The 72,089-nt window shown below is 39.6% G+C and overlaps 1 pseudogene; it reads left to right on the plus strand.

Moving 5' to 3' along the window:
• Window positions 1–10,214: 10,214 nt before the first annotated feature.
• LOC101445542 (fructose-bisphosphate aldolase B pseudogene) lies at window positions 10,215–47,907 on the plus strand (annotated as a pseudogene).
• Window positions 47,908–72,089: the final 24,182 nt, after the last annotated feature.

The following is a 72,089-nucleotide window of genomic DNA, read 5'->3' on the forward strand; positions in this document are numbered from 1 at the left end:
GGAAGCAAGGAATTTTACTGGTAACTTTTCTTCAGTGTCTTTATCATACTGTAGGCAGAGGAAACATAAGAGCTGAGAGACAGAGATATGGTAGGGAATACCGGCATACAGTAGATGCTCAGTAAACATTTCTTGAATATATTGGGGCTAAAGCCCTTGTTAAAGTTCTGCTCACAAATTGAATGACCTTGGGCAAGTTGTCTTATTTCTCTGGGTCTGTTTCCTTATGTGGAAACCTAGGAAGCTGGGTGACTATATCATTTGTGGAGTTTTTTTAAAGTATGTTATCATAAGCTGACATATTATGGATAAACTTGGGATAACTGCCCAAGTCTTTGAATTAAACGCTACGAGAAGGCCCTCTTTCAATTCTGTAAAAACAACAAGAAACTAAACAGGTTGGAGTTTATTCTGTAGCTTTCGTTCTTCCGCTGTATAGTTTAACTGCCTCAATTAGTCCTTTTAAGGACCACAGTCTTTTAGACAATTCTGTCTTGATTTTCTGCTGGCATCTGTCTAAGCTTGCCTGTGCCTGAGAGAGCTTAAAAGAGGGCCATTAATTTAAAAATTCATTTATTCAGCAAACATTTTTCGCTTATCAGTCAGCTACTACTAAGCATTCATTTTCAAAGATAAATAAGACATGTTCCTGTTCTGAAGAGCTTACCAGTGTGTAAGCAGGAAAAGGATTTTAAAAAGTCTATTTTCCTCTGCATTTTTCACTCTCCAGCAGTAAACTAAGTATTCTAAGTCAGTGTTTTTCAAACTCTAGCTTGCAAAGAGTCCGTTGGGGGCCTTGTGAAACCACAGATTCTAATCCAGGCAGTCTGGAATGTCTAACCAGCCTCCAGCTGGTGGTGATGGTGTTGGGCCAGACCTCAAATAAAAAGGGTCCAAGAGGTACTTTCCTTCTTTCAACCCAGTGTGCATTTCTTTGCTACTGAGATGTTCTGACTCAAGTCTTACCAAGTACTTGGCTTTGGAAACCTAGTTATGAATGTTCTATTTGACAAACTGACAGTTTTGTTCTGTTTGTTTTACAAAATTATGTCTTTCACCCTTACTCTAGTTTGCTGACTTAACAGAATCCATGCCACTTAATTTAAATGTTTTCTAAAACTTAAACCATTTGGCTAACAGAACACATGATCATCTTCACTGCAGAGTACACTTATTTCCCTAATTATAATGCTGGTCCAAGCTAGAACAAGTGTCGTTTCAAGAGTAAGATTAAAGCACAAGAACGTCAGGCAAGTGACAAAACACTGAAATGCAAAAAAAAATCATTTTGCAAAAATTCCTCTATCAAGTTTCTCTCAACTGTCCCATCTTTTCTCGATAGCTTCTGTTCCATCCATTCTCAATAGTCTCTGTTTCAGACCCTTGTTTGTATGCCTCGCTCTGGGACCTACTGGGAAGGAAACATAATCTCTTTAATTCCTTTTGTTTGACGTGGCGTTCACACAGGACCTTATTACTGTACCAAACTGGAACTCTTAAATTCTTTTTGCCTCTACATTCAGAATGTTTTAGAATGACCTTTCCCTTACACTTTTCCTATTATTTTCCTCCAGACTAAAGAGCTATTTAACAATGACATTTAATAACACATTTATCTTATGATTCCCATTTTTAATTAACACATAGTCTGGGTATTCCTTTGTAAGGAAGGAGAGAAATTATGGATGAATATGTTCCCAAATGCAAACTTAGCAATAACTCTCAAATTGAGTGGCAGTAACTTTTCCAAGGGATGAGTAGGACTTCAACAAAAATGTCCTCAATTTATTCCTGTCTACATTTATTTATTTCTGACTTCATCCTTTATCACTGTAGTATATATATGAGACTTAGCAATAGTGTATACATGGGAACAAAAGGCAAAAGAGAACTGAAGGAAGGGGATATTGTGATGAAGATAAAAAGTTGCTCCAGCAAATAGAAATGAAACTGAATAGGATAGGACTCACCTAGGGAAGAATTCAGATGGATGCAAGATCACTGCAGCTGCTAAAAATTGTTGTAGCTTTAATTAAATGAGACAATGTATAGTTGTTTTGGTCTTTAAGTTCTTAACCCAGGAATACTTCCCCAAGCTGCTGGGGCTTCTGTTGCCCCTCCCGGCATGGGAGTGCCATGATCGTGTCCATGACAACATCCGTGGGCCCTTGCCCGCCTGCCGATGGCCAACCCCACAAGGAAAGCAGAGCCCCAGGTGCCGGCTTTCCTGCTGCATGCTTTGCTGCATGGACTTGGAGGAATGAATCACCATAGGGCACCTCTTTAGCTTCTTGCACCAGAGCAGCCCCAACCAGGTTGTAGGCATGGCTCCCGCACTCTCGGGCATCTCCAGCATGACAAGGTCCCACCAGCTACCAGGGCCACACTGCTGCTGCTCCTGACCTTCCTAGCCAAACAGCACATCGACAACCTGCAAATGGCCCTGAGCTTGCTGCCTGGGGACAAGGCTCAGGAGCTCCAGGCCAGGCTGGGTCTCACTTAGACTGCAGGCTGGGGCCAGGCCAGAGAGAACAGAGCTGGCCCAGGCCACAAGACCGCCTCTCAGCCCAGCTCCAGCTTGCATCTCACCAAAGATTCCAGGCCTCAGGTCCAGGTGGAAACTCGGCCCGGCTTGCTGGGGTAGAGGGGTGTGCCTGGCTGTGTCTGCATCTGCCTTGGCATCCTACTGTAATTAAGGCAGTTTGTTTTCTGATTAAAAAAAAAAATCCTAGCTAAGTGGATTTGTTTCTGTTTTTCTATCCCCCTGTTTGGTACTTGATGTTTTCAGATGATATATTTTTTATTTAGGAATCAATCTTAAAATTACAAATAAATATTTAATAAGCACTGATGGAATCAGATCACATAATTCTCCTGATTCTTAGATTTCTATATATACATCCCTTATCTGGCTTTTTAAAGAAACTCTGTTAATCACCTGATCATCTGATTAAGGAGCTAAAGTTATAAATATAGTCTAGAGCAAGAACTGACCTGCTGGAGAAATAGCCCAAATTTTTGGCCCTGAAATACATGTAATTAAAAAGTGATGACTGGTAGTGGCTTGAGTGATTTCTCCTTTTTGAGGATTTGAGGAGACTGCCTCAAAATGGAATATACAAATGTGTAGAAGAGATAACTAATAAGCTCCTTGATCACTGACTTCAAGTTGGATTATCTGTAAGCCATTCTTGCTAAAGAAAAACCATTCTTTCCAAAGATGTTCAGAGAAGGGGCCATGATTGAGCCAATGAAAGGTCCTCTGGTGTTCTCCCCACACCCAATCCATTTAGAGTTATTACAGGTCACTTTGTCCATGGAGAGGAGAGGTGGATAGAACCCATGTACAGAGTTCATTGATAGTGGAGATTCAGTCTCTTCAGCCTTGGGAGTTTTGCTTCATTCCCAAGATAATGCAAGAGCTTCATGTCAGAAGCTCTGCGTGCCTTGGGAGACCTACTCAACGGCTTATGTGGAACCCAGTGATGGATAGCTGGGTGCTGTGATTTCTTTCCTGGATTTTACTTAACATCTTTATGATTAATCTACAGAGAGAGCCATCAGTTTCTCACATTTCAGATGCTATTGCACACAACTCTGGAAGAGAATGAAATGATGCTAATGGATTAGAGAAGTCAAATAATCTGGTAAGAAATCTAAAGAAATAACACATTCACCATCGAAGGAGTCGCCACTTTCTTATCAAGAGAAAAAAGAGAAGAATTTCTGGAAGAAGAATTCCTATAAAATATATTTGATTGAAAACACAAGACAGAAGGATAAGAACATTTTTCTTGGTGATTACTGTGCCGTGGTTCACTCAAAGCAGCTTCAGCAGTAGCAAGAAGTCAAGGAGCCAATACAAAGATTTGAAAAAGCTTGAGTAAACAAGGATGCAGTTATGCACTTGGAGCCTGTTTCTTTGGTCCACGAACACTAATGGATTTGCCCGCCATATTCTCTCATTCTAAACAAACTCTTTTAACAGAGCACTAAACTTGACTTATAATGATGGTTTTTCCCAAATATACTCTCATATATTCCCCGATATATCTTTTAAAAAATATTCAGTCACATTTACTTTGAAGTCTGATCATTTGGAAGTTCCACAAAATAAATGCTAAGTGAATCAAGAATTTCATGCAGATGGAAAAATTGTAGGGACTTATCCAGTGTCTCTTAGCAGATAGATGGTAGATATGGATCAACGTTCCCAATGCTACACCAAGGCTCTGTTCAGAGACCCACACTGGTTTTTCTTGGGATTTAAAAAATCTTTTTGACAAGTTCTACTAATAGATGTTCATGCTTTTGTGAAAACCATATAGCTAAACAAGGACAGAGTGAATATCAGGGCCTCAAGGCTGAGAGCATGGTGCCACTTGGATCAGTAGTTTTCAACTCTGCTAGTACAATAGAATCACTAAGGAAATTTGAAAAATCGCAATGCCCGAACTTTCTATCACCCGAAACCAACATCTTGTGGGACGTGAACATCAGTATTTCTAGAAAGCTCCCTAGAAAACAATAGTTGTGTTTGGAAAGGAGACATCTGTGGTACAGCACAATCAATTATTGTACCAGCAGAGGGCCTGCTCTGTCTTACACAAAAGCTTCAAAAATGTGAATGGTTTAAACCCTGGTTCTGACATCACAATGCGGGACCAAGGAGGCATTTGAATCAGAAGTATTGCAGAAGCCGCTCAGCAGAGCATAATCCTAGACAGCTGGCTTATGCAGTAATTTCACCGGGAAGCCGGGGATTTTCATTCTTCAAGCCTTCTCATCTGGCAGTTCAGACAGGAAGTTTTAGGCAAAGGTCCTTGGAATAAAATTGGTGGCTAATTAAGTGCTTTCTGAAGGTCGAATGTAAAGCAAAGCTAACTGCGTCTTCTTTTTTTAATCTCAACACACCTTAACAAAACAAATATATTTGTTCTTATCTAATGAATCTTTAATGTGTGGTTGTCCTTGACATAATGCTGAAGTAAAAGGTACAAACGAACAACATGTTTGCATATTCATCACTTCTGGTACTTCCATGTGGACGAAGAAGTCTCAGGTGTACGTGTTGGGGATATAGCCTCTTTCAGCCTCCGGAAGCAGCTTGCCAGTGACAAGGTCAGCGGGTGGCCATGGGTGAGCAGAAAGGCAGGGGGCAGCTCTCTCAGTCTTCAGGCGAGTGAGAAGCTGAAGTGATGGCAAGGCTTCTTCCTTGTCAAAGAAGCATTGTGTGATGTGCTCCAAACTCACAAAACAGGAAGGTTTCCTTTATTCACCACTCCTGTGTATGCAATTTCTCCTATGTTACGTTCATTGACTCGTCTGAAATTTAAAAACTTAGAAAGAGTAGGAAAACGTATTTTCTTTTTCTTTATAAAGAAGACTAGGAACGCTTAGCCTGGCTGAACTCTTTCACATCTTATATACTACCTGCGACTATAATATATTTGGTCTGATCTGTGTAATCTTTTAAATTATAAACGTGTCCTTTTTGAGATTCTATGTCCAAAATATTTGTAGACTCAGATTGTTGAAGCCATATTTCATTATTCATTTTACAGTAAATTTTCATTTCATATTTGTCTCTTGGTCTGGGACTTAGGAAAATGAAGCATATTAGATGGGAAGTCAGTTTAGAGTAAATACTGAACAATTGGAGGAACTGGTAAAGAAAAGTGAGAAAAATAAAGGGTCTTGGATTTCTTTTCTTATGTTTGTGTTTTACAGATTAGCAGGACAATATCTATAACATTACTCTGAATTAGAATATACATTGATACAAAATAAAGGTTTCCTTTGAAAAGGAGATTTCAACTCTATGATATCTTTAATATAAGTTAAAGAGACTTAAAGAGATTCATAGAACAAGCTGTTCTGTCATGTAGTTTTATTTAGGGAACTCAGATACTTCCTCTTTTTTTTTTTTTTTTTTTTTGGTACCCATTTATTTTATTTGACAGCTATTGGACTAAATACTCCTCCATAATACATATACAGTTCACTAATCATGTTTTCTGCATGTAGGTCAATCCATAGACAGTAAGAAGCTTCTTTTCCCTGTAGAAACATTATTTTTTAACCTAGCACCAGATACTGCCTCTTGACTAGCACATGCAGCCAAATGAACTTATGTGTGAATGACTGCGAAGTGAACTGGAACAAAAAGCATGGAGAAATGTGTACCAACGAACAGTTATAGCAAGGGAATTAATGGCATTCCCCAGGCTGGGCTCTGGGTTCACATAGCACATACATGTAGAACGCATAGATGCCTTTACTTGCTCTGTTTTGGAAATTCTCACCTTAGGCTAAAATTTTCCTTCAATGGCCTCACCTTCAGGAAGATGCTATTGGAAAACTGCAGGATGATTCTACCATTCATACCTAAGTAGTACTTGCCTCTATAAGTATTGAACTGGAAATTGGCTCTCTCTCTTTCTCTCTCTTTGATACCAAAGTGTTTAAAATTTTTAAAAGTGGGTACTGTGATGGCCTCTAGAAAATTACGTCCTTAAAGTTAATCCATTCCTGGGAATGTGAACCTATTGTCAGGGGAACCTTTTGATTAAGTAATTTAGCTAAGGGTCTTTTGATTAGGTTACTGCAGTTAATGCATGGGGAGGTGGGTCTTAATCCTCTTCTCAGAGTCCTTTATAAATGGAATGCATACAGAGAGAGAGACAGAAAGAAAGCCAGAAAAGCAGGGAGAAAGCCTTGGAAGCCAAAAGCTGAAAACAATGACACCTAGAAGTGAAGGGAGAGACCAGCAAATACCACCATATGCCTTGCAAAGTGACAGAGGAGTCCAGGATCACTGCAGCCAGTTGTCAGAGAAAGAGCGTTGCTTGATGAGGCCTTGATTTGGACATTTTCGCGGCTTCAGTACTGTAAGCTTGTAAGCTAATGAATACCCATTGTAAAAGTCAACCCATTTCTGGTGTATTGCTTTCGGCAGTCTAGCAGACTAAAACAGGCATATTACTTCATTTTTCTACTACCTGATTATTTTTTTAAAAAGAGTTTTATTGATTCATTTTAGGGACAGATGATTTTTGTTTTAATTAACAAAAAATGTTTGCCATATTTGATCTCATATTTGTCCATATTCGATATATGCAAATTAATTTTGTTGAGCTTCATTCTATCTGCCTAACCTGTTCTCCTAAAAACAGACTTTCCCAGGGTCTATGAATGATTGATAATTGTTGCAATACTTTTTTTTTTTAAAGATTTATTTATTTAGTTATCTCCCCTCCCCCCTCACTCCAGTTGTCTGTTCTCTGTGTCTATTTGCTGTGTCTTCTTCTTTTGCCCGCTTCTGTTGTCAGCGGCACAGGAATCTGTGTTTCTTTTTGTTGCGTCATCTTGTTGTGTCAGCTCTCCACATGGGCGGCGCCATTCTTGGGCAGGCTGCACTTTCTTTCGCGCTGGGCAGCTCTCCTTACGGGGCGCACTCCTTGCACGTGGGGCTCCCCTACGCAGGGGACACCCCTGCGTGGCAGGGCACTCCTTGTGCTCCTCAGCCCTGCGCGTGGGCCAGCTCCACACGGGTCAAAGAGGCCCGGGGTTTGAACTGCGGACCTCCCATGTGGTAGATGGATGCCCTATCCACTGGGCCAAGTCCGCCGCCCGCAATGCAGTACTTATTTTTAATTCTGTGAGGTCTAAGATTGAAATGTGAGTGGAAACAAATGAACTCAAACGGGATTTTTCTTTCTTTCAAAATTCAGTCCTCCAGGCTCCATGAATAAGAAACTTCCCAACACACAGTTGTGTTGCTTGGTTTGGCTTTGCTGCCATCTGTAGGATTCTTCAGGAGTCATGTTGAAGGCTGGGTCATGCTTCATTGCCGTGGTAGGGAGCTGACTGTAGGTGGTTCATTGTTTTCTGTTATTGAGTCATGGGAACAAAGGGAACTTGAATAGAGTTCAAAGCTACCAGGCTTTTTTTTTTTTTCATGAATGACTCACATTCTAAATAATTGCTCTCTCATGCCACAGTTTCAGTAATACTAAAATGTTGTAGAAACATAATAACCAACCCAAATCAAGGTTACAACGAGAACAGCTTTGTTTGGGGCCCTTCAGTGTAGAAGACTGTAGGGTGCAGATGGGGAGGCGGGGCAGGTGAACCGTGCTCAGGAAGCACTGGCTGAGGGCTCTTCCCGCAGCAGGCACTACTGAGCATGAGTGATTTCATCATGCAGAAGCACTGTCCTTGCTTTCAATAACCATGTCACCTTTGGGAACATCAACCATGTAAAAAAATAAATACTATTCAGTATAGTATGTACTAACCAGGCTACAGTGCAAGCAGAGCCTAAAATGGCTGAAACTGTTTCTGAGCTTACAGATTTTGTGAAGGATTAATAAAAAAATACATATTCCACACCTTAAAACTTAAGAATGCACTGTACAAGGAAGTACAAACATCATCAAACGAGAGCTGACAATCATTGTTCCTGGCACTGTCTGAATAACTTCCATGCCTTACCCAATACCAGAGGAGTTAGGTGCTATTTTTATATTATTAATCATTATGTTATATATTAAATTATTATTGTCCTTTTATATATGATGAAACTGAGACCTTAAAGGTGAAATATCTTGTTCTAGATCAGTGCTACTCAGAGTAATCTGCAAAACCTTTTTGGCCCATAAATTGTTGGTCATTCATCCATTATGCATTCATGTTTAGAAATTTTAAAACAACTTTACAGACTAATTTAGTCTTTACACTCTAATAATAAAATACATTTGCATTTTTTGTTATATTTTATTTTTTTAAGGATTAATTTGTATATACTTTACCAAAATATCAGTTTGGGACAGTTTTGAAATTTAAAAATGGTCTCCTAACAGAGGTGATGGATTTCTCAAATACGTGGTGATGTCCGAGCCTAAATAGTACCGTTTGCTCAAGCCTTCTTTCTTGTCTAGTACCAGGGACTTTCCCCTAATTCTTCTTAGTTTTTCCCTTTTTATAGCAAAAATGCACGAATCTGTCTGTGGGACACCATTTCATATCCACTTTTTTCATGTTAATAACTGATTTGCTTTTCATTGCCATTAAAATTATAGCAACAAAAATATATATTACAGCATCAACACCATCTTGGACAATTGTAATGATCCTTAGTCTTTCTTCACGTAGCTTCTAAATCATCAAGTTCTTTTTCTTTCTCTTTCTTACTCTTTCTTCTCCCTCTATCTAAGTTTCTATTCTCCTTTGCTCACTGGGTTTTCCTCAAGATTTATCACTTAGCCCTCTATTTACTTATGCTCTTCATTCCTGTACATCATGCTGACTTCAGATTAGCTTCCAAATTCATGTCTCTATTTTCACTCTCTCAGACAAGACACTTTTACTTGGAACTTTCCTAGTCTTCTGATAATTAAACTATTTTAATTAATGTAGCAGTTTGATATAGTTATGGATTCCAAAAATAGATATTGGATTATGTTTGTAATCTGGTGTGTGCCTGGGCATGAATAAATTCTGATTAGGGCTTTGATTGGGCCACGTCATTAGGGCATGGCAGATAAACGGCATGGCAAAGGACAGAGTTGAGGGTTTATGATGTTGGAGTTTTGATGTTGGCGTTTGATGCTGAAGTCTTAAGCTGGAGTCCTAGGAAGTCAGCACACAGAGGAAAGAGAAGCAAGCCCTGGGAAGAGAGGACCTGAGCCAGGAGAAAAACACAGAGGAATAAAGATAGCTTCTAACACATGGCAGAAATCCTAGCAAGAGAGACAGAGCTCATTCACCTGATAGTCTATAACTGACCTTGTGGAGAGAGGCAAAGCCTAGAGAGCCTCATAGTTTACAGCTGACCTTGTGGAGAAAACAGAGGAGCTGAGCCCAGAAGAACCCAGGAAGCCTGAACCCTCACAGACATCAGCAGCCATATTGCTCCAACATGCAGAAATAGATTTTGTTGAGGGAAGTAACTTATGCTTTATGGTCTGGTAATTGTAAGCTCCTACCCCAAATAAATGCCCTTTATAAAAGCCAGCAGGCTTCTGGTATTTTTCACCAGCACCCCTCTGGCTGACTAATACAGAATTTGGTACCAAGGAATGGGGAAATGCTTTTGCAATTACTGAAATGCTGGAATGGTTTATAAATGGGTAAGGGGTATTTTTTGGAGGAATTATGAGATGCTTGGAAGAAAAAACATACAGTGCTTTGAAGAGACTGTTGATAGCAATATGGATGCTAAAGAGACTTTTTATGATCCCTTAGAAGTAAATAATGAAGCTATTATTGGACACTGGAGGAAAGGCTACCCATGTTTTGAAGTTACAGAGAACTTAGCAAGATTAACTCCTGATGTTTTACAGAAGGCAGAATTTGAAAATGGTGAGCCTGGGGCATTAGCTGAAGAAATTTCCAAAGTAAACCTGGAGAATGTGGCTTGGCTTCTGCTTGCACCTTATAGCAAAATGCTAGATGAGAGAGATATGCTGAGGACTGAACTGTTGGGTACAAAGGAAATAGGAACTGATTCTGGAAATTCCAAGCTTCTGGAAATCAAGCTCCCAGATGAAAGTGCCCCATTGGAGGACTTAACTAAACTTGGCACTTGTAAATCAGGATTGAAGATGCAGTTATCTTGGAAAGACTTGTGGAAAGACTTACTGTCTGACAGCTTGGACCCTGCTTCCTGCATGCTAAACTAACAAGGTTTTTGAGAGAGCTATATGAACAAAACCACTGCCAGCTTGGACTAAAAGGGACATGGAAAGGAGAGATTGAAGGAGAAACAGTTTTAAGAGGGAAACCATGGAAGCCAAGATCTGGAATGTAAGACATTGCCTTGGGCCAAGAGAGGAACCCCACCCATGTGTTCAGAGAGGGTTAGTTTGCACTAGCAGTTGAAGAGGGTGGATATTCCCACCTAATGTTCTGGGAGAGTTTTGCTGCCCCAGGGTACAGAGAGGGTGGAGCACATTCCCCAAAGATTAGGGCTGTTAAGGTCAGCACCCTACAGGTCTGAGAGGGGTGGACCTGTCCCCCAAAGGTGAGGGAAGGCCAGGTGGTCAACTCATTGCTCTGAGAAGGTTGAGCCTGTATGCCAAAGGGTAGGGGGAATGTTGTCTTCATGTCACCGTATAGGGGGCTTAAGACTCTGACACAAAGATTGGATAAGGTACGGCAATCACCCCAACACTCTTGGAGGGAGAGGTCTGGAGCTTGGTCGACATCCAGATGCTTGATGAGGGTGGAACCAAGAAAATAGCCATTGGGCAAGCATGTGGAAAGGGTGGTTCCCATAAGGCACCAAGGAGAAAAAAACATCATCTGGATGCCCACAGGTTTATTGAACTGTAGAGGACCCTTGACTCATGTTTCCCTCCCAATTTCTCTGTGTTGTAATGAAAATGTTTATCCTTTGTCTGCCATTTGTGTATTGGAAGCAGAAAAATTGTTTTGTAATTTCAGAGGTCTACATCCAGGTAGGACTTTGCCTCAAGACAAACTGTATTTCTGTAAATTGATTGTGATGTGATTGAGTACTTGCATTATTACTGATTTAAGGTTTGTTTTAATATTGTAATTTTTTTTGGAATTCACAGGGTGGAGTATAACAGTTTGATATGGTTATGAATTCCAAAAATAGATATTGGATTATGTTTGTAATCTGGTGTGTATCAGGGCATGATTAAGTTCTGATTAGGGCTTTGATTGGGCCATATCATTAGAGCATTGAGTCCCCACTCCTTAGTGGGGACTCACAGATAAATGACATGGCAAAGGACAGAGTTGAAGATTTATAATGTTGGAGTTTTGATGTTGGAGTTTGATGCTTAAGACTTAAGCTGGAGCCCCAGGAAGTCAGCATGCAGAAGAAAGATAAACAAGTCCTGGGAAGAGAGGACCTGAGCCAGGAGAAGAACATAGGGGAATAGACATGGCTCCTTAGACACAGCAGAAAACCCAGTAAGAGAGAGAGAGCCTGTTGTAGAGAAGTGGGATGTGTGCGGTATTGAAGGCCAGGACACGAGAACTCTGAGAAGGAAGTTGGTTTATTTCGACCAGCAGGACTCAGCCGGACTCTTGTCCTAATAATAACCGAGCCCTGAATAGCATTTTAGGTCTCTTTTATACAGAGGTTTAAGATTAGGGAGACAAAGGGTGATGGTATGCAAACAGACCTTTGGTTAGTTTCTTCAGTGTTTGATCTGAGTATCAGATAGGTTATTTCCTCCAGGTAAGTTACATATTCCCCACATTCCAAGCCAAGCCAGCTTGGATTTAGCACATCTTCCACAGCTTGGATTTAGCACAACTTCCACAGCTTGGATTTAGCATATCTTCCACATTCCATTTGGATGCAACCTTGAATACACCTTCAGTCTTACATCCTTTCTGAACATTCAAAGACTGTAGGGCCTATATTACTTATTTGGACTTTTAGGGACTAGGTACGCTTGGAAACAAACAATTTTGAATTTATGCACAGGCTATATCAAGTCTTTCACCTGAGAGTCTACAACTGACCTTGTGGAGAGAGGCAAAGCCTAGAGAGTCTCATAGTTTACAGCTGACCTTGTGGAGGAAACAGAGGACCTGAGCCCAGAAGAACCCAGGAAGCCTGAACCCTCACAGACATCAGCAGCCATCTTGCTCCAACATGCGGAAATAGATTTTGTTGAGGGAAGTAACTTATGCTTTATGGTCTGGTAACTGTAAGCTCCTACCCCAAATAAATATCCTTTATATAAGCCAACAGATTTCTGGTATTTTGCATCAGCACCTCTTTGGCTGACTGATAAAATTAAGCTATCTGAAGTTAATCTCAACCATTACCCCCTTAGCCACAAAAGCATGTCTGTGTACTTCTGGCCACTAAGACAAGAACTATCAGTCTCCTTGGCAGGTATTGGGTGGATATTGGGCATACTCAGGTAGAACTGAGTTCCAGACCAGATAATGAACAAAAGACATGGTACAGGCCAGGTCCATAAGCCCTCCCATTTGCTCTTCTATGCTTCATCTTCCTTCTGCTGGATGAAGGCTAAAGGTGATCTTAGAAGCCCCACATTGAAAACAACAGATCCTCTATCAACCTGGGTCCCTGAATGGCTGCATGGAGCATGGAACCCCCCTACTTCTCCATCAACCCTTATTGGATTTCATTTTACTAAGATTTGATGCCTAACCATTTATTGTGTTACACCTGTGAGATTTGGAGGTTCATCAGTCATAGCATCTAACATTACCTTAATCCATGCACCCACCTCACCCATTTATTCAATGATCATATGTTTTCTGATTTCCAGTTCAAAAGCTCAAAATTAGTAGTAGTCTTTTGTGACTTCTCCCAACTTCATAATGCTTAGTCAGGCTCTCACCAAATTCTGTTGATTTTTAAGGACAGAATTTTTCCTTTCCAACTGCTATCACTTAAGACCATCTCTCCCCACCTCAATTTTCTCACTCACTAAATATTTATTCTATTTCTCTTTTGGCCCAGGCCTGGTGCTGTGGTTAGAAAAATGAGTAAGAAATATATGGGTTTTTATCTCAGAACTGCTGAGCACACAGTAATGTCTTAACTAACCGTTCTCTTCCAGACCTTCCTGGCTATTACTGTATACACCTCCAAATAGATCATCTCCCAATACTTTATTTGGCATATTCTTATTACTCATTAAATAAAATGCAAGTCTCTTCATCTAATGTGCAATTCTATTTGTTTCTCCCACTCTTCATCATAACACTTTCATCTTATTCACACCATTTTTCCTTCTAGTCTCAATCCCTGATATTTGTTCTCAAATTTAGGTTTTTGGGTTGTCTATCACCCCATCCCCTATTCATTCCCCCATTCCCATTCAGATTCCCTGTGTTTTTATCTTCCTCATTTATATACACCTGCTCTTAAAAAATACTGGGAAACTCATTCACCTTAAATTTCACTCTGATCATAGCAAAAGGTGATATTTACCCCAGATAATTTTCTTTTTTGTTTCTACTGAGAATAAACATCTAAATAAAATAAAAGTGGTTTAATATAAGATTATGCCTACAGCTTTTAGGCACTAAAGGATTTTCCAGCTGCCTAAAACCAGATCATCAAGTTCTACTCCGATGGGGATGAAGTAATATTTTGGATACTGGTAGAATCAAGACTCAGTGTTACTCAATGGAACCAAAGGAATAAAAAGATAAAACTGAGGTCATCAAGTCTTTCAATTAATTTTAGCACCAGGTCACCAGGTGAAAACAGATACTAGCAAACATATGACAATTAAATAAACCACTGGGCATAAAAGCACCCTGACCATTTAATTTTTTTAATCAAACCTTCTATCTTCTTGTGATTTCTCTGATGATGAAGGAAAATGGATCCCACCTTAGACTGTGAAGAGTACATAGGAGGAGAGAGTGGACAAAGTTTGCAGACTTGAAAATAATTGTGAACAAATCTCACAATCACGATATGATACAGTCATTTTCAATTATACTGTTTTTTCACTGATCTGCTGACTCTGTTTAAAGGACTGAAATGATATGGTGCTTCTTCAAATGAAATTCTAAAGGTAAAAATGGTTCATGCTCCCTACATATATGAACGATCAACTATAAATGACAAGAAGGGAGCAAGAATGTCACCCCTTTGAGAACTGTTGAGCAGGAATACATTTTCAAAGTGTGTTTTTCCTTTTTGTCACTTGATGATGAGCTAAATACATTCCTAAGCACACCGCCCGTTGCATAAGGTCAGAGGCTGTTACTTATAGGATACTAAGTGTAAAAATCTAATGTGAGCTCAAAGTCAATTTTAATATTGCATTTGTATTGTTGAATTACACTGAAGGTGTTCCTGTGTGAAGTCCACATTTCTATGTGAGATTTAGGGGGGGAAAAGACAAACAAAAGAGGAATCAATGCAGCACATGTGTAAACTCTTCTCTTAAAAGGAACCTACCTATTTTGGCTTCTGGAATTTCTGACAAGAAAGAAAGATATTTGTCATTAATTTACCAACAGGAAACATCTTCAAGCTGACACATCATCCTGTCGTGTCCCAATGTAATGTACCCTGGCATTAGTCCGGATGCTTCCAAGGAAGGCAGGTGAGGTTAATGGTCCTTTAATTGAACATGTACCACTAGCTCTTAAACTCTGAGAATTTCTTTCAACTCAGACCTCAATCCTCTAAGAACTTTCATTTGGCAGCTGTAGCCTTATGGGGTACCATTAATAAAACAAACCAAAGAACAGAATATTCTGTCCAAGCCATCACATTTGAATACTAGCTCTTTTATCTACCAGTTGTGTGACTGGGTAAGTTACTTGAACTTTCTGAGGCTTAATGACCTCATGTGAACAATGGAAACAGTCAAAGCTGTCTTAGAGAATTTTATGAGTATAAAGCAAATAGTATATATAAAATAAATGACTGATTAGGTCTCATGGGTAATGCGTGTTTAGAAAGTATTCTAAAGTTCTCTTTTGCTAGTATAAGACTATTTAAGCATATCTAATCATAATACCACACCAGTACTTTCAACAACCAGTTGTGTTTTTTAGTAATATAGAGTTTAAAGGAATTATAACTCTTTCCTTTGATGGCAGCCCAGTGGTTCTTTATTTTTTATTATTATTTTTTAAAGATTTATTTCATTTATCTCCCCTTCCCCTCCCCCTGCTCCCAGTTGTCTGTTCTCTGTGTCCATTTGCTGCGTGTTCTTCTTTTTGTCCACTTCTGTAGTTGTCAGCGGCACGGGAATCTGTGTTTCTTTTTGTTGTGTCATCTTGTTATGTCAGTGCTCCGTGTGTGTGGCACCATTCCTGGGCATGCTGCACTTTCTTTCACGCTGGATGGCTCTCTTTATGGGGCGCACTCCTTGCGCATGGGGCTCCCCTACGTGTGGGGCTTCCCTACGCTGGGGACACCCCTGCGTGGCAGGGCACTCCTTGCACGCACCAGCACTGCACATGGGCCAGCTCCACACAGGTCAAGGAGTCCCAGGGTTTGAACCGTGGACCTCCTATGTGATAGACGGATGCCCTATCCACTGGCCCAAGTCCGCTTCCCCCAGTGGTTCTTTAATACTACCTTATAAATTATTAGAAACTGTCACAGAGCCCCAGAAAAAAAAATTAATCATGATCCATGCCCCAGAGGGTGTGAACTTATTGGAAATATGACCTTTTGAAAATGTTATATTTAGTTAAGGTGTGGCCAGCTGAGTTAGAGTGAGTCTTAACCCTATTACTGGAGGACTTATAAAGAGAAAACCACTGGGAAGAGTCACAAGTTAGAAGTCAGCGGGAACTGAAAGAGAAGGGAAGGGCATAGCCATGTGATGGAAAGCCAAAGAACCCAAGTATTGATGGCCAACCAGCTACTGAACCTGGCAAGTCTTCCAGCCTCTCAAACTCTAAGACAACAAATGCCCATTGTTTAAGCAACCCACTTTATGGCATTTGTCGTAACAGCCTGGAAACTATGAGGAATAGCAAATTACCATAACTTTCTGTGAATCGGGAGGTCTGGACATGGCTTAGCTGCTTAGGTTCTCACCAGGCTGCAATGAAGGGGTCAGTAGCACTGCACTTCCTTTCTGGACCTCAGGGTACTCTTCCAAGCTCATTCAGATTTTTGGCACAATTCAGTTCTTGTGGTTGTACAATTTTGACTCTCAATTCCTAGAGTTTGCCCTTCTTAATAGGCTGTTTGCACAGAGCTGCTTGCTTTCTCCCCTGAGGGCAGCAGAGAGAATCTCTCAGATGCATCACTTTCTTTCAAAGGCTCCTCGGATGAGGTCAGGCCCACCTAAAATAATCACTTTTGATCAACTCAGAGTCTATTGATTAATGACCAAATCATGGTATTGATACCCCCTTTTAGAGTAATAAGTTCTGCCCACACTCAAGGGGAGGGGTGTATTCTAGGCATATACCCAAAGGGGGGCACAAATAATGGAATTCTGCCCATTATAGTCACAGTGGCCCTAATGTACTGAAACATCTTCATAAGTGTAAGAAAGAAATCTTCTTCTGGAAGAAAATAAGGCTCACCCAATTGTGGAGAAGAAAAGAATTTATTCTCAATCTTGCAAGAAGGGGCGCACAACCAGAAAACATGCCTGGTGCCCCAAACAAAGAAAAATGCCACAATTTATACCCCTAAGCCTAGCACGCAAGCCCTTCCTCTGTTTCTCCATAGATTGGATACTTCAGAAGTTACAACCTATCTGAGAAGATTTAACTTTCCTGTGCAAAAGTTTGTGATTAACCGCTTCCCCCATCACATTCCAACCATTTTAGTTTTTATCCACTCCCCTTTGCCAAATAAGGAACGGAATCTGTGCTGAATTGGTATTGATGTAGCTCTTTCCTGGGCATCTCTTTTACTGCCTATAGGGCTGGCTTAAGCTGTTTTCCTTTGTTCCTGCTTAATCTGGGAGGAGGAGACTGAGGCACTAGGCTGCTAGGTTACATTAGTTAATATTTTCTTCCTTTATGTGAAAACTAAACTAATCTTTGTTTTTCTTACAATTGCCCTCTTTCTTTTAAACTCTTTTTAGTTTTTACATTTCCATTCTTCAAATTTTCTAAGCGCTATCTCACACTCTTCATCCTAAGGATCTCCTTCTTTAAGGGGATACAGATTGTTTTGCCTATACTGTATCAGTATTTGTTTGGTTAGGCACTTTCAATGAGTCTTTGAACACAGCATCTGACTGTGGTAAGCAGCCCAGCTGAGATAATGAGGGAAGTTAAGATGGACAGTGCAGCCCCTTTCCAATTTCCAAACCAGTTTTCAAGTCATCCTGTGAGTGAATTGCTAATGCCAGAATTCTCTGCTAATTCCTCAGATAGGGCTGTTAGGTCTTGTAAAGCTTTAGTGAGAGTTCCATCAGGGGCAGTGTTATTGGGGATGAATGTACAGCAACTACCTCCAATCATAACACAGACTCCCCCTTTTTCAGCTAGCATCATATCTAAGGTCATTCTATTTTCCCATGCCGTTCTGCTAGTAGCATCTAATTGTCCTGCAATTCCCTTAACTGCATTCCTGGTGTAATTAATCAATCTCTGTTGATTATAATAAATGTAATTAATCTAATCTACATTTTTATTAATGGTGATGCACCAGAACAAGAATGACTCAAACCCAGCTGCTACCTGATTTCTAGCCTTAAATTCATTTGGGACACCTCAGGGAATTCCTATTTTGTCTAGATAGATTCACTCGTCAAAATAACAAAGTAGACTTCTCTCTCCCTTTCTGGGATGTTATTTTTGCTTTTTTTTCAAATGCCAAGTTGAATGGGATAGCCAATTGGACCAGAGCACAGATTCCACCCCACCTCTCAGGCAGTATTGGTCGGAGAACACCCTTTCCACAGTACCACCACAGGTCTGCTCGAAGTCTGACCAAATTGCACGCTCACTGCTCACATTCCACACTCATGTACATGAGGCCATGGTTCCAAGGTCCTGGAATCCTTTCCCCTGTCTAGAGAGACAAGCACAGTGATTCCCTGGGCCCAGATGTGAGACAGGTATGGCCTTGATGTTTCCGTTTTTGACCGGTGGGAAGAGAGAGGACAACGTACTACAATTTTCACCAGGAGTAGCATTTTGGAAGAGAAGTATCATGCACTGAAACTCCTTTTCATGCTTTTCCATACCTAGCAGAAAGGGCACAATATGAACTGTGGGCCAGGGCTGTTGCACAAGCGTAACAGTTGCTTTTGTTTAGACTCTGGACTGTATATTTCATCCATTCTACCCAGGCATTTGTGTCCCCATATCCTGTCTCTATTTCTATGGTTTGCTTTAAATCTTCTGCCTTAAGTATCCTTACTGCTTTGAGATCATTTTGAATTGGGGAACTGGCCTTTGATGGGTTTTCCTGTGGTATTTCTGAAGGGTTAGCTGGAGAGGGCGTTGTCGATGTCATATCTACAGGGGGAGGAAGGACTCAGATATGGAACCTTCCCAGAGGGTCTTTAACTGTAACATTTGCTCCCATTCCATATACTCTATTGACTACTTGGTCCCTGGTGCTGCTCCCAGTTTCTGATTTTTCTGCTTTCTTAATAGTTATTACTACTGGATTGCACTGATGATTTTTGAAGTCTGGCATGATGTGGGCTATGGGTGGGAGGCTCTTCGTCTCTTCAGAGATAACCTTAACCTAAGCTGTCTGTCCTGACTTGTGGGTGTGGGATGGTGAGAGGCTGCAGTCCTGCCCTTGGCAATGACGCCAGTCCTGGGAGGCCATTTAGCAATGCAAACTCTATATACATACCACTCAGTCCAGGGAAACTCTGATGGTGGTGAAGCTGAAACTTAAGGGAACTTGGACTTGGCCTCGAATGGGAAATATAATACAGCCTGTGCATAAATTGAAAATCATCTAATTCTGTATCCAAGTGTGCCTAGTCTCTAGAAATCCAGTTAAGTGATAGGGGTTTGAATGTTCAGAAAGGATGTAAGACTGAATGTGTATTCAAAGTTGCATCCAGATGGAATGTGGGCAAGACGCTAATTCAAGCTCACCTGAAAGGTGGGCGATATGTTAATTCAAAACCTACCTGGTACTCAGGCAAATACTTAACTAACAAAGAAAGTAGTTTTCTTTGATAAAAGCACCACTTGACTCCCCATCCTGTATAAAAGAAACTTGAATATCTTGTTCTAGGCTCTGGTTTGAAACAGAAAGCTCCCGAGTCTGGCCAGCCATCAATAAATCATTTTTCCTTCTCAAAATCATTCCTGAGTCCTGGCCTTTCTATATGCAAATAATTGAACCTCTCTCAACTTCTACAACAGGCAGGGTATTACCTTTATAAAAGGTTATCTTGCCCTTTAATGGCCTCGAACTTGTTGAGACCCATCCCATATTCATGGTTCATCCCTTATACTGGGTAGCCCACCATACATCATCTCTGGAGGGGCAAGGAGGGCTCGACTATAACCATTCCACACTGGCTCTGGGCATAGGTATTTATTTTCCCCACTCAGCCATCACTGGTGCTCTAAATTCCCAGTCTATTACTTGGCAGGCATCAAACTGTACTGTCTGGGACTCCAGACCGTAAGTCACATTTATTACTAATTATATGGGGTTAGTTACTTCTCGGGTTTGAAACATCATGGCTAGTAAGATTATTTTCACCTGTAACTTAAGGTCTGAATTTCTCCTTTGGTATTCTGATAGGACTAGGACAATACACAGCTCAATGCCCCACCCTCCCCCCCCAGTTATTGTTTTTTTCAGTGTGATCATTAAGGGATCTGGGCTGAAATTATTTTCCAAGACTCAGATGAAGTTGTTGGGTACTTATCATCTGGTTCAGGTACTGGTCCTTTCACTCAAGTGTAATGAGTCTAGCTTTTTCTGCCATTTGGACTGCTGTTTCAGTTGTCAGCAAGACTTGATAAGGTCCCTCCCAGGTCGGTTGGAGTTTGGACTCTTTCCACGACTTGATTAGGACCCAGCTGCCAGGTCGGTGTTGGTGTGTTGTAGAATTTGAGAGAGGTTCAATCATTTGTGGTTTTGAGAAGGAAAAATGGTTTATTGACAGCCGGCCAGACTTGGGAGCTTTCTGTTTCAAACCCGAGCCCCGAAAGATTTTTGAGTCCCTTTTATACAGAGAGGGAAGGCCAAATAGTTCTTTTGTTTCAGTTCTCAATAGACTTGAATTAGCATATATATCTTCCACATCTTAGGTAAGCTTTTAGCATGGACTTCATACATTCTAGATAAGCTTTTAGCACATTTGGTTTGCATTTTCCCTGAATATTTAAAGTTTATAGAGTTTGCATTTGCTAAACTGTTTCCTGGGACTGGAGTCATTGCATGGTCACCAAGGGCAGGACAGCAGCCTCTCACCATCCCACACCCACAAATCAGGACAGACAGCTTAGGTCAAGGTTATCTCCTAAGAGACAAAGAGCCTCCCACCCATAGCCCATATCAGGTGGACTGCGAATTCAAGAGGTGGAGTCTGAGCCAGCAAACCCCCATATCTGAGGGATGACAAAGTAGAAGACAGAGCCAGGGTATCATTTTGAAGAAAGAGATCCTTGGACTCAAAGGAGGGGAGTTCTCCAGGCTTCCCAGGGAAGGGCGGACCAGAAGGCATTTCATAAGGACAGATTCCCAGTTCCCTCCTAGGGGCAGTTCAGATTCTTAACAGGGCTGTAGGTAAACATTTAACCCATGGTAATCTGGTTTCTAAGACCAACTTAGAGAGACGTTTTTTAAGGTTTGGTTCATTCTTTCCACTTTCCCTGAGGATGCTGGTGCCAGGATGGAAGTTCCATGTGACACCTAGACCCTGTGTAATATCTTGCAACACTCTGGATGTAAAGTGACTACCATTGTCTGAATCTATGTTTTCTACTAACCCATATCAGGGAATGATTTGTTCAAGGATGATTTTTGAAGTCCCTGATGCTGTAGCTGAAGCAAGAGGGTCTGCTTCTACCCACCCTGTCAGGTGATCCACAATAACCAGAACATACTTTAGTCGACCTACAGGGGGCATTTCAGTGTAATCAACCTGAATGCTCTGGAATGGTCTGAGGCCAGGCTTCCTCCCTCCTGGCATTTGCTTTTTAAAAACTTTCTTATTAACTTTCTGACAGATTATACACCGTTCACTTATTTGTTTGGCTATAATATAAAGACCCACACACTAAAATCCTTGAGGACCAGGTCACACATGACTGTACTCTCCAGTGACTCCCTTGTGTAAAACCACTAGAACTTCCCTCATTATTTGCTTATTCAATATCTGCTGGCCATCTGGGAGGAGCCACTTCCCTTGGCTATCTAAGGTCACCTCCAGTTGTTCTAGTTCTTTTACTTCCTTTTCAGAGAATACAAGGATTCCAATTTCTTTGGGGATGGAGGGTATTAGGACCATCAGTTCCAGAGGGGAACAGAGGGAAGCCTCTTTGGCCTTCTCCTCAGCCAATCTGTGGCCTTTTGCTTCAAAAGTGTGACACTTCTGATGCCCATTTATATGCACCATGGATATTTCCCTTGGTAAGAGCAGACTGGCTAACACTTGTTTTACCAGTTCCACATGGACTAATTCCTTCCCTCTGATATTGATCAATCCCCTTTCTTCCCAAAATTTTTCAAAGATGTGGACCACGCCAAAGGCATATTTAGAATCTGTGTAGACTACTATCTTTTTCCTCTAACAATTTAAGGGCTTGATTTAATGCATACAGCTCACAAGTTTGAGCTGACCAATCATTGGGCAGTCAGCCAGCTTCTTTCACCTCACAAGTTAGCCCATCAACAATAGCATAGCCATTGTGCCTTTTTCCTTCCAGGACCCTAAAAGACCCATCGATGAGCAATTTTCCCCCTGAATGTAAGGGAAGGTCCCCTAGGTCAGGCTGGACTCGGGTTTGGTATTCAATTAAGTCTAAACAATCATGTTCAGGAGTTTCGACCTGGTTGGGACCTTTACAAAGGAAAGAAGCTGGGTTCAGACTATGATCAATTGTCATATTAAATCATCTTTTTCCATTAGAATCACCTCATATTTCAGAATTTGGTAATCTGTTAGCCACCTTCCTGCTTTTTGAGACAAAATAGTCCTGACCTGATGAGGGGTGCTAGCAACTAAGGCCCCTCCAAAGGTCAGTTTCCTGCTTTCTTCCACTAAGAGAGCAGGTGCTGCCATGGGCTGAACACACCTTGGCCATCCCCTGGAGACAGTGTCCAGGATTCTGGAAAGGAAGGCCATGGGCGTCCTTTGGCCTCCCCAGATCTGGGTTAAGACACACAAGGCTGTCCCCTTATCTACTGTCACAAACAGATGGAAAGGTTTTTCAAGGGAGGGGAGGGCTAGAACAGGGGCTTGCACCAATGCCTGCTTGAGCCCCTCTAAGGCCTTTACTTCCTCCTCCTTCCATTCTAACTTGTCAGGCTCCTCCTCTAACAGTTTTTGGTATAACCCTTTGGTTTGGGATGCATAAGAATCTATCCATAATCTACAATATCCCACCAATCCCAAAAAATCTTCTTAGTTCTCTTTTTGTCCAGGGAAGGGGTATTCAGTAATGGCCTGAATTCTTTCTGGATTTATCTTCCTCTTTCCCTCACTAATGACATGACCTAGGTATTTGACTTCCTTTCTACAAATTGTAGCTTACTTTTTGACACTTTTAGCTCTTGATCCCTCAGGAAATTCAATAAGCTCTTTGTTATTCAGACCACTATTTGCCTTTTTTCACCTGATAATAGCATATCATCCACATATTGTAAATGGGAAATTTCAGATGGGACTGCAAATTTCTCCAATACTTTGTTCTTCAGTTCCCACCCAAATTTCTCCAGTTCCCACCCAAAGAGGTTGAGGGATTCTGTGAAGCCTTGAGGTAAAACTGTCCCCCTATATTGCTGTTTTCTTCCTGTAGAGGGATCCTCTCACTCAAAGGCAAACAAGACCTTACTCTCTGGATCAAGGGGACAGGCCCAAAAGGCATCCTTTAGATCTATTACACTAAACCATTTATGATGGCAGGAGATCTTACTAAGGAGAGTGTATGGATTTGGGACTAATGGCTGTTGAACCTGAATGATTTGATTAATGGCCCTTAGATTCTGTACCAACATCCAACTACTGTCCAATTTCTGAATGGGCAAGGTAGGAGAACTGAAGGGGGACATACAGGGCTCTGAGAGTCCATCCCAAAGGAGGCCTTCGATGATGGGTTGAAGTTTCTACCTCCCCTGAAGGGGAATGGGATATTGTCTTCAACAAATAATTACCCCTTCCTTTTTCAATTTGATTTTAATAGGGGGTACCTGCAAATCCCCTCTATTCCCTTCTCTTACCCACACTTCCTCTCTGATATCTTTTTCATCTTCTTCAGTGAGCATGGCTAAGACTACTTCTATCTGTCCATCCCTTACTTCCAAATCCAAATCTATGAATACTATTAAGTCCCTTCCCAACAAATTACTTCTGGCTTCTGGGCTGTACAACAAAGGGCTTACAATTTGATTGTCTGCCCAACAAATATTAGTAGGAGAAAGAATGGGGACCTCAAATCCTTCTCCTTTTACCCCTGAGACTGTAAGGGAATTGCCAGAGAGTTTGCTTTCTCTGGGAAGATAAATCACAGATATTGGGGTTGCACCAGTGTGCAGCAGAAATGTAATTTCTCCCTGATATAGGCCCAGTCTTAGATTTACTAAAGGCTCCTGGTGGGTTCCTCAGACCCCCCTAATCCTCAGAATTCATGAGGGGGATTACCTGGCTTTCTTACTCTCTTTCTTTAAACTCTAAACTTGGGCATTCCCTTTTGAAATGACCAGGCCTCCTACAGTGATAGCACCCCGCAGAGCCTTGCATTTTCCTAGTCTCCTTATCTAAATAAGCCCATTTTGCATCTTTATCTTTCCTCTGCCAGTTGCCTCCCAGACTCATCTCCAGTCTTTTCCTAACCATTTGATAAACTGTGCTTATCATAACTTTTACTTTCTGTTTTTGCTTTTCCTCCTCTCTCCTTACAAACACTTTCTGGGACTCTGTCAATAACTCTTCCAATGACTTATCCATCCATCCTTCTATTTTCTGGATCTTCTTTCTGAATGTCAGGCCAAGACCCTTTCACATAGCTGACTCTTAACATTCTCTGAGCCACAGGATCATCAGGGTCCATCCCTGAATATTTCCTCACTTGGTCCTTCAATCATTGCAGGTAAGCAGAGGGAGTTTCATCCTTCTCCTGGGCTACTTCAAAGGCCTCATTCAAGTTTTGAGATGTGGGTATGGCCATTTGATTCCCTGTAGAATGAGATCTCTAAGATCTTTCATTTGTGCTCCATTCCCCAGGTCATTATTATCCCAATTAGGGTCTGTGTTTGGGAACTTCTCTTCTGCTGCCATTACCCACTGTCCAGGTGGATGCTGCCTTTCCCACTCCTTCATAGCTGCCCTCCACACCATTCCTCGTTCTTCTCCCATAAAGAGGAGATTCAGTATGGACATAAGTTCAGGCCATGTGTATAAACTAGGACTGAGGAATTGATCTATTTGCTCAGCCAGCCCCACTGGATCTTCCATTAGTGATTTCATCTTCTTTTTGAAGTTCCTTACTTCAGTACTTGTCAGTGGGGCATTTACATAGCCAATTTCCCCTGCCCCCATTGGTACTTCTCTCAGTGGATACAAAGGCTCAATGGAGTTTTGTTCTTTCACTCTCTTCTCAGATGCTCTGGGGAATAGAAAATTTTTTATATCTTTCTTACACTGTTTCAAGTCTTTCCTCAGCTGTTGGTGGGTTGTAACTGGTGGGGCTGTTGGCCCCGCTGGATTCTCCAGTTCTCCATGGCTTACAATGGATTCTACTGGACCCTCCAAGTCTAATGGCCCCTCTCCTGGGAGGGGAGGGGGAACATAAGGAGGAGGGAGATTAGACAGGGGGTCCCAGGGTTTAGTTTCAACAGCTTTTGCTTCTGCAGCCTTAGTTTCTGAGACTTAGTTTCTGCAAGCTTAGTATTGGGGTCTAGATTTTCAGCTTTCATAGGATAGAATGTGGCCCCATTTCCCTTTAATCAGCACATGGCATAGTCAGACTGTTCTTTGGAGAAGGGTGTTTTTCCATTAACATGCAGTACAAGGTCAGCACAAAGCCAATCCTCATTTGCCCCGTATTTTGGCCAAAATATGTCAGGCAGTAAAATACTTTCCTTGGTCCAGATACAACAGTAGTATTTAATCATTTTATTCTTATCTTTTCCCTTGGTCGGATCACTATTGGTCCAATGCCTTAACATCCTCCCTAATGGACTATCTGGAGGAATGTCTCCAGGGGATCCTACAGATACCCCCTTCCCCTTTTTCCCAGTTGACTGACTGCCTCTATTTCCCATTCTGTATCTTGTCTGGGTCTCTTTCTCTTGAATCTTTTGCTTTGTCTGTCTCCGGCTCTTTCCCTCACAGGAGAAAGGGAATGCGAATTGGGACACTGCACGCACTATGTGCAGTATATCACACATCTCATGCATGCACAGTGAGCCTCAGACTCATCAGAATTCCCGACCACAAAGGTAATACTTAATAGCCTTTGTTCTTACCTTGGTCCATGCATGGAGTCACCTGGTCAACAAGAGGCAGATTTTCCATTCCTTTTTTTTCATCCACAATCAGCAGATCTAAGCATCTGTTCCCAGGCCTCTTGGTTGCCAGAGGTGAGGCCCCCGCTGGTGGAGTCCAAGACACTTAAACAGGGGAGAGTGCCTCACTGTCGTCCACTCTGGCGATCCACTCTCTGAAGCTTCAGAATTCCGGATGAGCCCCCAAAGCTGTAAGAAAGAAATCTTCTGGAAGAAAATAAGGCTCCCCCAATTGTGAAAAAGATTTTTCTCAATCTTGCAAGAAGGGGCACACAACCAGAAAATGTGACTGGTGCCCCGAACAAAGAAAAATGACACAATTATATCTCTAAGCCTAGCACACAAGTCCTTCCTCTGTTTCTCCATAGATTGGGTACTTCAGAGGTTACAGCCTATCTGAGAAGATCTAACTCTCCCGTGCAAAAGTTGTGATTAACTGCTACCCCCATCACATTCCAACCATTTTAGTTTTTACCCGCTGCCCTTTGCCTAATAAGGAGTGGAATTTAGTGCTGAATTGGTATTGACTTAGTTCTTTCTTGGTCATCTTTTTTACTGCCTATAGGACTGGCTTAAGCTGTTTTCCTTTGTTCCTGCTTAACCCAAGAGTGGGAGACTGAGGCAGTAGGCTGCCAGATTACATTAATTAATATTTTCTTCCTTTATGTGAAAACCAAACTAATCTTCATTTCTTACAATAAGGCAGAAATCTTCAAATAGATATCAGACTGTGATATTCAAACCAGATTCATGCTTACTGCTGATGAACTCCATTTAATCTAAAATGACAATGGCTCTCCTACTATTTGTTGATTGGTGGCTATAAGATGCTGGGAACAATGGAATGACCAATTTGATATGTAACCATCAAAAGCAGAATATTCAGTTTGAGCAAAGTTTGAGGAGCAGATATAGAGGAAGAAAATCTGAATTCCAAGTATACTCTAAGGCAATTTTATTTCATATTAAACTTCTAAGAACTCTGAGATTTTGTGTCTCAGTTTACCAGGATGCTATGACAAATACCACACAGTGGATTGGTTTAGACAATTGAATTGTTCTGGAGTTTAGAAGGCTTGCCTCTACCTGGGGTCCATAGCATTCTGGCAGGCTGGGAATTTTTAAGTTCTTTGGCTTTCACATCACATGATGTTCTCTCCTTTCTTTTCCATGTTCTCTTGACTTCCACCCTCTCCCTGTGGCCTTCTCTTTCTAAGACCTCCAGCAACCTGGATTAGGTTTCACCCCCATTCAACTGGGTCACACCCTAACTAAAAATAACATCTTTAAGAGGTCCTATTTAAAATGGGTTCACACCCACAGGAATGTGGTTAAGATGAACATGTCTAAACTGGGGTATATAATTCAACTCCCCACACTTTGGTCTGATTTAAGATGGGGAAATTAAGCTCAGAGAGAATGAATGACTCATCCAAGGCCACACAACTCACTAGGTTATGAGAAAGCTGGGATGTGAACATGTGTTTATCTTCCTAAGCCCACATTTTTCCAGCTTAGCACTCTACTTTTCCTGTTAAAGGTGGAGTCAGCCACACATAGAAGAGTTTTCTTCATGCATACTCTGTCTTATGGCCATTATTCATTAAGTTCTTCTTCAATCTATGTGCACATACTTGGCTCCTCACAAGAATAAGAACAAAGTCAGACTGAACTTCAGTATCTTGAAAGGAAGCAGACAAGACTCAGTAACTCCAATAGTTGGGATTGACACAGGATGAATCTTTTTTATTTCTTTAAAATCAACTGTTGTGGGAATGGATGTGTTTCAAGCCATTGAATGCCTGCTTCCCACAAGGAGGTCCTGGGTTTGGTTTCTGGTGCCTCTTAGAAAAAAAAAAAAAGAAAAAAAAACAAGAAAAACAAATGGAAAAAACCAACTTGGGGAGCTGATGTGGCTCAGTGATTGAGTGCTGGTTTCCCACATATGAGGTCTCAGGTTCAATCCCCAGGCACTGGTACCTAAAAACAAAATAAAACAAAAAGCTGTTGTATGTCCTGAAGTCCTGATTTCCATCCATATTATTATATAGTGGAAGATGACTTAGCTGGGGTTTTCCCAGAGTTTTAGATATCTAACTCACAAACAGAATAATGATCCTCAAAATTTGTTTACTGATTAAGGTCTGAAATGTAAACTGAAATTTAGTAAAGAAATAACTGAATTAGGATCTGGGGGGAAATTACTCACACGAAATAAGAGAGCCAGATGGATATATTTTTAATAAGTGAACTAGAGGACGAAGTAGGGGGAAAAAATTTGCCCAGAGGCATGAGAATGTGGGAAGAATGCATCCCTATAACTTTTTTTAGGCTCTAGGTGTGTGGTTGAAGGGGATGAAGGGGTAGAAGTGATTCCTCCCTTTTAGAAGTCATAAGGTTAGCTTGCTTCTCCATGAGTTTGAGGTCTGAATTTATACTGCCCGTGGATACAGAAACACTCATGCCAAGAAATTAACATAAACATTTATCCTAGGTTGGTGACATGCCCAGAACTTATAAACAAAACTGCTTTTGGAGGGATGATAGTACAACACAAGCCACAGTGGATTCACAGAGAGAAAAAAAAACCTTACTAATTTTCATACCTCACTTTATAAAATGCAAAACAAATGAGGCAATGCTCTACCAAGAGTGCAAACAGAATTAGAACTTTAAGAAGTTAAAAAATGAGGATGACTATCTGAAGTAGAGCATAAAATATACATATTTAAAATGATCAGAAATGTAAAGGAAGGAACTGGTACCTTAGGAAAAGATTAAAATACCATGAAAAATAAGTTGTCAGAATTAAAAAAAAATAGAATTTCTAGAAATGAGAAATATATAATCTTTCAGATTAAAAAACCAATGGATGGATTAAATAGTAAATTAGATACACATAGAATATTTAATAAACCTAAAGAGAGAAATGAGGAAATTATACATTATACAGTTCAAAGAGATAAATAAAAGAAAACTATAAAAGAGAAGTTAAGAGACATGGAGGATAGAATGAGAGGATCCTTTAAACATCAGGAATGCTGAAAGATGGGAATAGTAAGAATAGACGTAAAGAAATATTCAAAGAGATAAGGATAGGATTTTCTATAATCCTCAGATTCATGAAGTGAATTATAAAGCACATCGTGAGGAGACAAAGTAAGATAAATAAAATGGCCATTAGCACAGTACCGTGTAATTGCAGAACATCAACAACAAAGAAAACATCTTGGAGACAATCAAAGAGAAATGACAAAATACACACCAAAATACAATCACTAGTTTTACAACAATCTCCTCAACAGTTATTATATAGGCCAGAAGACCCTGGGAACATACTGGTAAGCTTCTGAGGGAAAACTACCGTTAAATTAAAATTTTAATGAAATTAAGCTAAAATAATTAATCCAGGATTTTTGGCTTTCTGATTGACTTCCTGAAAATGAGAAAATGCATGAAACTTGTGTCTGCTTTGATGTATTTCAGTGGAAAACAACAACAAGCTCTGAAACCACCTCTGCAAAGCTTATTTTCTGTCCCTGGGGGTAGCTGTTACTTCTGCCTGCTATTCAGCTTGGGGAGGTGGCAATATGCTAGAGGAAGAGGTACTAAACCAAAGGTCAGGATATCCTTCAGGCAAATCATCTAGCCTCTCTGTAACTGTTTCCTTTCCCAGGAAATAAAGAGTTTGAGAGTAGGGATAGAAGACACAACACAAGCTTTGGTGTCCGACTTTGCCAGGATAAGTATAAAGCCTGGCTCCCCCCTGCCTTGCTGCCAGGTCTGTACGTCCAAAAAATAAATGTTGAAAGAAGTTATTTAGTTTCCTTGGGCCTCAGGTACTTAGTCTGAAATACGGGGTGGCAATTCCTGGCTCAGGTGGTTGTGGGGAGGATCGCTGTGACACTTCAGGTGATTTGATGACTACTGTACTCAACACAGAGCAAGCAGGAAATCAGCGACACCTGGCGCTCTCAGTCTCTTAAGGTCCCTTGTAATTCCAACATACTCAGAATTCATGATTTGATTTCTGTCAGAGTAAAGCAATTTGGGGACCTGTGGGAATTAAGTATTTTATATCGCAGTTCCACGACTCTTTCCTTGACACATACATCGCAGCAAACTTAAACTCATTCAATTAAACATGAGATAGAAGGTTCGTGTGTTTTTTGGAAGCTTTTACTTTACATTCAAGACACTAGATGCAAAGGCTGACCCCTTGTGGCAGCGCGTAAGATTACAGGCTGTGACCTTTCACCAGGACTTTGAAAGCAGTTTGAGTAACTGCTGGGGACACGCAGACCCCGAATTGAGGCTGCGCCGAGAGGGAGCGGGGTGGGAGCGGGGCTCCACGCGTTAAAACATCTGATCCTAGTGCGGGGCTGCTCTTTCTCAGTAGCGGCACCTTACGCCTATCTGGATTATAAAAGTAGCCTCTGAAAACCAAAAGCGCAGCGCTCAAGCTTCCAGTCACGAGTAGCGCCCTCCTACTCTCTGCGAAGCTATACGGTAAAAGTTAGATGAGCTTTCGTGCTTTGTTCTTACAATAGCCCTGTGAAAATGCCATATGCCTGTTTAGTGATTTTTTTTTTTTTTTTTTTTTTTTGGTCAAAAAGGAGCCCAGGGAGCGGATGTAGCTCAATCGGTTGAACTCTTGATTCCCACGTACAAGGTCCCAGGTTGGATCTGGGTACCTTGGTACAAAACTAACAAGAAGTAAATGAAAAAACCAACTTGGAGAAGCTCATGTGGCTCAGCTTCCCACAAAAGAGGTTCTGGGTTCAATCCCTGCCCCGTATCTAAAAAAGAAAAAAGAAAAAAAAATCCAGCAGAGCAGGTGTGTCGCAGAGGCTCGGTGAGTGCTTCACAGGGACCCATTAACCAGGTTCCAGGTTCAATACCCAGTGCCTCCTTAAAAAAAAAAAAGTTCAAACATTTGGCCCAAAATAAAATACAAAAATTATAACAAAGTAATGCCACAAATATCCTGTTCCATTGCAAAAATTCGTAGCAGAAATCAAAAGGAAGAGATAGTTTAATTCAGGCTTCAAATGGGGCAGTGGAGTTTTCTCAGCAGTCTCTTGGCACGGCTTCCCGTTTGCTATTGAAGTCTCACAGCGGATAGGTCAAGTTCTCTATACGCAGGAACTGAGGTGGAGTTTGGGGTGCAAGATGTTGGTTAGGGATCAACGTCTGGCAAGGGAGGAAGACAGAGGAAGCAGGTCTGGTGGAGGGAGAAGTCTAACAGCAGGTGAAGGGCCGAGAAGTCCTCCATTCACCCAACAGGATGCTCTGGAAAGGGCCTTGCGCAGCCAGTGTCCTGGCAGTCTCTCTGCAGGTGCGCAGCCCCTGAAGGAGCCGGGCAGGTCCTTCCTTGAAGGGAAATTGGCAGGGGGATGGGGGCCAGGAGCCAGTGTCCACCACCCTGTCGCTTACTGCCAAGGGGGCAAAGAGCCTCAGTCCATTCCCACCTTTATTTACTTACTTTTAGCATTTTTATTGTATTGTCTTGAAGATACATAGATCACAAAAATTGTTACATTAAAAAATACAAGAGATTCCCACATACCTCCCCCACCCCCATCATCAACCTCTTTCATCATTGTGGCACATTCATTGCATTTGGTGAACACATTTTGGAGCACTGCTGCTGCACCTCATGGAGTATGCTTTACATCGTAGTTCACACTCTCCCCCAGTCCATTCAGTGGGTTATGGCAGGATATAGAATGTCCTGCATCTGTCCCTGCAATATCATTCAGGACAACTCCAAGTCCCAAAAATGCCCCCACATCACACCTCTTCTTCCCTCTCTCTGCCCTCAACAACTACCGTGACCACTTTCTCCACATCAATGCTACACTTTCTTCCATTACTCGTCACAACAGTTCTATAGTAGAGTACTCTAATCCATATTTTATTCCCATCTTTAATAGACAACCCTCACGCTGATGCCCACATGTAACTTCACTGCTGTGCCAGTCATATTGTGCTGGGAAGCCCTTCCTGTTCCCTGCTGTCTTTGTCTCCTACCAATCCACCAACATCGGTGTCATCCTTGCTTACACAATTTTCCCTCCTGCGCTAGTCTTGGCAAAAGCTACCCTTTTCCCAAGCAGTGCTAGCCTGTATTACCAAATGGTTTACCAATATATACTTCAACTTGTATTATATTACATTAATTATTCTGCCTTGTATTTGAAAAATATGTATGTCCTGTCTTCATAACTGCATTATAAGTCAGGAATTGCAAGAGTTCCACCTTGCCCGTGCATGCTATTCATTTCTAACTGGCTGTGGGGAGGAGAGGTGTGTTGAGAAGGATTCAGAATTTGAATCCAAGCTCAGTGAGTAGAACCACCACTGATGACCCTTGCAGACACACCAGGGAGAGGGGTGATATCCATTTCTTTTTTTAAAAATTAATTAATTAATTTCTCTCCCACCCCTACCCCGGTTGTCTGTTCTCTGTGTCTATTTGCTGCATCATCTTCTTTGTCCGCTTCTGTTGCTGTCAGCGGCACAGGAATCTGTGTTTCTTTTTGTTGCATCATCTTGCTGTGTCAGCTCTCCGTGTGTGCGGTGCCATTCCTGGGCAGGCTGTGCTTTCTTTTGCGCGGGGCGGCTCTCCTTACAGGGCGCACTCCTTGCATGTGGGGCTCCCCTACGCGGGGGACATCCCTGTGTAGCAGGGCACTCCTTGCGCTCATCAGCACTGCCCATGGGCCAGCTCCACACGGGTCAGGAGGCCCGGGATTTGAACCGCGGACCCCCCATGTGGTAGATGGATGCCCTAACTACTGGGCCAAGTCCGCCGCCAACATCCATTTCAATGTTTGCTTTCCAACCCTGTCTCAACTCTCCATGGTAACATATAAATAAAAAGATATTTCATGTAGTACCTTGATCTTTAAATTTATCTTTATGCCAGTACCACACTTCTTGACTACTGTAGCTTTGTAGTAAGTATGAAATCAGGAAATGTGGGGCCTCCAACTGTTCTTATTGTTCAGGCTTGTTTTGGCTATCCTAGTCCCTTGTAATGCCATATGAATTTTAGGATCAGCTTGTAAAAATGGTAGTTGGAATTTTGTTAGAGATTGCTCTGAATCTGTAGATCAGTTTTTGGGAATATTGCCATCTTAACAGTATTTCAGTCCACGAACACAGGCTGTCTTTCCATTTATTTAGCTCTTTAGTTTCTTTCCAAAGTGGAAAAGCAGTGTTTTGTGGAGTGTACAGGTATTAAATTTCTTTGGTTACATTTATTACATTTATTCCTAACTATTTTATTCTTTTCAATGTTATTATACATGGAATTTTTCACCTAATTTCGTTTTTGTATTGTTCCTTGCCAGTGTATAGAAATGCAACTGATTTTTATATATTGAGCTTGTTTCTACAACTTTGCTGAACTTACTTATTAGCTCTAATTTTTGTGTGTGCATGTGGATTCTTTAGAGTATTCTATCTATAAGAGCATGTCATCTGCAAATAGAAATATTTAAATTCTTCCTTTCCAAACCAGATGTCTTCTCTTTCTTTTCCTTGTCTAATTGCCCTGGCTAGAGTTTCCCATACAATGTTGAATAGAATTGACGGGAGCGGACATTCCAGTCGTGTTCCTGATCCTAGGAGAATACTTTCTGCCTTTCAGTATTAAATATGATGTTAGCTGTGAGTTTTTTGTAGGTATCTTTTATCAGATTGAGGAAGTTCCCTTTTATTCCTAGTTTTCTGAGAGTTTTATCTTGAAAGAAAGTTGAACTTTTTCAAATGCATTTTTTTGCTTCTCTTGATGATTGCTTTTTTCCCTTTATTTTATTAATATGGTGTATTACGTTGATTGGATTTTATATTCCTGGAATAAATCCCTTGTGGTCATGGCTTAAAATTTGTTTGATATAATGCTGAATTATGTTTACCAATATTTTGTTGAGGATTTTTGCTTCTATATTCATAAGTGATATTGGTCTGAATTTTTATTTTCTTGTGATGTGTTTGGTTTGGGATCAAGATAATACTGGCCTCATAGCTTGAGACAGAAAGTGTTCTCCTCTTTTACTTTTTGGAAGAATTTGTGAGGAATTGGTATTAATTTTTCTTTTTGCATTTGGTCTAGATTACAAGTGGAGCCATATGGTCCTTGGCTTTCCTTTGTGTGAAGTTTTTTTCCTTCTTCTTCTTCTTCTTTTTTTTTTTTTGTTAGTACTCAATCTCTTTACTGAATCTTACAGAGATAAATAATTTGTCCAGCTTGTAAGTGGTAGAACTGGAAGGCAAACCCAAAAGATTCTCACTCTAAAACGTGTCCTAAGTCGCTATTGACTAAAAAAATATATATTTATTTATAGATGTATTCTTACTTTCAGGATAAATCATTCAAGTTTAAACACTTTATAAATTACAGAAAATACAAAGAAAATAAAAATGATCCCTAACGGCTTTTTGAAGTGTTATATTTTCTTTCAGTATTTTTTCAAAGTATTATCTCCTTATATGTAAATGTATCACATATAAAACATGATTGTAATCATACTTTTCACACAGTTTCTTTTTCTTTTTTCATTCAGTGCTGTCTTGTGTGTGAGTTCCCATTCACTAGTAATTCTTCAGAAGCATAACTTTAAATTATTGCCTAACATTCCACAGTGTAATTTATTTAATCACAATGGCTTTTTGCATTTTTCCTGTTTGATACTTAGGTTATTTTATTTTATTTTAATTTTTTTCTCTAATAAATAATGGCCATTGAGACATCTATGACTTTTTCCCCCAAATATATTTCTAGAAGTGGAATACTGGTCAAAGAGTGAGAACAATTTAAAGATTCTTGATCTGCTTTGTCAGCTAAAACGTTTTACCAATTTATATTTCTGCCTGGATTATATGAATTTTTGTCTATATCCTCTCTAACATTATTGTCTCATAAATATTTTCTAATTTGTTAGATTAAAAATATATATATTTTTCGGATAAGATATTCAAAATGGGCTACTTTTCTGGGAGAATCATAGAGGGTGCAAACGTGTGTTTTCCAGGACACAAAACCCTGACACTAACACCTTTCCCCCTTCAGCTGCTTCAGCCTTCCCAAATAAGAAATTCTATCCAGTTAAACTCTGTATTCCATGCTGGAAATAAAATAGCATGGAGGCCCAGATTTAGGATGGAGTCATGCAGCTGTCCAGGAAGTCCTTGACATTTGCATGAATTCCCATCCTAATACTAAAATGTAAAATTGCTAAGGGCAGTCAGTTCAGCTCATTGCATATTCCAAGTAAATAGTTACTAGTGGATTTTAACATAGAAAAATATGCTATATTAGACAGTTAATAATATCAACATTAATTGATCTTAAAAGAATCTGTAAGCCATAATAGAGACTAGAAAAGACCTGAAACAACTACCCTAAGAGAGATCCAGCTTTCCTTATATCTAATTACACTGAACATAAATATTAAAAACCGAAAATCTCCAGAAGTAGCAAAATAATTTTCATCAGTCTTTTCACATCTTCCACATCTTTCCTCCTTCACCCTCCAAAACTTAAACAAACAAAGGCGATGGGCACTAGTACTCTAAACAGATAGCACACTTGTTTGCTCTCTACTCTGACCCACGAGCAAGCACAATCCCGAGTACAAAAATGAGCAAGATACTTCCAACAGAGCAAAAGATAGCAGAACAATGACCTGGCAAATCCACAAGCTTAGCCAGCAGCCCTGGGATCATTGAGATCTGGCTGGAATGAAATGGAAAAGAGCAAATCTGTACACAAATTAAACCACCTGTCATTAGAACCATTTTGAAAAGGCGTGGCAAGATACTGATGGCTTCCTTGCAGAATGACCATTTCAGAGATTGAAAGGGTGCAGGGGAGAGCAACACAGGGATTCTAAGCATGGGCTCCTCAAATAATAACCCCTCTCTACTGCTCTGCAAATGGTTTAAACTTTCTCAAATGATGGTGATGGACCAGGCCTTCCAGTGATGGAGGAGATTGCCCAAGGCCACCTATTTGTGTGAGCTGCAGGAATCAGAAGTGGGAGTCTCAATGACCATTTTTTTTTTAATGAAATCACTTAAAAATACTACCATCAGTAGGTATTGATGCTACACTGGGAGAAATCTTAAGAAACTTCACAAAGATGTTAGAGATGAAACATAATCTTGATTTGAGAGCCAATGAACCCTGCCACTTGCTGATAAGGCAGGTCACACACTTAATACTGGTTTGGTTTTCTTAGCTGTACCGTCTAGGAAAATAAATTAGGCATGAGTCAGAGATAATTTTATGTGAAAGGGCTTCAAATTGATGATTATTATAACCACAGTGTTTTGGTGGGGTAGATATCCAATCCCTCTTTAGTGGATGGGAAGGACTTGAACGTAAGTAATATCTCAGATTGATATGCAGTGGGAAGTTTGAGCAAAAACAAATTTCATAAATTCAGTCTCCTTTGCAGTGGGGTAGATATCTTTGAGGTAGAGCCATTTTTTTTTAATAAGATTTATTTATTTATTTCTCCACCCCTCCCCCATTGTCTGCTCTCTCTGTCCATTTGCTGTGTGTTCTTCTGTGTCCGCTTGTATTCTCATCAGGTGGCACTGGGGAGCTGTGTCTCTTTTTGTTGCGTCATCTTGCTGCATCAGCTCTCTGTGTGTGTAGCACCACTCCTGGGCAGGCTGCAGTTTTGTGCAGGGCAGCTCTCCTTGTGCAGGGGCCACTCCTTGCGTGGGGGCCACCCTTACGTGGGGGCATCCTTGTGTGGGCTAGCACTCCTTGTGCGCAGCAGTACTGTGCATGGGCCAGCTCATCACACGAGCCAGGAGGCCCTGGGTATCGAACCCTTGGACCTCCTATATGGTAGACAGATGTTCTATCTGTTAAGCCACATCCGCTTCCCTGTAGACCCATTTTGTTCCTGCTAAAACTCAAGAAAGTCTATCTAGTCCCTTCTTACCATCTGTGGTGGTTTGAGGCTGTATGTGTCTCAATAAAGCATACTCTTAAATCTAATCCATTCCTGTGGGTGTGGTCCCATTTTAAGTAGGATCTTTTGATGGGACTACTTCAGTTAGTGTGTGAGCCACCTCCTTCAGGATGGATCTTAATGCTCTTGCTGGAGTCCTTTATAAATGGAATGAATACAAACAGAGAAAGCCACAGAAGCAAGAAACTGAAAGTAATGAAGCTGGGAAGAAAAAGGAGAGACCAGCAGATACCACCATGTGCCTTTGTCAAGTGGCAGAGGAGTCAAGGATCTCCAACAGCCAGTCTTTGGGAAGAAAGCATCACTTTGATAAAGCCTCGATCTGTACATTTTTCTTAAATTCTAAGCTAATAAATTCTCATTGTTAAGTCAACCAATTTCAGCAGCCTAGGAAACTAAGGCACCTTCAGAGAAGGTTTTCAAAGAGAGAAGTGGAGCCAGAGAAAGTGAGAGAAAGAGAGAGAGAGAGATAGAAGGGGAGATCCATTCCCAGAATAGCAGCAGGTAGTTATTTTGCAGAACATACTTTAGAAGACACCTCTATGAAGCAGCAAATTATCTAGCACTAGAGAAACACAGTCAATGAGGTAAGGGGTGAACCTTGCCCAATTTTCAATTTAATTTTTGAGATTCCTCTGCAATTAGTGTTACTATCTAAGTGGACCTGTCCTTTCAAACATGGATAGGCACAGCCCTTGGAATAGCAATGGGTATAGAAGAAAGTCAGTAAAGATGTGGACTGATGAGCATCCAGATAGAATCAGAATGTAGAAAAAAGCCACGATTGATAAAGGGCTCTCCCTACCTCTTTGGTGAGGAGATGTTGTAAGTTAACACTAAAACCTCAGTGAATACTATTGGTAGTTTATTATATTATTATAGGTGAATGTATATATGGAAATATATGTAATTATAGATGTAGAAATATAGCAATAGATGCATAAGTTAATGCGATAGAGAACCCTTCCAGCTGATTCGTGACCTCACCCTCATGGCCACCTCATTATGATTTCGCACTCATGGCCACCTCATTAAATAATTAATTAATCCAACACTTATTGAGCATTTACTGTGTCCTCATCTCTCTGTTTGCTACCCAAAGATTAGTAAGTAGAGCCTTGTCTTCAAGAAATTCAGCATCTTGTGGAAAACAGGCATTAAACTAAATAGCCATCTTCATCCCTATCACCATTACTGTCATATACAACTGATTCTAGAGAGATTTCACCCATCTTGCGCTCTGGTTTGGTCCCCATGAAGGACATAGGAATCTTCATCCATCATCTACTGTTTTTCAGCAAGCTCTAAAACCTTGATAGATCTAGCTACTCGATATATACCCCAAAGTTGCATGTCTCCTAGTTAGTTAAGTATAAAATGAGCATGACTGAGTCCGTTCTTTCTGCAAAGATCAACCGGCCTGCTGGAATGTAATAGGTCTGCTTGTAGGACAAAAAGAACAACAAAAAATGAGCCTATGGCTATCCAAGATGGTTAATTGGATTTAGTGAGGGAAATTGTGAATAAATTTTAAAACCCAAAAGAAACATGTTGGTTGCTGTATAATTAGCAATCATGAGCCAGCCATAGCTTTTAATTATATTACTTGGACTGTAACAGGGCAATAAATTCAGGACAGCTTGGATTTGGCCTCAAAAACCTGGCATAATGCATGCAAATTATGACTGCCCAGTTTTCTTCCATTTTGTTATGGCAGCTGAATTGCCCTTCAGCAAATCAATCTGTCTCTCAGGTTTACACATATTGAGCTAAAGTAGAGGAAACAGGGAAAACCAGCAGCCAGCCCCTCTCAGTTCGTGTGACCTCACTGTTGGTTAACCCTTCCTTTGAACAGCCATCACCTTCACCACCCCATCTGCTCTGAGCTGAAGGAAGAAAGGACAATCACATAATCCACTCCAGGCTCCTAATTTTGCCAGATCGCAGTGGTCTTTAACCATATGCCGCACATTATTAGAGAACAGATCTTTCTACTTGCATGACAAGCTGTGGTTTCCGGGGTTCTGGACGGTGCTCTAGGGACACCTCCAGTTAGAGCACTGAGCAACCTCTGGAGTACAAGCTTTGGCTCTGTCAACACCAGGTTCAAATCGAAGGCCCTCTACTCTGGGCAAGTTGGTGTCCCTGAACTTTAGTCCTTGCATCTGTAAACTGGAGGTTTTAAATCTTCTCTACAGAGTTGGATAAAGGTGCGGGAGAGTGTGGGCTGGCGGTGGGATCAGCCTGAGACCAAAGCCGGCTGCCCCACTTATTTACTGATTGCTGGACTGCGGGCAATTACTTGCTCTATGCTTCACTTTCCTTGTTTTTAAAACAGTAATACTTACAGAGCACCTCAATTGAGGGGTCTTCTGGCAATTAAATCAGTTAAGAAAGACCAGCCCTTGTCAAGTAAGTGACTGTGTGAAGTGTCAGCAATTTTTTTTTTTAACCTTTTGGTGAAGATTAAATAAGATGAATTAATTTGAGCAACTAGAACAGAGCTCAACACATAGAAAGCCCTCAAAGATGGTGGCAGTTATTATTTTATTACTAGTCCTTTAAATGCCCTTTTACATGAACTATTACATTCTGACCTACAGAGATTTATTTGTCCCTTGACAACTGGGTAACTTTTAGCTGCCTAACTTTCACTACCCTGAATGCCGATTATGAACCATTATTTGAACCTAGCATAATGGTGTTTGGGGTTGAATTTTTTTTTCCTTCTGTTGGTTGAGGTTCGAACCCAGCAGGCAGTAACATTCCAAAGAATTTTTGTGACCCCCAAGTGTGACTGTGGACTTTCGAGAATGGGAAATGTGCTGGCAAAATGAGAAAGTCTGTGTCGCAGGCGCAGGTACCTCTTTGAAGTTTGCAAAGGTGAAGCCGACAGACATGTTGATGTTTTTGATGTGTGTGTGTGTTTACTGAATTACTCTAGACATGCTGGCCTCTTAGTTCTTTGTTCAGATTGGAGGGAAATCTGAGGGCTTCACACTGAGGGCTAAGGAAAACATCACACCTTTTTTTTTCTACAAGCTGAAGAGGATTTGGAGAGAAAGGAAATTTATAAGATCCTCTTATATGATTTGCTTGCTCTTAACGATGTGCCAAATCACAGATCCTAATGGGATTTCCAGAATTAAACATCTAGTTATTTCCCTCTGTTACTGCAGTGGCCTTGCCAATGAATACATTCAATGTGTAAAATAACAAAAAATTAAATTCAACACTATCACAATGTAATGCCTCCCCAAGTTTAACAAGATTTTGGAGAGGGAAGCTGGGGTGGGTAATAAAATCTTATTAACCCAGATAAGTACAATACACCTTAATTCCATATCTCTTTGTTTTTGTTGTATGTGATTTCAAAACATAAGCTCCTTAAATAGAATTTCCTATGTCTACCTTATGATATCTCGATGTTGAAATATAAACTCAATTTCCTTTTGTTCTAGTTTCAGAAAAGCAACTTGTCATTTTCTGCTTAATAACCATGGATTTTTCTGACATCTATGATTAGACATGGTGATTTTTCTTCCAGATCCTTAAGAAGAGACTTTTCTAAGAGCCAAGAGTCCTTCCTTTCTGTCCACCGATTAACCTTTCAGACATCTGGGCTGATCACAATATCAGTAATGACCTCTGTATGGAGTAAAGATTGTTGCTAAGCCTTGGAGTAAGGACCACCGCTCCCCTCCCCACCACCATTCAGTGGGCCACGTAGACCTCCCCCCCAGCATCTCTGCATGGGCCAGTCTTAGAAATGGGCAATCGAGCACCTTTTGTGTCCAAGAAAAATGATACTGATGCAAGGTGAGGCAAACACATAGTGATGACAACAGATTGATACCAATAATGACACTCTCTCAACTTGAGGTAGTGGGAAAAACAAAGATGCTGGAATTAAGTAGAGCCAAGTCCGTATCCCAGCTCGTTATCTTTAGCAGGTGACCTAATTTCCTAAATTTTGCTTTCTTGTCTGTACGAAAGGGGCAATAATACCTCATCAAAATATTATGAAAATTAAGTGACTCAGTGTATGTAAATTGCCTCATAGTTCTCTTCACATTAAATTAAGTAGTAAAAGAATCAATCAGCTGCTTTCCTTTTTTACTGGTTCTTCTGAGTGCCCTTCATGGAACTTACTCTGTTGCCCGCTCACCGTGGATTGAATTTGAGTTCAAAAACAGTAGTAAGCAGAGTGGAGTTTGCATTCATCATGATTCAACGGCCACCAAATGACCAAAACATCAAAACACTCAGATGACAGATACACCCTACATTATATCCCAAGTAGTCATTGCCATTAGAGAAGAGGGGTTGGTGATCAAACTGATCATTCTGATATAGTTGAAGTTCATGGCTCACAGATTGCTTCCATTTAAGTCATTCAAACATGTAGGCATGTGGAACAGAGGTATCCAAACTACAGTCAAGTATCTCCATCTGGAAAGTACTTAAGAGTCTGTTTCAGGAAGTGGCTGTCGCTCAAACAATTGGGCTCCCATCTCTACCATATAGGAGGTCCAGGGTTTGATTCTTGGGGCCTCCTGGTGAAGGCAAGTTGGCCCACACAGCAAGCTGTCCCAAGCAGAGAGTTGGCCCACACAGAGTGCGTGTGTGGAGAGCTGGTGTAGCAAGATGACGAAACAAAAAGTGACACAGAGGAGATGCAATAAGAGACACAGCAGACCAGGGAGCTGAGGTGGCACAAAAGGCTGAGTGCCTCTCTCCTGCTCCTGGAAGGTCCCAGGATCAGTTCCCAATGCTGCCTAAAGAGAAGATAAGGAGACAGAGAAGAACACACAGTGAGTGGGCACAGAAAGTAGACAGTGAGTACAAGAACAATGGGGGGGGGGGGGAGGGGGACAGAGAAGGGGGGAAGGAGAAACAAATAAATCTTTGAAAAAAAAAAGAGTCCATTTCATGTGTCCACTCAATCTGAGATTGATTGAATAAAGCTCTACCATCTATGTACTACTTATATTTCAAATTGCTGCCAAAACATACCATGTGCATGAAGAGATTTCAACACGAGCATGTAAAAAGCAATAGCATTCTACTTGTAACAACTAACTAGAAAACACAGTAAAAGCAAATCATTATATTCCCATTATCAGCAAACAAACAAACAAACCCACAAATGGTCTCTAGGAATAAATCCAATAAAATATTTGTAAGAACATTATAGAGCAAATTGCAAAGTATTATTGAAAGACGTAGAAGAAGAACTGAATACTTGTGAATTATAATATATTTGTAGGTAAAAAGACTACATTGCAAAGACATCAATTTTCTCCAAATCAATCTATAAATTTAATACAAAGCCATTCAAAAAAAACACAGCAGTCTTTTTGTGTGTAAATATTTACAAGTTGATCCTAAAATTCACATGGAAGAATAAAGAGCCAAGAGTATTTAAGACATTTTAAAGAAGAACAAGGTCTCGGGGTTTTCTATATTAGATAAGACTAATTGTAAAGTTAAAGCAATCAGGATGGTGTGAGACAGACTTACAGAACAAGAGAGTCTGGAAATAAACTCATGCATCTAGGAAAACAAAGTCAGTAGGGAAAGGAGGGACTGTTTGATAAATGGTTCTAGAATCATTGCTTATCCATATAGAAAAAAAGGAGTAGATTGCTTTATTACTCTAGATGCAAACATAAATTCTAGAAGTATTAAAGGCCTAAAATTCTAGATGTACTGGAAAAAATGTATTACAGAAGGGAAAGTTTTCTTAAATGACACGTACTTAAATAAAAACTTTACTAGTTAAAATTTCTGTTCAACAAATTACACCATAAATAACTTTAAAGCAAGCTACAGACTGGAGAATACGTTTGAAAAACATAACTGGCTGAGATTGATTTTCGAAATTTATAAAGAATGTTGTGTGATAATCATGCACAGAAAAATCACCCATATGAATGGACAGCTTACAGAAGGGAAACCTGAACATACTGCAAACATGTGATAATGTCACCATCCACCAAGTAATTGCAAGTTAGAACAATCAGCTACAATTAGATATCCCTCAGGTTGACAAAAAGCTAAAAGGTTCATGATGTCCAGTTTTGTGGAGTGTGTGGAGAAAAGTGCACTTATACACTGCTTTTGGTCATGTAAACAGGTACAACCTAATTGGAGCAAAATTTGGTGCTACAGAGTAAGATTAAAAAATGCTCAAATCTTTAGATTGGAAATTATGTTTGTAGGAATACATTATCAGGAAAATCTCTTACATGTGCTCAAGGAGACATGCACGTAAGTGTCTGTGGCAGCATTGTTTTTAATACTGAGCAAATGGAAACAATCTGTGTACATTAAAGAAGATTAGATAATTAAATAGTGGCTTATTCAAGAGATGAAATACTATACCAGACTTAATGAACTAGAGCAGTAAATATCAACATGAATAAGTTTCCAAAAAATGACATTGAGTGAAAAAAGCACATTAAAATACATTTTTTAAAAAGAAAAACTCTAAAAATACTGCATTCTAGGAAGCAACTGAGCTCCTGCCAACCACATGGGAGTCCCAGGTTTGGTGCCTGGTGTCTCCTAAAGAAGACGAGCAAGAAAGTGAGCTGGTGTAATGGGCAGGCACAGCGAGCTGAAGCAACAAGATGATGCAACAAGAGACATGAGGAAAACACTATGAGAGACACAGCAAATCAGGGAGTGGAGGTGGCTCAGGTGATTAGGTGCCTCCCTCCCACATCAGAGGTCCTGGGTTCAGTTCCTGATGCCTCCTGAAAAGAAGACCAGCACACAACAAGCAGACACAGCAAATGCAAACAATGAGGGGTGAGGAGGAATAAATGAAATAAATCTTAAAAATAATACTGTGTGCTGTTTACAGATACACACACTTTTAGAATAATGTAAAATTATTTATGGTATAATAAATTCTGAATTGAAAAAGATGACAACTCTGGAAGGAAAAGATGAGTAATAGCAAATATGGCAAATAACTTGTAAAAATATATTAAGATGTGATCAAGTTAGTGTTCACATTTGTTTTAGATTACAGATATCTTTTTTCAGTCCTAGAATTTTCTTTTTTTTTCTGTTTCCATATTCTTCTGAAATTCCCCATGTATTTGCCCTTGTCATTACCTTTTCTTCTAGATTCTCTTATATTTATCTTCACTTTTTTAAAGACTTTGTCTGATCATTTCAATATCTAGGTTGCCTGTCCATCCATCTGTTTCTAGTGACTGGCTTTTTTTAATCTTGGTTTTGCACCATATTTTCCTGCTTCTTCACAAGTCTAGTAAATTTTTATTGAATACCACACATTATAGAAAGTCTGAATTTTGATACTTCTGAAGAATGTGGAGTTTTATTATAATGAAATTAAATTACTGGTTTATATTATTCAATTTTTAAAAAACACAGGTCTTTGGATTAATGGTTAGTTATAGAGCTGGTGAAGGAAAATTTTAAACTCAGCCTTCAACATCTTGCAGTATTAGAAAGTAAAAAAATGCTAAGACAAGGTGTATGTGTGTGGTGGAGTGGAAGTGGAGCTTTCGGAAAGGACCCAGGAGCCAATGTTAAGGAGATTTTCAAGGCCAAATTTGGAACAATTTGGGCAACAAAACAAATAATGATAGTATTGGATTATAACTCATAGAATAAAATAAGAATCCATGAGCCCATACTAATATAAGTAAATAATTGAATAAATAAATACATGGAAAGAAAGAGAAAGCTCTTTACAGAAGAATTACAGTAGTAAATGTAAAGAAGAAGGGAAATAAAAAATTACCATTAGTCAAACATCACAGTAATAGTTGCTGCAGGCAAGAGCCACCAATGGACACTAAAATTAGCATTTGAAGAGAAATAGAATATTGCATAGTCTCAAAGTATCTCTCACCAAATACTCAAAGCTCAAAGAAGTAACTTGACGTGGAGAAATCCTGCAGGCCCTTCCTTAACCAAGTGATCAGATTAACAGTATGAGGAATAGAACATATTGATATCATTTATTTCCTGCTCAATATGATGTGATGAGAATAGCACAGCATCACTTTTGTGCCATTCTCCCATAAAATGCATAATTTCAATCTAATCATAACAAAACATCAGACAAACCCCAAATGAGGAACATTTTGCAAAATAACTGATTAGTCCTTATGGAAAATTTCAAGGTCAAAAAAGACAAGGAAAGAACAAGGAGGTGTCATGAACTGGACAAGACTAAGGAGACACAACTTAATGCATTGTGGGATTCTAGATTGTGTTCTGAAAGAGAAAAGGACATTAGTGGGAAACCTGGTAAATTCCAATAAGGTCCAGTTTGTATTTTAATTAATTGTATCATACTAATGTTAATTTTCTGGTTTTCATATATGAGTATAGATGATGCCAGCATTAGGGGAAGGTAGGTGAAGTACGTAGGGGAACTTGAATATTTTGCAACTTTTCTATAAGCCTAAAATGGTTTCATAATATAAAGTAAAAAATTGCTGATACATCACTTGATTATGTGGAGTATTAATTTACATTGTGTTAGGGTGGGTTTATTCTGGTTTTACCACTAGTTTTAAGGTTTTAGTCCTTTGTCTTGGCATTAATTAGCATGAGTGTTTTCCAAGATGTGATTGAATCATAGGTATAAAATAATAAACATGTCCTTACTCCTAATAAGTGGCCTTTTTGAAGTTTCAGTGAAAGTTTGAGGTGTTGATTAGGATTCTGTGACTTGGTGGGACTTAAAACTCCAAACTTTCTCCCCAGCATCCATGGGATCCTTGTATTCTCTTTTTTTTTTTGAGGTACCAGTCCAGGGATTGAACCCAGGACCTCATATGTGGGAAGCCAGCCCTCAACCACTGAGTCACATTGACTCCCGAGATCCTTATATTCTCACCTCATACACGCAGTTCAAACTCAGCAAAAGATTTCAAGGGAATTTGTTTGCAGATATTGGGGTTCTCCCCTCTGCAGTTCTCTCTTTTCTGAGATTTCCTGCCTCTTCTCACTGCTCTGACAATGCTGAATTCTGACCTGACTGCAGCCTTCTCTGACACCTGCTTTTGGCTTGAGTTTATTCCCCATGGACCATGTGAGCTGGTGTGTCTCATCCAGAGTCTACCTTCTTTTGGTTGCCCTCTAATGCTTTCGCATAGTTGTCTTTTTATATTATCTCCAGAGTTTATCATTGTTATTGAATGGAGGGGAAGTTTCATATAAGAAAACAGAGCATGATAATTTTTAATGCTGAATTACTTTTGTACTTTAAAATATTTAAAAATAGAATTATATTTTTGATGGCAGTAGGTCTTAAAGGTTTTGACAGCCCTCATAGATCTCCCAGAGCAAAATATACGATGACTTTAACATTTCTTTGGCCCTTCCATTTTCCTACCAGCATCCTTTCCATGATGTACAGATTCCTACCTCTTGCTTCTAGATACTTCTCTAGGTTTCAGTTGACTATTAATTTATTTGGTACTTTCTTCTGTCCCCAACATATAGAAAACACTCAACAAATAGTTATTGAAAGAGGATGAATGAATAAAGGAAGGAAGAAAGGTAGGATCCCTGGACACAGGACTCTCAACTTGGCAAACCCAAAACTTACTTAAAATAACAAGTGCAATTAGATAACATTTCATTTTGAGCTTCTGTCACTAGTCAGGGAATATGGTAGTTACTCTATAATCTTCTGATACTTGCTGTTCCCCTTTGCAGTTCATTTCTTTACTTATTCTCTCTGGTCTCTCACAATATGCTACTTCTTCCCTCTAAGAGGCCTTGATTACTTTATGTAAAAGAGCACCCCCTCTTCACTGTGGACAATTCTCTTGACCAGAGCACTGGAGCGTGCTCCTTTGCCACAAGAGCCTCTATCAGAAGGACAGCTAGGGAAGGCTATTCAGAAACATCCTCAAGGTCAAGGGGATCATAGTGGGAATCAAGTTAGACCAAGGAACTGCTCCTCTTGAAGGCACAAAGAAACCACTATTCAAGGGCTCGGCAGCATCTCTGAGTGCTGTTCTCATACAAGAATGATGGTGCTGACTTGGGGAGGTGGCATGCTGTGCTAAGGATTGCCGACCAGCGTTCAGCCAACCTTGGTATCCAGGAGAACACTTACACCCTGGCCTGCTACGCCAGCATCTGCCTGCAGAATGGATCGGTGCCCACTGTTGAACCAGAGGTCATTCCCAATGGAGACCATGGCATGGAACATCGCCAATATGTTACTGAGAAGGTCCTGGCTGTTGTCTGCAAGGCCTTGAATGATGATCCTGTTTGTCTGGAAGACACCCTGCCAAAGCCCAACCTGATGACCGCTGGACATGCCTGCGCCAAGACGCACACTCCAGGGCAAGTGGCTATGGCCACTGACGCAGCTCTTCACCGCACCATTCCTGCTGCTGTTCCTGGCATCTGCTTTTCGTCTAGTGGCATGAGTGAAGAGGATGCCACCTCAACCTCAGTGCTATCAACTTTTGCCCTCTACCAAGACCCTGGAAACTAAGTGTCTCATATGGATGGGCCCTGTAGCCAGTGCACTTGCTGTCTGGATTCACAAGGCTGCAAACAAGAAGGCAGGCTGCAAACAAGAACCCAGGAGGCTTTATGAAGTGGGCTGTGGCTAACTGCCAGGCAGCCAGAGGACAGTGTGTGCCCAAGGGCTCTGCTGGGGCAGCCTCCACCCAGTCGCTCTTCACTGCCAGCTGCAGCTACGAGGACCTCGCTCCAGTCAGCCTTGCTCTAGCTCTTCTGGGTGTCTTAGCAGAAGCTGAAGAGGAGTGACTTTTGACCAACCCTGGAAATTAGACAAAATAAATGGGAACAACTGGACACACATTACCTGTTAAATTCTTAAACAGAAGGAAAAAAAATAAATTAATATATCAGTACAAATATCAAGGATCTGACAAATTTCCACAAGATGGTTTTCTTGTAAGACTTCTGGCTCCCACCCCCCTAAGTAGTCAGTCACCTAAAGAAAAGAGTAGATTTTAAAATGAAATCTCCTCTCCATCCAAATCACAACCACGGAAGGAAACCTGTTAAAGGAAAAAGAGCACCCCCTTGTCTCTCACATTCTTATCTTCTGTTTTATTTTTTCTTCTTATTAGTTATTATTAACCTTTATATTATATTAAATGTCATGTTATATATTATATTATATATTATAATCATAATATATTGTTTTGTTATATTACATTTCTTATATTACAACTATACCTTACCTTGTACTGCATTATACTATTTGTGATCTCTTCCTAGAATATAAGCAGCGTAATGGCAAGAACTTTGAATTTTTCCACTGCTATATTTCAAGCATCTGGAACAGTACCTGGCAATCATCAGAGGTCAATAAACATGAATATATTAATCCTCCCAATAATCCTGAAGGATTTTTTTAATGTTTTTTTTTTATTTTATTTTAGAAGATACTGGAGATTGAACCAGGGACTTTGTATATGTGATGCAGGTGCTCAACCACAGAGCTACACCCACACCACAGTGAAGTTGCTAGATTTTTTGTTTGTTTGTTTGTTTCTCTTCCCTCCCCCCACCCCCACACTCCAGTTGTCTGTTCTTTGTGTCTATTTGCTGCATGTTCTTCTTTGTCCATGGCACGGGAATCTGTGTTTCTTTTTGTTGCGTCATCTTGTAGTGTCAGCTCTCCGTGTGTGCAGCGCCATTCCTGGGCAGGCTGCACTTTCTTTCGTGCTGGGCGGCTCTCTTACGGGGTGCACTCCTTGTGCGTGGGGCTCCCCTACTGGGGGGACACCCCTGCGCGGCACGGCACTCCTTGCGCGCATCAGCACTGCGCATGGGCCAGCTCCACACGGGTCAAGGAGGCCCGGGGTTTGAACCGTGGACCTCCCATGTGGTAGGCAGACACCCTGTCCATTGGGCCAAGTCCGCTTCCCTGAAGTTGCTGGTTTTATCCTCGTTGAACAAGGAACAAAACTAAAGATGAGGAAAATAAAACAAATTAGTCAAAGTCATAAAACAAGTGACAGACCCAGGAATAAAGCTTAGCTCCTCTGACTCCAAACCCATTGCTGTTTTGAGAATTGGTAGAAAGTGAAGGCAAGGGTCAGATGTTCAGTTGGGATGAGGAGGGGTGAGAGGGGATGACAGTGTAGAGAGGAGATTTGCCCAGTGCCTCTTCAACATGCCCTGGAGTACCTGCTTTTTGAGGGTAACTGGACTTGCCTTGTTTCTAGCTGTGTTTTATGTTAGATGCATCTGGGTATCATGGTCCTCAACTGGAAAATGGAGTTAGGTTAACCCACTACTTTGAGGGTGAGTTTTTGGAATTTGTTTGTCAAGTTTCTAGATTCTGAAAATGAAATATTTAAGAAAAATTCCTGAAGAGGCTAGGAACTAAATGAGATCAGCTTATCTGTGCTCATTTTTGTTACTCAGAATTGCAGAAATAGAACTGACCCACTTAGGGGAGGTTTTTCTCTGAATATCTGTCTGCTCTGTTATTGACTGCTGGAAAGACCAACCTTGAGAGGACATTTGGAAAGCAGTTCTAAATAATTTCATTGGAAAGACCACCATAAGTAAAATGCAGTGCATTTCACATCTTAACCGAGTGAACTGGGCACAGAAGAGATTTCCTTTCAAAGGCATTTGAAGAAATTGCTCAGGAAATATAATCTATGAAGACATTTTTCTAAAATCTGTTTATATCATCAAAGTTTCCAAATTATCTGTGGATAATGGGCATTTTTAAATTCTGCAGTTAGAGGGGACATGTGCAATGCAATTTGATTTCACTTTGTTATTGCATACAGTACAAATGTACTGAAAAAGATACGTTTGATAGGCTGAAATGGGTCTGCTTTGGGTTGTGTAACTTAACTTGCTGATATCTTGCCTCAACCAAGAAAGCAATATGAGGAAGAATAAAACCAGGGGCAAGTTTTCCCCTCCCCCTACTTACAAATAGGAACATTGTATGACTTGAGTAATGATACTTTAAGATATTTCCTTCAAAATCCAAGCAATCTGATGCTGCCACCGAGCTTCAGAAATTGCTTTCCCAACTTCTCACAGCTCTTGCCATTTTGCAACTCAAAGTAAAGTGGTTAAATAGTTTACATTGTGAGGAACAGGTTCCTTTTTCTGAGGGTTCTCAAAATCTGTGGTCTTAGCCGCAAGCCAGATGTCACTTCCATTCAGTTATTTTGCAAAGTTTTCCCCTTAAATCACAGAAAGGAATAAGCAAAATGTGAAAAATAGCCTAGTCTCCCCATGTCTCCTTTAGGTAGAGCCAGCGGTAGGGGAGGGGACACAAACGGAACCCTTCCCCACTTCACCTAGATGAGGATGTCACCAAACGCCCAAAGGGACCAGACCCACGTGAGCAGGAGCAAATCCGCCCCCTGGGCCTGCAGCAGAGTGATGGGGGCATAAAGGCAGCAGCTGCTACTCATGTTGGGCTGAGTGCTCTCATTCTAGAAATTGGGCTCTCTGTTGCTAGATTTAGAGTAGCTAGTAATTAGAATTTTCATTTGAAACCTCCAGCTTTTCAGATGTCAGCAACTAACTAAAAGTTTAAAATGGGCCACCAAACACAGCAGCTCAGCCACTGAATGATAAAATCTGAAGGAAACTCAACATTTCATATGTCAACCTAGTTGGTGAACCCCTTGTCCCAAGAACCCCCGAAGGGTCACTGGCTATTGAAATGTTTGTAAAAGAACATGTATCTCATACCTACTCTCAAGATGTTTTCTGGCTACTTCTTTTATGACCCTCCATGCTAGGTCCACCAGAACCACCACCAGGAGCTCCTGGATCTTCAGCCACCTTGAAGGGTGGCTGCTATTTCTAGGGAACAGGGGCACAGGCAAAATGCGAGCTGGCCACACAAAACTTAGTATTGTCTCTTCTTTGTTCTTCCTCATTGTTAGAACACAAATCATAAGGCACTGAATTGTGCTGGAGAGGGGGAACTAAATCAAGGAGCAAAGACTACAGAAAGATTTTCCTTCTTTTTGCAAACTATCTATTTTGTATTTTATATGAAGATCTTCATGGTTCAAAGAACAATACATCAAAAAAGTTAAATGGATCAGAGGACAAACTTGCTGTCCTGTCTGTTCTATCCTCAGTGAAACTTCCTGTGACAGTTTGAAGCTGTTGTGGACCCCAGAAAATAAATAATGTCCTCAGGGTTAATCTATTCCTGTGTGTGTAAACCCATTGTAGGTGGGAAGTTTTTGATTAAACTGCTTCAGTTAAGGGCCTTTGATTAGATTGTGTGACCCAGGGTGGGTCTTAATCCTCTTACTGGAGCCCTTCATAAAGGAGGAGTAAAAAGCCACAGGTACAGAAGAAAGCTGCAGAGACAGAGAGGAATCCAGAAGCTGAGAGGAAGCCACTTTGGCCAGAAGTCGAAAATAATGAGACCCAGAGGAGAGCGGGTAGATGAAGAAGGCATCTCCTGAAGATGCTTCAATTTGGACACTTTCATGTAAGCTTTTAACCTAATCAGTCCCCACTGTAAAAGCCAACCTATATCTGGTATATTGTTCCTGGCAGCTTTTATGAAACTAAAACACCACATTATCCACAATTTGACAGTGTGACTCCAGTTCAGGGATACCCTATCATTTCTTTCATAACCTCCAACACCCAGGCAAACCATGAAAGGTAAGTAGTGACCCCAGCTGATGCTCCCATGATATCTGCATTACTCTGACTCGTTACTATCCAGGCCAGGTATAGGGAGAAGGAATAACAGAACTGAGTGGTGCTGATGGAGTGTGGTAGGGTAGTTATTCAGCTTTTGAAACACAATTCCAAGTGAGCGCCAAGTTCCAGGTTAGGTGTCCATGCTCCAGCTCAGGCTTCTTTGAAGAAGATGTGCTTCTTTATCCTTCAGGGTTATCCAGAAGATAGGTATAAAATCAAGCACACATATCTGCACACACATGTAAGGATAAACAATATTTCTTTGGGACACATTAAGAAGAAAATCATTTTCCTGATTGTGATATAGTCTGCCCAGCTAGCCTCCCCCATGACAAAGGTGGTGGTCCATTACAGGGAACAGGGTGACTCCATTTTTATTCTTTTTCCAGTTCCTTCTAGATCTCTTGTAGACTGAAAAACAGAATTCATTAAATGTCACCTACACATTAACCCCTTAATGTCCATCATCTTACTGGAAAAGTGCCAAAGGAGTCTCCAAAATTTTCTTTTCTTTACTTTTCATATTCTCTGAAAGGGGTTTCCATAACCTTTCCACACAGAGAAAGGTCATTTTTAAGTGATCCCTAGGGGTTGCAGATGGGGTGGGTCACTTGTGAGTTTCTTTACTCTAAAAAAGCTTAATACTAACTCTCCACCAATAGGAAAAGAATCAAGATGAGTGGGGTTTTAGTTTCCTAAGCTGCTCAAGCAAATAGCATGAAATGGGTTGACTTAAACAATGGGAATTTATTGGCTTGCAGTTTTGAGGCTAAAAGAAGGTGCAAGTCAAGGCATCATCAAGATGATGCTTTCTCCCTGAAGACAGTGGCATTCTGGAGCTGGCTACCGGTGGTCCTGGGGTTCTGAGCTTGTCACACGGCAAGGCACATGGCGGCACCTCCTGGTCTTTCCCTTCTCTTTTGGGTTCAGCTTCTTATTTCCTGAGGCTTTCCTTCTGAATTTCATTCTGCTTATTAAAAACTTCAATATTAGGATTAAGAACCATTCCAGTTCAGTTGGGCCACACCTTAACTGAAGGAACCTCATCGAAAGATGCTATTTACAATTGGTTCACATCCACAGGAATGGATTAAATTTAAGAACATGTTTTTCTGGTGTAAATACAGCTTCCAATCACCACAAGTGGGAATTCTGACATTTTTGTTTGCATTCTTGATTTTTTCCAATGAGTTTAAGGACCTGAAAAAAAATTTTTAGCATTAATAATTTGATAATTTGTGAAAACTATAGGTATAATTTTTCTTTGGCTTAAGATAAACTGCATTATAATAAACATAGATAAATTCTGTAGCAACGAAGAAAAAATAGAACATGATTTCTTTTCACAAATGAATTATTTTATCTCTTCAGCCAATGGGAATTATTACTCAATAGGCCTTTCACTTTCCAAATTTGGACTTTATACATTTATGGAGATATTTCCCAAGGAAAGAGCAGTTTTGTTTTTACAAATTTCACAATTCTTCTTTTGGGATAATTGGAAAGAAAACAATATTTCCTAAACTGATTAATTATGACTCAGTGATATCTCAATATTTTTTGGCACTGATACATTATATATACTGTGGCTAGTAAAGAGAAAGGCTGGGTGTTGTGATCAGAAACCTAGTATGAATTCCAGATCTGCTCTTACTGGCAGGGTGAACTTGGACAATTCATTTGATGCAGCAGGTTGTGCAGCTTGACTTCTCTAAGCTTCAATTTACTGAAAAGTGCTATTTAAACACTGAATGCAGCAATATCTGTGATATACATAAACACACTGCTTAGAAATTAATAAATGCATTGTAAACATTACCTATTATTATTATTATTCAAAAGGTGGTGGTGGGGACAGATATTTTCAAGTGTTTGTTCACAACAGAAAATGGGGGCATTTCCTTATTGCTCTTTTTTTAAATCAAAAGTACTCTTTGGCACTTCTTAGAGAAATTACAGATGCAATGGTATCTTTAGTACCTAGCATTTTGTTCACTCAGTATTTTGTTTACTTGGAGAGCTAAAATTTCAAGTTTGGGCTTCAGGTAAAAAGAGAAGGCGTTACCACATAAATAAGCAAATATACTGAGATGTCTCACAGAAACCTTGGACAGGAAAGCAGGTATATTTTAAGAATACATGGCACATGGAGACATTAGCATTTACTCTACATCTTCATTCCTGCTTTTCCAAACATCACCATCATTGTCATCATCACCACCATTGAAAACACATTTATGCATGCTTTATTCTCCGTTCTTATATTCCACCTATCTTTCTTCACTTCTTTGATCTCCCAAGACAGGAAACATGGTATTACAGCATCTGAGCTTTACATATTATTTTCAGAATCCAAGCAGTTCTAAAATTCCTAGCAGACAATAATTGGTCTTCCTTGGGTCATGTATCCATCCCTGGACCAAGTAAGAGAACCAGGCTCACCCAGTCATATGGTCTTTTCTGCTTCACAGCCTGTATGGTTAGGTGCAAAGAGGTGGTAGAGTTCCAAGAAAAAGGCATGGGAGTTGTGAGCATTTGAAGCTATTGTGAATCCCAGAAAAGACCATGTTCTTGGAATTAATCCATTCCTGTGGGTATGAACTCTTTGGATTGAATTCAGTTGGTGGCTTCTGATTGGAGTACTTCAGTGAAGTGTGACCCAGGGTCAGTCTTGGCCCTCTTGCTGGAGCCTTTTATAAAAGGGAGAAACATGTACAGACACAGAAAAAGAGCACTGCCATTTTATCCTGTCATGTGAGAATCGACTTCAGGATCACCTGCAGCCTGCAGCAACAGATAGACAGAGAAACCCTGAGAGGCTGAGAGAGAGTGGTCAGAGGCCAGAATCAGTGGGTCAGCCTGCTGGTGCCCGGGAAGAGATGAGTTATATGCCTGACTGCCCACAGCTGAGCTTGGGGAGAAGCTAAGCCTGGAGGTGAAAGCAGAGATAGGCCACCATTTTGCCTTGCAGCATGGCAAGAGCTCAGGATCTGCCAGCATTCGACCTCTGGTGAGACAGCACTTCTGATGATACCTTTATTTAGACATTTTCACAGCCTTGGAACTGTAAGATTTTACTCTAAAAATTCCCGTTTAAAAAGTCAACTCATTTCTGGTATTTTGCATTGGCAGCCTGTGGCAAAGTAAAACAGGGGTACTGGACAGATAAAACAATAGGAGGCCACTGCACTTAGAAACTTGGGGAAAATATTTTTTTTAGATGTAACCTTAGGTGAACAAAGACTATTTTGATCACTGGGAAAATGCAGAATCTGTTCTCAAAGGCAATAGAACATATAAATATTCTAGGAGGAAGACTAATCACTGTGTTTGTTATTTTCTAAACAAAATGGGGGAAAAGAAGAGCTGCAGAGGCCTATTGCTCTGAGAAAATCTGTCTCATCATTTTGCATTACCAGAAGTTTCCAGCCTGGAATTGACAGAGGTTGACTAGATGCAAGAGTAGTTCCTCGGTGCTTTTATGTTGTCTTATGGTTCAAGTTTTAAAGGGTTAAACAAATATACCCAAAGTCCAGTTCTTATTTCCCTTGACCTTGTTGTACTCTATTGCTCTGTGCAGTGAAGAGATGTGAATTCAGTCAGAGTATTAGATCTGGAAAGATGTTATTTTGTTTAGAGGGTTTTAGGTATAGAATGTTCCAATATAGAAACTGTTTCATCAATTTTATGCAGTATTGAAGAAAATGAATACCGAATGTTATGCATTAAGCATAGTGCACATGCCTTCAAGATATTTTGCATACTCTTTCTGCCAGAATAATCAACTTTGATGAGAATTTGATCTTCCCGTTGTCATTTTCATTCTGAATCATTTCTTGCAGGAGGCATTTTGGTGCAGAAACCATTTATAAAAAGTGCCTCCTAAGCTCTAAAAAAGCATTGCAGTATGAATTGATGGAATGTCTCTGCCAGCTCTGAAAGACTTACCTGAGTTGTTATGTTCACATTGAATTTCTGAAGTTAAGTGGAGCTTCTTCTAAAGTCTGTATTTTCTGGGGGATGCATAGCTATTCTCTTTTCTGTTACACTTTCTGATATAATGCCACTATAACAATCCTAATGTCCTTGAAATTGTCAAGAATAAAAGAGATGGATGAAAGAATTTTGAAAATGTACTTCCCCATGTCTGGGTGAATTTTCTTTCTCAGATAAGAGCATGACCTAGCCTGGGAGTCAAACATACTTGGGTTTGAAATTCTGGCAGAGCCACTTACTAGCAGTCAGGTCTTGAACAAGTAACTCTTACTATTCCACCAGTAGATCTTCTTACATCTTTAATAGCTTCCACATATTTTTCACCTTCTGTGACACTTCCCATCACCATCGTGCCTGAAAAACAACTCTTTTCTGATAATATTTCCCCTGATCCCTTAAGAAAGGTTGATTTTTCTTTTCTCACATCCCAGTTACCTTAGATGTTGTCCTTCCTTTCCTCATCCCTAGTGCCATGTCCAAACAATTAGGTCTTCCTTTACTCTTGCACACAAAGAAAACAAAACAAAAAACCCTTCTTCTTTGAAGTTCCTACCTTTTGGTTTTATATGTTCCCTCTCATAAAAATAAAAAAACTGTGACCACATGCTTTCATTCGTTGAATACTTTGTCCCTAGTTGGCATTCATACTTTAGCTGTTTCATTCATAGACCATGTCACTTCCAATGACCTTCTTACAACTACACCTCAACCACTCACTTTTATAATTGTGTCTTGGCACCATCTCTGAAATATTGAATTAAAATTTCTCTATCATATGATTTCCTATCACTTTACCTCACATGCTCAAGTACTCTTACAGCAACAAATTTTCAAACTTTTTGAGAATTATAATCCATTAACTCCACAAGTTTCCATTTATTGACCTGCTTATCATTCTTTCTCTAGTTTACATTCTATGATTCATCATTATGATGACCCTTCTGCAGATATGTTCACTTCCTTTGCCTTTGTCTTACTCACCTGGTAAAATACTAATGTTGTGTGACCTCTGGTGAGACACCAGTTCCTCACACTCCCATTGCCTCTACCCAAGCAGCATAGGGTTGCTGAAGAAATCAAATAAGGCTGGTATTTCTATAAATGTATGATCACTAGCGTCAACTGGAATCTAAATCCATCAGTCATACATTTTTCCAGTATTCCATTCTTTTTACCCTATTCAAACTTCCAACACTTCTCCCCACTACTTTTTGGGGTGGCATTGCCCTTCATTTCACAGAGGAAATTAAAGCTTTCAGATGGCATTCTCCTCTTTTCCCATGATCACATCAACAAATCTACTTCCATGTCTCCTTTCAATTCTTCTATTCTCCTGACGTATGGAAGAAAATATTCCTCCTTCCTTAAGGCTGATGCTCCTCATGACCTCTGGATTCTAGCCCTGTTCATTTTCAAGGTTCTGTCTTCATCTGTAATCCTCTCTACTCTTAGTTTTCTTGTTCTTAACTTGAGCTTTTCTATAAAGATCTACATTTTCCAACTGAAATATCTATAAGGAGGAGTAACCACTTACACATTTTCTAACAATCTGAATTTAGAAGAAGAGAGCACTGTTGTTTTTTTATTTTTTTCTTCGAACTTCAAGATTCGTCTTGCCCACACAAAAATAAATGATAATTTTTCATGACTTGCGTTTATTCAGTCTTCCTAATGCATTCAATGTATTTTTAATAGAAACAACTCTTTCTCCCTGGTAATTATTGGCTTATGTGATATTTAAATATATTATATAATTTTATAAATTTTAACTGGAATACATATATTTGGGAATAAACACCATTGACATCATACAAATCAACTGGTGAGAGCATAAATGTATATCAGTCATTGATCATTAAAATATAAACACCTAGGATGATAATAATCTGTTTTCTTTCAAAGGGTAGGCAATATCTTCATGTTAAGAAATGTAGAGAATGTGCATTGAAAGGAGAAGCAAATATGATTGTAAGTGGATACAGCAAATGACTCATTTATTTCCATGGGTAAAATTTAAATTGATTTAACTTGTGTAATCATTGTAGGTCACTTATTTAATTCATATTTTTAAAAACTGATAACTTAATCAATAAAAATATCATTAAATTTATTATTTGCTTTAATTGTACATATAAACAGATATTAAAATTTAATCAAACTTTATGTATGTGTGTATTGTGTAGTTCCATGGATTTTTAAAAAGAATTCTTATTCTAGTAACATGTATATAATCTAAAATTCCCCCTTTTAACCAAATTCAAATATATAATTCAGTGCTATTAATTACATTCACAATTGTACTACCATCACCACCATCTACTACCAAAACTTTTCCATCAACCCCAAATAGAAACTCTGTATATTTTGAGCCTTAACTCCCTATTCCCTACCCCTTCTCCATCCCCCGGCAATCCATATTCTTGATTTTGACTCTGAGTTTGCTTATTCTAACTAGTTCATATTAGTGAGATCATACAATTATTTCACTCAACATGATGTCTTTAAGATTTATCCATGCTGTCGCATGTATCAGTATTCTTTCCTTTTAAAAGCTGGATAATATTCCCTTGTGTGTATATATCAAATTTTGTTTACCCATTCATTGGTTGATGGACACTTGGGTTGCTTCTATCTTTTGGTAATTTTGAGAATTGCTGTTCAAATATTTGAGTTCCTGCTTTTAATTTTTGGGGGTATATGTCTAGAAGTAAGATTGTAGGGTAATATGGTAATTCTATATCTAAGTTCCTGACAAAATGCCAAACTGTCTTCCACAGTGGCTGCACTATTTTACATTGCCACCAGTAATGAATGACTGTTCTTATTTTTCAAATTCCTCTCCAACACTTGTAATTTTCCATTAAAAAAAAATAGTAGCCATTCTAGTGGGTGTCTCCTGGTTTTGATTTGGATTTATCTAATGGCTAATGATGCTGAACATCTTTTCATGTGCTTTTTTGGCCATTTGTATTTTTTTTTTGGAACAATGTCTATTCAATACTTTTGTCCATTTTTAAATTGGGTTGCTTGCCTTTTTTTGTTTAATTGAAGGATTTCTTTATATAGTCTAAGTATTAAATCCTTATCAGATATGAGGCATCCAATATTTTTTCCATTGTGTAAATCATCATATGATATTTATGATAAAGTCCTTGGATGCAAAAAAGCTTTTAATTTTGACTAGGCTCCATTTATCCTTTTTTTTTTTTTTTTGCTAGTTGTGCTTGTGCTTGTGGTATAAATCTAAAAAACTATTACTTAACACAAAGTTCCATAGGAGTTTTACAGTTCTGGGTTTTATATTTATGTTTTTGGTGCATTTTGAATTGATTTTCATTTGTGATGTGAGTTAGGAGTCTACCATCATTCTTTTTTTAATAATTTTTTTTTTATTTTTTAAAAGATACTTAGATTATATATATGTTACACCAAAAATATAGGGATTCCTTATGCCCCACTCCCCACACCTCCCACATAAACAACGTTCTTCATTAATGTGGCACATTCATTGCAACTGATAGCATCTTCATTCTTTTACAAATGGATATCCAATTTTCCTAGCATCATTTGTTGAAGAGATTATTCTCCCTCAATTGAACAGTTTTTGCCTCTTGTCAAAGATCGTTTGTTCACAAATGTGAGGGCTGATTTCTGAATCTTCAATTGTACTCCACTTGTCTATGTCTGTCCTTGTGCCAGTGCCTTGCTGTTTTGATGGCTGTGACTTTGTAACAAGTTTTAAGACCAAGATGTGTGAGTCCTCCAACTCCATTCTTCCATTTCAAGATGGCTTTGGCTATTCACACATTTGGCTTACCACATAAATTTGATGATTGGCTTTTCCATTTCTGCAAAGGTTTTTGGGATTTTGATTCAGATTTAGTTGAATTTGTGAATTACATTGGGTAGAAAAGACATCTCAACACTATATAGTCTTCTAATCCATGAACATGAATTATCATTCCATTTATCTAGGTATTATTTAATTTGTTTTAGCAATGTTTTGCAGTTTTATATGTAGAAGTCCTTTACATCCAAGGTTTGATTTATTCTTGTATAATTGATTTATTTAGTTACTAAGGAAAATGGAAATTTTTTCTTGATTTCTTCTTCCGATTGTTCATTGCTAATGTATAGTAACACTACTGATTTTGAGGTTTTGATCTTGTACCAAGCCACTTTGCTGAATTAATTTTTTTTTTTTTTGCACTAGGAGCACTGTTGTGGATTTTCCAGGATTTTCTGTATATAAGTTCATGTCATCTGCAAATAGAAGTTTTATTTCCTTCTTTCCAATTTGGATGTCTTTTTTTTCTTTTTCTTGCCTTATTTCTCTGGCTAGAACTTCCAGTACAATGTTGAATAACAGTGATGATAGCGGGCATCCTTGCTTTGTTCCTGTTCTTAGAGGGAAAGCCATCAGTCTTTCACCATTGACTATGATGTTAGTTGTGGGTTTTTCATAAATGTCCTTTAACACGTTGAGAAGTTTTTTGCATTCCTGGTTTTCTAAGTGTTTTAGTCAAGAAAGGGTGCTGCTAAATCACATATTTGAATGTGTTTAAAGGGGTAAATTTTTAGATCACATATATGTTAATAGAATAAAAATTAAATAAAACACATAGAACTATACAAAACAGTGAACCCTATTGTAAATGATGAACTATAATAACACTCTTGCAAGGTATTAATAATAGGGTGGGATATTATTTACTGTTTATTTGTCTTTGTATATTTTAGGATAGGTGTGTTAACTCTGTATTTTATGCATTACTTTTCTGTAAACTACAACTTCTCTAATTAAAAAAGAAGGGATGCTGAATTTTGTCGAATGCCTTTTCTGCATCAATTGAGATGATCAGGTGGTATTTTTCCTTCATTCTGTTAATGTGATGTATTATATTGATTGATTTTCTTATGTTGAGACACCATTACATAACTGTGGATTTCTTTGGTCTTTGGAGTTTAGGATTGTTTTGTGGATTTTACTTACGAAATTGTTTAAGAAACCAGATGACGTATGAATAGCATATGGGTTATTTAATAGCATGGAGTCCCAAATATACTTCTGCTCTTGAACTCTTGTCTTTATCTTGATTTTGAGACCTTACTGACTCCATGCTCAAACAGATAGTCTTCTGCAAGGAACACTTACTTCTCTGAGTCAGCCCTCACTTCTTGGCTGAGTCTTTATCTTCCCTGAGAGTAAAGTCCTTAGGCAGATGAACTGAGAAAGAGTTGGTAGTTCCATATCTCTTTAATAACAACTTGGTCTTTGTTTGCCTTCATCACTTTTAGGGTAGGGATGTTAACCATATGTCCTTCAAGATGAGGGAAAATGACATTAGATGAAGAAGAGAATATGCTCTCCACTGTGGGCAGCCTACCCACTGATTACCCAGAGTTGTACATGGCAAAGCAGTGTGTAGATGAGAAGACACTTTCTGCCTGGCACTGATTCTGCTATGAGATTGTTAAGGACTTTCCTGGGTTGTAATAACATAGAATATTGAGAGAGGCTCACAGAAGCCATTATTTTTCCCTTTCCCTATTTTTTTTTTTTTTTTGAGATACTGGTGATTGAACTTGGGACCTTGTATGCAAAGCAGGTTCTCAACCACTGAGCTACACCTGCTCCACTCTTCCATTTCCTCTTAACTCTGTCTGTCTATGAACAGATCAATTGGAAATCAAGGGGAACTGTTTTGTCTTGAGGATGCTATGCAGTGTAGAATATTTAAAATGGCATATTCTGTTCTTAGGTTCACTTTCCTTGGCACTAGAATCTATTGATTTTAAGATTGGGGACTTTTCCAAATCTATCTATATATCTATCTATTATCTATCTATACAGTGTGTATGTGTGTACTTTCTTCCTTTAGGGGAATACATTCCCAAGATTGGGTGATAGAAGAATAGTAATTGAAAACCTTTATTGCCTGATATTGCCAAACTTGAACCCCAATTAAATAGCACACTTTTAAACAGTTAATGAGTAAAAGAAGAATTGACAAGGAAAAGTAGGAAATATCTTGAGGTGAGTGAAAATTAAAACACAACCTATCAAAATCCATGGAATACAGCAAAAGCAGTGCTGAGAGGCAAATTTATAGCTCTAATTGCTTACATTAAAAAACAAGAAAGCTCTCAAATCAGAGACCTAACATCACAATTGGAAGATGTAGAAAAAGAAGAGCAAACTAAACCCAAAGGAAGTACAGGGAAGGAAATTTAAAAATTAGAATGGAGATAAATGAAATAGAGAACAAAATATTAGAGAAAATCAACAAATCCAAAATTTGGTTCTTTGAAAAGATCAATAAAGTTGACAAACCTTTAGCTAGACAGACAAAGAAAAAATGAAATCAGAAATTATAAGAGGGATATTACTACCAATGCTACAGAAATAAAATAAAAAGGACAATTGATAACGGTAACTAACAAATTAGATAACCAAGATGAAATGAACAAATTCCTAGAAATACACAAGCTACCTACACAGACTCAGAAGAAACTGAAGATCTCAAGAGACCAATAACAAGTAAATAGATTGAATCAGTAATCAAATACCACTCAACAAACAAAATCCCAGGACCAGGTGACTTCACTGTTGTTTTACCAAACATTCCAAAAATTCACACCAATCCTGCTCAAATACCTCCAAAAAATTAAAGAGGAGGGAATTTTTCCCAACTCATTCTATGAGGCCAGCATCACCTTAACACCAAAAACAGATAAAAATATTACAAGAAAAGAAAAAATTATAGACCTTATGAATATAGATATAAAAAGCCTCAACAAAATACTAGCAAACTAAATTCAACAGTGTATTAAAATAATTATAAACCATAATCAAATGGGATTTTATTCCAGGTTTGCAAGAGTGGTTCAACATAAGAAAATCAATTAACATAACACAACACCTTAATAAAGGGAAGGAAAAAGAAAACACATGATCATTTTAATTTGTGTGGAAAGGCATTTGATGCAGTTCAGCACCCCTTCTTTTTAATTTTTTAAAAAAATTAATATTTAAAGAAGCTTTAGATTACATAAAAATTACATAAAAAAATATAAGGAATTCACATATACCTCACACTCCCCATACTTTTTCCCATTATCATCTTTCATTAGTGTGGTGCAATTGTTAGAATTGATAAATACACACTGAAGTATATTGCTACTAACCGTGGTTTATAATTTACATTATAGTTTATATTTTGACTACACAATTTTATAAGCTTTGATAAAATGTGTAATGGTCTGTATCTGTCATTGCAATGTCAAGCAGAACAATTCCAATGTCCCAATAATGCCCCATGTTACACCTATTCTTCCTTCTCTCCTTCCTCTCAGAGCTTCTGGTGACTACTACCTTTATATCAATGATGCAAGTTTTTCCACTGGTAGAATAATAACAAGTCTACTTTAGTCCATAGTTGCATTCCCCTCTTATGTTCATTCATTCCTCAATCTTGAGGATTTTGGCATGGTGATGCCCACTCTGTTTCATATTGAGAGGGGGCTTAGATCCCATGGGGCAGACGGATGGAAAGGTCTTGCTTGCAGATGCAGACACTCTCCATTTCCTAGGATAGGTGTTGTCCATCATCATTCTTTTGTTAGTTGTCCTGGGTAGTCTGATGAATTAGAGAGCAGGTGTTGATTACAACTCTGCTGAAATTCAGGGCTCAAATAGCATATGAACAGCCAGGAGATTTAAGCCTCTGGGACACATTTAAAGGTTATAGTCTTAATTATAGGTTTAAATAAAAGGGGCCTAAGAACCATGTGTAGGCAAATTATGAGTCAACTCTGATACATTGAGGGATAGTTTATCATATTTTCCAAGGTTAAGTCCCACTGACAGGGTGGCAAATTCCCGGGATTTTCTGCCATGTGTATAGTGTCCAGATGTGCCTCACCTGCATGGGGCACTGTTTAATGCAGCAGTCAGTGAGATCCTCCTAAGACTAGCATAAATATAATCTCTGAAATGAACTCCCAACTCACTTTGAAATCTCTTAGCCATAAAGACTCATTTTTATTTGATGTTTATCCCTTTTGATCAAGGTCTTTTTCTGAATGCATTGCTAGTTGACACTTGGTAATAATCCCTCAGTGCCAGGGAGGCACATCCCTGGGAGTCATGTCCCACACTGGGGGGAAGGTAGTATATTTATATGCTGAGTTTGGCTTCGAGAAAGGCCAAATTTGGGCAACAAGGAAGCTTTCAGGAGGTAACTCTTAGACAATATGTAATAGCAAGCTAAGTTTCAATTTCACAAAAACAAGGTGAATAAGTACAACCATCAATATGAAGGGCCTCGCTATATCAATGGTCTGTCCTCCTTTGCTAGGGCTGCCCATGTACTCTAGAGATTCTTGCTACACTATGAGAGAATGTAGCAGTACTCCATAGGATGGGAATTCAATTTTCTGTTAGTAACTCTGTGGGTCTCCACCCACCAAGACAACATCCCATGGCTAATTGTACACATTCATATTCCATAGAGGCATGCCCCACACATCCCCCCACTACTGACATCCTGCACCAGTGATCCTCCCCCACCACAGTTATGAGTTTTCTGAAATCCAAAACCTACCCCAAAACAAAACATAAATAAATAAATAATAAAAAATATGAAATAAAATAAAAAATTTTTTCATTGTGTCTTTCATTCCCGTAAGGTCTGTTATCTTGTATGTGTAGTGACAATTTATTCTGCATGTTCCCCCAGTACCTTATTTTTTTCACTTTATTATAAAAGAAGTTTTAGGTTACAGAAAAGTCATATAGAAAATGTAAGGATGAAGCAGCTGTGGCTCAAGCAATTGAGCTCCCATTTACGATATGAAGAACCTGGGTTCAATCCCTAAGACTTCCTGGTAAATAAAAGAGAAAAGGTGCCCCAGACCTGCATGAAGAGATGCCTCCACATAGCATGGAGAGGCACACCAAAAAGCTGATGACACAAACAGGTAAAAAAAAAAAAAGAAAGAAAATATAGGGGATTTCTATATATCCCACCCCTCCCCCTCTCACATTTTCCCCTATTAATAACATCTTACATGAGTATGGTACATTTGTTACAGTTGAAGAACAATTGTTGAAGCATTGCCATTAACCATGGTCAATGGTTTACATATAGTTCACATTCCATACCATACTCTTTTATAGATTCTAACAGAATGCATAATGGCCTGTGTCCATCATTGCAAGATCAGGCAGAACAATTACAATGCCCTAAAAACACCCCATACTCCATTCATTTTTCCCTCCTCCTTCCTTGGAACTTATGGTAGCTGCTAGGTTGCAATTTTTGAAGAATAAGGTTGATAGTTACAGTCACTAATATTGAGGGTTTGACATACTGGTCTGTTTTCTTTTATTAGGCACTGCCTATATTCTTGAGAGGTTCTTGTTCTAATTGAGAACATAGCAGGACTCCCCAGGATGGGAGTTTAATATTTTATTGTTTATTATATGGGTCTCCACCCACTGCAATAACACCTTATGACAAGATAAACACAATCATATTCTATAGAAGTATGCCCCAGGTACACCTTTTCCCACATACCCTCACAGTCCCAAAGCCAATAATCCTCCCCTGCCCTGTTTGCTAAAAGAACACTCCCACCATTGTAGTTTTAACCACAGACAAATAAATCACCTTATCACCTCCATCCACTGCCAAACCAGTCCCCTTTTACCTTATCATAGGTTTTACCCTTACTGAGTGTGGCAGTTTGATATTGTTGATGAATTCCAATATTGGATTATGTTTGTAAACAGGTCTGTCCCTCCAGACAGATTAGATTATATTGGATTCAGAAGTTTCACTTTTACTTGACTAAATAATGATTAAGGCTTTGATTAGGCCATATCAGTAGGACTCACAGAGAAACTGTACCACAGAGAAGGGAGGTTGGAGTTTTAATGCTGGAGCCCGGGAAGTAAGCACACAGAGGAGCAGAGCGAAGACTCAATTAGACACGACAGAGGCTCTGGGAAGTGAGATGAGCTGTTTGCCTGACAGTCTACAGAAGGCCTTGTGGAGAAAGCAGAACATCTGAGTCTGGAGAGAAATAACCTCTGGAAAGAGAGGAACCCAGGAAACCTGAACCCTCAGCAGATATTGGCAACCATCTTGCTCCAATATGTGGCAATAGACTTTAGTGAAAGAAGTAACTTATACTTTATGGCCTGGTAACTGTCAGCTTCTACCCCAAAATAAATACTCTTTATAAAAGCAAACAGATTTCTGGTATTTTGCATCAGTACCCCTTTGGCTGACTAAAATACTGAGCTTTAGCCCACCATGCTCTACTCCTTTTCTGTCTCCTGATAACCTATCTTCCAGACTCTAGCTCTGAGAGTCTGCTCAATTTGCTTAGGTCATATCATTGAGGTCATGTAATATTTGTCCTTCAGTGAATGGCTTGCTTCTCTCAAATAAGGTATTCAAGATTCGTCCATGTTGTTCCATGTGTCAATACTTCATTCCTTCTTCCAGCTGAGTAATATTCCATTGTATATATATACACAACAATTTGCTTATCCGTTCATCAGTTGATGGACACTTAGGTTGCTTCCAACTTTTGACAATAGTGAATAAATCCACTATGAACATTGGTGTGCATATATCTGTTCACATCTCTGCTCTTGGTTCTTCTAGAGATATGCCCATCAGTGGGATTCCAGCATCACTCCAGTAAACTAGGAATAGAAGGAATAGAAGGAAATTTCCTCAATATGAAGAAGGGCATATATGAAAAACCCATAGCCAACATCATACTCAATGGTGAAAGATTGATAGCTTTCCCTCTAAGAACAGGAACAAAGCAACCCACTGTCTCCACTGTTATTGAGCATTGTACTTGAAGTTCTAGCTATGTATACTACCTTGCACAAGATTTTTTTTAGTCCTCCTGAGAAACTTCTTAATTTTAAAATAAGGACAATACTACCCATCTAAGATTGTTTGGAGGATTACATAACACATATAAAGAATATAGTAAAATGCTTGGCACATAGTAGCAATTAAACAATGATAGTTCCTTTCCCTTAAGAGTAACTCCAATGGATAAATGTTTGATCATCTGAACTGAAAACATAACAATTAGAACAGGAGCTTTCAGTTAATTTAGCAAGCTACTGAACTTCAAAACAAAACTTCAAAGAAATTAGCTCATCTGTACAATGAGTAAACCTTTTATTAGTATCCACAGCCTATAGATAATTGTACAAAGCATTGTAAGACTTGCAATGCAAACTCTATCAATGGCTTTTATTTCAAAAATTTTGGTTAGTCAGTAGGGAACCACAAAAAGATTCTGAGAAAATAAGGTATATGGTTAAATATGCTTTAGGAAGTTTAACTTTTGGCAATGCATGAGATGGACTGGAGGATGGAGAAATGAAGTGCTGAGAATAGTTAGGATAGTAGTTTAAGAAAGTGAAGTGGCAAAAGCCTCAACCTGACTTGTTGAATCATGGGACTTCCATTCAAGGCATGATAGTCTGCTTTGACAAAAGTGGAAGAGAAAGTACTGGCACCTTGAGGATACCTACCTACCAGGTAGGTAGAAAAGGAGAAAATGAATCAGGTGCTGAAGATAGAAGGAAAGGCAGCAGGGTGGTCTGGAGATTGTTAAGATGCCATGGAGAAGAATGACAGAAGTTCAGTCTAAATGGGGAAATGGTTATCAAGGGACAGCAGTGGATCCATGATGAAATGACTGTCAGCTAAGGCTCATGTCCTTGCTCTGTGAGCTGGAGAAAGTGGTCCCGTTTCTCTTCTTGACATTTTAGGCATGTCATAAAGATTAAGAATCATTCACTTTTTTAAAAAAGATTTATTTTTTTATTTTTATTTTTATTTATCCCCACCCCCCTTGCACCTTGCTTGCTGTCTGCTCTCTGTGTCCTTTTGCTGTGCATTCTTCTGCTTGTCTGTTTGTCTCCCTTTGTTGGGTCATCTTGCTGCACCAGCTCTCTGTGGACGTGGGCTGTCAGCTCTCTGTGGGTGTGGGCCAGTCTGCCTTCACAAGGAGGCCCTGGGATGCAAATCCAGGGCCTCCCATATGGTAGATGGGAGCCCAATCGATTGAGCCACAGCCACTTCATTTTTAAAAGAAAGGATAATGTGGTTTTCCCTTCTTAACACAAAATTGAAAAAGCTATTTATTTACCTCCTTCTGCACTTGTCATTACTACTCTGCTTATTTGTGTCTGCAGAGTATGCATAACTTTTCTAGGTGCAAAGATGCTATGAGGCTAATAGACCATTGACTTGGTCATACATTTGAATTAAACTGGAAGAATAACAAGCAATGTTGATGTTTGCTCAGGAAGATGCTAAATATATAGCCATGGTGCTCACTAGGTTAAAAGCATTTTACTCCTGCTTCAGGGAAAATATTCCTAATGTGTTTGACATTTGAAATCTGAATAACTCAAGAGATCTGACAGATAATACAGCAAAATAAACTTATTGAATCCTATCTATCCTTTAAATGTCAGCATTGCTTTATAAGTTGCTTGACCTTGTAGCGTTTTTAAAAAGATTAACCATGCTTTTGATTTTGCAATTATTTTTTTTTTACTTTCTTCCCTCCCCTCCTATTTTATTAGGGAAAGAAATGTAAGAAGATATTAAAAATATTTGGCTTTACTATTAAATATTTAGCTACCAGATAAGTTTAAATATTGGGAGTTGGGCTCTAGGTTGAATGTCTCCATTATTAACACATAAACAATTCTAAATTAATGTCTAGTGCTCTAGAAACTGGCTATGATTCATTTTTCAGAGTTCTGCCCAAAGGGCAGGCTGGCAAAATATTTCAGGAAAGCTATTATGATTCTAATGTGGACTTTGAGAGATGAGTGCAATATGACAGTGAGGACTCATGGACATTGTTCTGCATTTTTTTTCTTTTTTTCTTCCCCTGGTAATGGTAAGGAATAAAGAAGAAAAAAAACCTCTGCATTGCAGGTTTCCATGGCACCATGTGGCATAAAAGATCAAGGGTGATGCCAGGCAACTTTAACTAAGACAAAAAAAAAATGATAAAATTAACTGACCAACAGCAATAAGCATTGTCATGTCAAAGATTTATTGATGATATGGGTTGAAGCTGAAAAAATTAGGAGCTGCCTTGACACAAGACTGCTGGCTTACTCTCTGTTTACTCAGGAAATATTTGCCGAGCTCCTCTTGTCCACCAGGCACTGTTCTAGGCACTGAGGATCTAGAAATGAATTAGACAGGCTCCCTGCACTCAAAGTTTTACTCTATTGGTGGGGACTAGACAGAAAGTGAATAAATACATACACAAAAAGAATTTGATTCCAAGAGGGCAATTAATCTTGTGCTTCCTTAGCTCTGTGCTGACTGGACAAATGTCCATGGTGCCACTGAAAGCCTGGTTACCTTTAATGTAGTGTATAGACCATGCCTACAAATGACTATGTATGAACATTGTTCATAAAACACCATTCCTCACCTTCACTCTCTTTCTCTCTTTCATCCAAGACTCTGCATATTTTGGTTAATAGATTATTCATATCCTGGGGAATTCTTTCTATTTTGCAACCTCAGTGGTAGAGAAGAACGGTGAGGATATAGTTTTCACACACCCCTAGTTTCATGCCTTATTCTTCCTTCCGTGGAGTTACGAGGGGAGAAGAGCTGGGCATGGGCAGCTCAACCCCTCCTCCCTCTCTTTCCTTCTTGTGATGACCCTGCCAGTGGGGAGCATGTGATCTATTTTAGCCTGGATTTTCCAGGGCTGCCCTTGCCTTGCTGGATAAAGCAGCCTAATTCATCCTTGCACTGTTTGGAAGCTGATTTTGCTCATGTACCAAAGGTACATTCTCCTTGAGGAGAACAAGACTGACATTTTCCTCCCTTTCTCCCTGACTCCAACATCCCAGTTCAGTTAGAAATAGGGCAGGTGGTAAAAGGAGCAATATTTGCTGACCCTTTAAAATGCAAACACAGAGGACTTGCCCTGGGTCATCCTGTAAGTCAATTTAAGGTCAGAGGACCCTTCAGATAGCACCAGTGTAAGACTCCTCCTTCCCCTCCAAAACACACACACATGCACACACACACACACACACAGAAGTTGGAGGTGCGCTCATTTCCTGAAAACAGAGTTCTTGGTTCTTTCCAAAGGGAGAGGTCATGTGTTTTTACTCCTCATTTGAGTTGACAAGTAGTATTTTACCCATTCTGTTATACAGAAGGAGGTATCTTTTTTAAAAAGCCTTACACAGCTATCGATCTTTTAGAGCCACAGATGGTAGTAGAAAAGCCATCTGCACTAAGAGTTTGCTTTGCAGTGCAAAGCTGCAGACTCTATTAGACCTGGGCACCTGCTAGGGCTGCTCGAAAGACCCCGGTCCGTGTGGCTCTGGGTGACAAGCACAGTCTTCCCTTCAACTGCTTTTTAATGAACCAAGTCCTCAGTGCTAACTTTGAACCCAAAGAAAGTGCAATAATGATAAGCGTGAATTCCATTAGTAAAAAAAAAAAAAAGAAAAGGAGGTTAATTAATCTAAAAGACTCACCCAGCAAAGTCACATTTGAATCGTTAATATGTGTGTGGCCAGTGGCCTCTGGTGGTCTATCTATGAAAGAAAGAAAAAAAAGATGATCCTCCACCTAAATGTTAAGCTGTGTGCAGGAAAAGCACGGGCCATGGATCAACTAAGATGACTTGAGTAGCCTGGATGAACAGAACTTCTGGATTGAATTAAATCTTTCATATTTAGTCTTCAACTCAGGTCAAGTATTATTTTGCAAAAGGAGAAAATGATTTGGAATTCTAACCTTTGAACGAGCTTTTCTTGCTATCACTTTTGCAGTGAAGGATACTACTTCTATATTGCAAAGTATATCACTGTGCATTAAAACCCAGAGCTTCATAGGCTTTGTTACTTGAAGTAGAATAAACAGCTATGGAAAAAAAAAAAAAAAGATATTACTTTTTTTTCCCAAGCCATTCAGGCCAAAAAATTTAGAGTAACCTTTGACTTCTTTCTGCCTTTCTCTAACCCACCCCATTCCAGAAACCACTGTGCTTTGTCAATTTTGCAAATCTGAATAAAATAATTTACAATGAACAAATGGAAACAAACTTAGACATTTTTATCCAATTCCGTAGAAACAGGGAGCTACTGAGAGCTTGTGGATGCAGACAGACATGATAGAGCTGGTAGAACCCCACTGACCATCTGCTTCTAAAACAGAATTCTCAATTAAGGCCAACAGAACCAAAATAATTAGGGAAGAGAGTTTTTGTCCCAACTCTTCCCTTCTCCTTTCGCCCTCTCCAAAACACTGTTCAGTAAACATCGCTTTACATTATTGGGTTCTAGCTTGATGTCTTTTTTCTCTGCAATCCTCTTCCCTCTCAAAGGATTTTTTCCTGCATAATTGTTCTTCAAACTCCCTTTCTTTCACGATTCTATACATATCTCTCTTGAGCTAGACTTGGTGCACTGACCTGAAATTCTTTAATGGCTATAGGTTCCTTTTTTAAAATTTTTTTAAAGGAGGTACTCAAGTCTGAACCCAGAAACTTGTACATGTCAAGCAGGCTCTTAACCACTGAGCTACATCTGCTCCCTTGTATGTTCTTTTTATCTTTCCAAATTCCATTTGTCTCTCCTCATAACACAGGGTGATTTCTCCTACTTACATATTCCAGTTTACTGTTCCAGTTCCCTCTTGAGTTTTCTTCTCCTTCTCATATCATCTCTTGAAGGGTCCTCGAGGAACCCTTAGAGCTGCCTCTACCAGCACAATGCATCATTCTCTGCTAGGTCCCTGCTTGTGCTCAGACTTTCTCTCCACTTCCTTCTCATGAAACTATCCTTAAACAGCAACTCTATGAATTTATGTCGATCATTTTCATCAGAATGGGCTCAATATTTCCTCAAAGTTTCCCTTAGGTAAATCTGCCCCAGTCCAGTGATACGGTTGCTTTTACTTTCTCTGGGTAGATTAATTTTTTTTCTTCAATCATTTATTTATTCTTTCATTCATTTAATCACTTCTTTAATGAACAGATACATATTGAGCCTCTTGTATTTTCTAAATAATGCACACTTTGCTAGGGGAAATATTCCCAAGGAGCTTGTATTCTAGAGCTCTGTACTCATTAAGGAGAGCAAGAAATCTGCTGAAGAACCAGCTGTCTTTCTTTTGTAGGATCCTGCTGGAAATTTCAGTGAAGCTTGAGGAGGCCAACTGAGT

The sequence above is a fragment of the Dasypus novemcinctus genome, chromosome 14 (genome assembly GCF_030445035.2).
Source record: "Dasypus novemcinctus isolate mDasNov1 chromosome 14, mDasNov1.1.hap2, whole genome shotgun sequence".
Lineage (NCBI taxonomy): Eukaryota > Metazoa > Chordata > Mammalia > Cingulata > Dasypodidae > Dasypus > Dasypus novemcinctus.